Source organism: Chelonoidis abingdonii, chromosome 8 (assembly GCF_003597395.2).
Source record: "Chelonoidis abingdonii isolate Lonesome George chromosome 8, CheloAbing_2.0, whole genome shotgun sequence".
NCBI lineage: Eukaryota > Metazoa > Chordata > Testudines > Testudinidae > Chelonoidis > Chelonoidis abingdonii.
This window is the reverse complement of record NC_133776.1, coordinates 29,066,374-29,130,570: the sequence shown is the minus strand read 5'-3', so window position 1 is coordinate 29,130,570 and position 64,197 is coordinate 29,066,374. Positions and strand designations below refer to the sequence as shown.

The following is a 64,197-nucleotide window of genomic DNA, read 5'->3' as shown; positions in this document are numbered from 1 at the left end:
CATGAGAAATGCATGCCAGAAAATTACATAAACATGTGGATGTAATAGAAGTGCATAGTAAAAGAAAGCAGCTAAATGAATTTCGACGGATTATGGCCCTGAACTTCAGCTCGAGGGTTGCCAACTCGCTAACTTATAAAAACCGACGCTCCAGCCTCTGTCCCACCCTTTCTCCTGAGACCCACTCTCCGTTTTCTCTTTCCTCCTTCCCCCGTCGCTCCCGACTTGGTCAGGAGGATTTCACCTGCAGGAGTCAGGTCTGGGACTGCAGCTGCCTGACACCAGGTAGGAGCAGCCCGGTGAGAGGGTGGCGCGGGTGTGAGACTCGGTGCCTCTCTGCCTGTAGTAACCAAACTTTCGGGTGTGTCTGTCAGTAGATCTGACGCCAACGACTGTCGCAGTCCCCTTTTTTACCAGAGCTTTTCCTATCAACAACCAGACACCTCGACACCCTATCTTCAGCGCTTGCCAAAAAGCACTTGGCGAACTCACTGCAGAGAGGGTGGGTAGAACACAAAAGTGGCGTAAAAATGACCCCCGCTACATTTGCCACACTTTTGATCTATGCAGCTGGGCCATCCACTGGGACAGAGATGACCAATACATTGCCCCTTGTATTACCCAACTACACCTTGTGCCCACCCGGGGAGCAGATTTTGAGTGCGGGCAATTTGCCAATTGCCCTTTAGCGATGACGCCCCCTTATTGGTCCAGGTCGGATTCAGCCAATGACACAATGCAAAGCTGATGTGGACGCAGGTTTGGCCCTTGGTGTGCCAGAGATCTTGCAAATGCCAAGAGTAAGGGTATCCGCTTACTCAGTGCCTAACATGTGGAATTGGTTTCTCAGAGACTCTGAGTACCAGCAAGCCGCTTATTTTTTTAAATTTAAACTCAATGTTACTTTTTCTACAACAGATAGAGGGCAAGCTGTTTTGTTCCGCCCCTCTCACACACTCAACAAACAATTAGAGAGAACAGACATTTCTGTGATGCTGAAAGCCAGGGCACCAAACCAAAATCCACTGAGCTAATTTACACTCGGGCTTTGAAGTGCCACAGAATATAATAAAGAATAGTAACTGAAATCAGGAAGAAATGAGCTTATACAAATCAAGTAGGACGTAAGCATGGTCTTGTGGGTAAGGAACCAAACTAGGCCACAGGAGCATCTGGAGTTGATCCCTGGTTCGCCACCAGGCTCCCTGTTGTGGCCTTGTCGCAAGTACTCAGTCTCTCTGCGCCTCGTTTCTCCATCTCGTAATGGGGATAACAGTAAGAGTGCCTGTCTCAGCTTCGTCTAAACAAGGCAGGGGGGCATCTTAAAATGTTTGTGCAGAGCGCTGTAATAAAAGGGGCCCAGATCTCAGTCTGAGGGGAACTGCTTATATCAATACAAAACACATTATAAAAAGGAAAACTGGTGGACGGTTGCTTAAGTAAGACCAACATAGCACCTTACTAAACAATTAACCTTTCGCTGGCGAATTGCAACTTACTAGCTTGCCTCATCTAGGGGGTCAATCCATTTCATTGAGTGATGGACTTGTACTTCCATTTGGGCTCCAAGTGACACCATCCCATAATTGGCATCCTTAAATATCAGCAGCACTGCAAAAAAATAGCTGACAACATACATGGGTTGGTATCGTGGCTTGCAAATTTCTGTATCTTGATTTCTGACAATTAGCTCTGTATGCTCACAATGATATTGATAAGACCCAGCACTTCTGTATTAAAAATAAAATCAGGTCAAGTAAAATACTAGGAACAGGCCACCAGAGACAGCCACTGTTATCTGAATCAGAACAAGAATCAAAAAATAATAGATGGGCCTCAAGAAATTGTGAGAACAAAACTGACACCACTCAGGTCTAAGCAGGCAGCCGCCCATCTAAATCAGACAGAGTTATTGCAGCGATAGAACTGGCCCTTGCTAAAGAAGGAGTCAACACCCTTCCATATGTACTGAAGATATTAGAATGAGGAAAGCTGGAAACACCCTAATCTACAGTTCTCATAGTTGCAAAACAAAGGAGGTCTCAGCTATTCTGCAACATGAATTGCTCTCAACAGAGTAGATGACCAGAAAACACCAACGATGTTCACCAATCTCCAGCGAAATTCAGAATGGACATGCTTGAACAAGACTAAGAAATTTCGCTTTCATCCTCTGGCCATATATATGTGACAGAGAAGTATTGTGAACTCATTCTGAGGCGCATGAATACATCTAGTAATAATAGCACATTGCCATTATCATCTGGCACAACTCTGCTCTGATGTTAAACAAGATGGCCCAGCTGATCAATAACCACACTCAGTACACAAACTGCCCTTCTTATGGCCACTGATGATGAAAAATATAAATTTCTCATGTGCTCAGCCTGCTTTCTTCATCGCACTTCCAAGTCGTAGCAAAGCGTGGCTTGAATATAGGAACGTCAGCATTCAGCATGTTGCATGCTGATTATGTATAGCAGAGCAGCTTTCCAACAGTTCATACATAGCCAGATGTTCCAGTATATCATCCTATAACCACAGGCGCAATTCCAATTAAAAATACCATTGGGCAGTTTACATGCAGATTGCAGATCAAAAGATTTTCATAGACGTTCTAGGACTGGAAGGACTCGAGAGGTCATCGAGGCCAGTCCCCAGGCAAATACTGTCAGGACCATCCAATGCATACGACATATCTAACCTTACGCTTGTAAATATCTCCAGACGAATGGAGATTCCCACAACCTCTCTAGGCAATTTATGCCAGTGTTTAACTAGCCTTGACAGTAGGAAACTTTCCGTAACCTGTCCAGATCTAAACCTCCCTTGCTTGCAGTTCTAAGCCAGTTGCTTCTTTCTACATCCTAGAGGCTAAGTGAACAAGTTTTCTCCTCTCCTCCTGATGACACCTTTAGATACTTGAAAACTGCTATCATTCCCTCTCAGTCTTCCTTTCCAAACTAAATACCCAATTCTTCAGCCTTCCTTCATAGGTCATGTACTCAAGACCTTAATCATCTTGTTGCTCTTCTCTGGACTCTCGAATTTCTCCACATCTTTCTTGAAATCGGTGCCCAGAACAGGACACAATACTCAGTTGAGCCTAACCAGAGCAGAGTAGAGCGGAATAATGACTTCTCGTGTCTTGTTACCTGTTAATGATCCAGAATCACGTTGCTTTTTTTTGCAACAGTATCACACTGTTGACTCATATTTAGCTTGTGGGTCCACTATGACCCTAGATCTCTTTCTGCCATATCCTTCCTAGACCCCTAGTCTCTTCCATTCTGTATGTGTGAAACTGATTGTTCCTTCCTAAGTGGAGCACTTTGCTTTGTCTTTATTGAACTTCATCTGGTTTACCTCAGACTATTTCTCCAATTTGTCCAGATCATTTTGAATTTTGACCTGTCCTCCAAGCAGTTGAATCCCTCCCAGTTTGGTATCGTCTGCAAACTTAATAAGCGTACTTTCTATGCAAACATTAAGTCGTTGATGAAGATATTGACAGAGCGGTCCAAAACAGACCCTGTGGACCCCACTTGTTATACTTTCCAGCAGGATTGGGAGCATTAATAACTACTCTCTCAGTACGGTTATCAGCAGTTACGCACCCACCTTATAGTAGCCCCATCTAAATTGTATTTGCATAGTTTATTGATAAGGATATCATGCGAGACCGTTCAAATGCCTTACTGAAGTCTAGTATACCACATCCACCCGTTCTCCTTATCCACAAGGTCGTTATCCTATCAAAGAAAGCTATCAGATTGGTTTGACATGATTGTTCTTTACAAATCCATGCTGGCTATTCCCTATCACTTACGCCTTCCAAGTGTTTGCAGATGATTTCTTTAATTACTTGCTCCATTCTCAGCACACAGCAAGTAACCCCCAAACACACACACTGCAGACAGTCACTTACCCCACAGATGCTATATGTGCTCCTCCTTCACCTGGAGAACTCCCTGTTAGCAACTGCTGTTCATAACGTACTCTCAACTGGACCTGCCATCCTGAACAGTGCTCTAAGGCAGCTGGTTATGCACAGCAGACAGCAACGAGTACAAATTAAACTGTGTGACTGACAGTGTGCATAGCAGTGAATGTCAGCCTCTATCACTGATGAATGCAGCCCAACTGTCTCTGAAAAATAGCTAATTTAGTCCTCGTGTTTATATGACAACCACTTGTACCCTGCATTAAAAGTGATAAAAGGAAATACTTCTTTACATAATTTATAATTAACCTATGGAACTCATTGCTACAAGATACAATTGTAGTCAAGAGCTCAGTAGGATTGTGAAAAGCATTAGGCATTTGCATGAATAATGAGCTCATTCCAGTTAGCTCAGAAAGAATAAAAACTTATAAGGCATGCTGACTGTCTTGGTTCATCAACAAAGCCATTAGCTGACAAAGATAAGGAAGATACTTCTGCTTTGGGCATCTTTCCATAATAATCTCAATATGGTTTTTCTTGCACCTTCCTATGTAGCATTGGGTACTGGCCACCAGTTGGTTGGGTGTTATGTCTGAATGATACATATCTGGATGGTGTAGCTGGGGAAAATAATGCTGCTGCATAAAGGTGTTTTTGTGATAGGTTGTGGAAAACATGAGCAATGCATTATGTGCATATTGGCATGGATAGGCCACACAATACAGGAGTGTTTTTACAATCTAACCCTCACAGTTTTTATTAGGGTTTATTATGTCAGTGGTTCTCAACCTTTCCAGGCTACTGTATCCCTTTCAGGAGGAGGATTTATCTTGCATACCCAAAGTTTCACCTCACTTAAAAGCTACTTGCTTCCAAAATCAGACGTAAAGACGCAAAAGTGTCACAGCGCACTATTACTGAAAAATTGCTTGCATTCTGATTTTGATTGTATGAAAATTTCATTTATACTGGAGCTTTTTATGTAGCTTGTTGTAAATCTAGGCAAATATCTAGATGAGCTGATGTACCCCCTGGAAGATCTCTGCATACCCCAGAGGTATGTGTACCCCTGGTTGAGAACCACCGTACCACGACTGGTCACACGGGCACATTCTGGCTCAGACTGCCACCAAGAGTGTCTGATTAATATGCCATCACCTGTTATCTCCACAGCATGGAGCCTTTCAGCCAATTATTCAGAAAAGAGCCCATAATGACCTCTGGCAGCTGACTCCATCCACAGCTTCTCCTTATACAAACCGAAACAGACTCACACATGAGCAGCCAACCTCCCAATACACAGGTGCTACATTGTTCATGTTTTCCACAACCACCCATAAAATCTCTATGCTGTAGCTATTCTTTCCCCCAGCCACACCTCCCACAGATGTATATCAATCACCGTGCCCTGCAAAAGAACTCTCAATGGGGACCTCAGTTCTGCTAACATCACAGCTAGCCAGGTTCTCCTGCTCACAACTGACTGCAAAACTTCCATATTATCCATGGCCAATTAGTTGATTCAGCCAAGGAATTCTAATGTGGTGGAGGTACCAATCAGCCCCAGTACCAGATTTCTTTGGAATGTCAAACAAAACTGGATAGCCATTCCACAAGTAACATTTAATACACATGGATCCCTCTTGCAGGGACACAAAAGCTACTTTGAACGGCAGCACAAACCAGCCCCCACAAAGCTAGTATTTGTCAAATCACTGACAGCTGCATTACATAGGAACTACATGTTAGTGTGCAACATCGTTGCCAAGTATAGCCACACAGTACCATGGTGTGCGTGATATCCATATAATGTTTAGTATGTAAGTAGTAAAGCTGTTGGAAAATTGTCAGCAATATTAAAATTCAGCAAAGAACAGGAAAAATAATTTCAATGTTTGTCTTACCAGCATTATTAACCAGCCCATTTTGAGAAACTGCAAGGCTACTGCATTTTGCTAAAGGAGTATAATCACTCTCTGAGTCTGGGCTCAAATGATGTTAATATTGAGTCTGGGCTCAAATGATGTAATGCTGCTACTGGAATTGTTTTTGCTGGCGAATTCGGTGATTGGAGTTCTGTGAATCTGGATTAGTCTTTATAGTTTAGGGAACAACCCAATTCTCCTGCTTGGGCAGCTGAATTACACTTCTTAGTCATTAGCTGTTTTTTCTTTTTCTTTCTAATTTGCCTTTGTCCATTTTAATACTCTTACCGAGTGTTCTGTTGCATGTGATGGTGCTATAGAGCCAGTTTCACTGATGTAACAACCACATAAAGTGGTCATCACTGGACATTAACTAATGCCTTGGCACAAGCGCCCTGGGACTCAGAATGCTCTTAGAGCCCTCGTTCAGTGGTCTCTGGTCAAACCATCTGTTTCAACAAGAGCTACTTTTTGACTGTGTATATGTCTGACTGTGATGTTGCATACAACACTGTACCTGTGCCAGTGTTTAAAAGATAAAAGCAGAGAACTAGGGTAGCTTGAACTCTATTCCTATTTCTGCCACTGATTCACTGGGTGACTTTGGACAAGTCACTTAACCAATATAAGCCCGTTTCCCTATATGTAATACAGGGAGAGTGAGACTTGCCCACCTTTCTAAATGGCTTTGAGATTATCAGATGAAAGGGGTAATGCAAGTGCACAGCACTATTATTAATGTGCTGCAAGCAACTTGTACTGCATACCATGCATGATAGTGGCAGCATGTTAATCAGCACAGACTAGCATATTGCTGGCACCTCCTGACTGTGTAAACTGTGTTCCCCTAATGCAAGTGGAACACAAATACGCTGGTACAGTTTCTGCTTGCTCATGGTGGTAGCACACAGCGCTGTGCAGAATCACTCCCTTTAGACTGAATTGCTCCGAGACTAGCGCAATGGACTGGGAGCAAGAAGAGCTGGATTGTACTCTTGGCTCTGCCATTGATTTGGCAAGTCATTAAACCTCTGTGTGTCCATCTGTAAAATGGAGACAATATTAACAATGGGGCAAGGGGGACATTTACCCATCTCTGCAAAGTGTTTTGAGCTCTATAGTTTAAAAGGGATCGGTACTGTTAATCATATCAGATTTTAAATTATATTTGCAGAATCAGAAAAATTGTACCTGTGCTCTCTTTATTAGCATAGGCTACCTCAGGTAGTAGCAATTAATAAACAAGTTGCTGATGATGGTTAAATGTTTTTCTTATGATTTTTGCTGGATAATGCCATAACTACTTCTTTGCAGTGATGTTGTAGCCCTGTTGGTCCCAGGATATGAAAGAGACAAGGTAGGTGAGATAATATTTTATTGGACCATTTCTGGCGGTGGAAGGTACAAGCTTTCAACCTACACAGGCTGCTTCTTCAGGAAGCTGAGAGTCTCAGCCAACTGCAAATTAGGACAGATTGTTAAGCAGAAGGGGTAATGCATGCTGGAGGCAGTAACCTGAAATAAAGTGGGCAACTGTGGGTTAGATTGTTAGGCATAAAGGGTTTGAAGCAGGCAGTTAAGGGTAGCAGGCAGTTTGGTGCATTACAAACTGTAGTAATGAGCCATAAAACCAGTGGCCCTGTCCAGTCCATGGTTTTTGGTGCCTAGTAGAGTTATGAACATAAGTTCCCGAGCTTGCCTTCTGAAGGTGTTATGCAGATTTCCTTTGAGGACAAGTATTGAAAAATCAGTTATGAAGTGATTGCTTTGTGAAAAGTGTGTGCCCACACTTTTTGTCTCTTTCTGTATGAGTTCATTCAAGAGTGTGTTGATTATCTGGTTTCACCCACATAAGTTGTTGTTGGGGCATTTTGATGCCCCGGATGAGGTACATCACTATGTGCTTGCCACCCTTAACTGCCCGCTTGAGTGTTGTGTGCAGGGAAAGTACTGGGAATTTGAAACATGGTAGCCACCTCCTTCTCCCACTTTCTTAAAACTTATGTAATTTATTTATGGCCATTCCTACCTCCAATGCAGTTGTGGAAAGAATATTTTATTTATGTTAACAGACTTGGACAGATTGCAGGAAACTCCTTAATATTGATTGCATCAAGACTGAGTTTCAAATTAAAAGTTAATTTCAATTGTACAGGTAGCATTTAATGAACTGATTTAAAAAAAACAGAGATATTGAAATTTTAAAACTCATAAGTACCATTTCAAACATTAAATCGAAGCTTATGATAATTGCATTCTATACTGAAGGGCAGCAGAAACGTACACTTGAGAGAAAAGTACATGATATATTAATTGAAATGGTGTTTCCCTAAAATGTCTCTTAAAATAAAGCATTGTTTTTTACTTTTCATGTACTTTTCTCTTATTTCCATGCAACAAAGGTGATCACTCTAGACAGAAGACCAATTCTTAGGGCACTTTGGGCAATTCATTTTCTCTCTCCTTTAGTTTATATTTTCTTTCAATTTCTAATGCACCTGTCAAGGCACAAAACAAGATAATCAAAAATGAGTTACTGTGGTCCAGGAATGGACTTTATTTTATTTTTTTTAAACTCCCCTGTTTGGGTGAGTGTAACTTTTAGAGCTCTTTAATTAGTTTTCCACAAATATGCTGCAATAGTCATCTGACATTTGCTGTTAATATTTTTACCATTGTTAACTAGAATAATCATAGAAAGTGAACACAGGCAGAGGGAATTCATTTAAAACTTCAAACCAAAGTTCACATAAATTTTAACTGAAGCATTTACCCACCTCTGCTTGCTACTGATTCCCCAAGCAAGCTTCAAAGAGATTATTAAAGTAAGCCAGATTAGACTCTAGGAAAACATCCTCATATCAATTTTAATACATTTAAAATTTGCATGCAGTGCTTGTACACTGTCTTTGGAGAATGAGACCTTTGATATAAATTATACAGTGTTTAACATCTCAGAGTCCTTTGGTAGAAACAAAACATGAAGTTGATCTGAAACTGGCTGATGGCTGATCAGTTCGCACTAGGATAAAGCACATAGATCAGCAAGGCCACTGCTCTGTTGGGCTGCAGGTTTTCGTGGCCTGTCCAGAGTAACACTGAAATGAAAGGGTCTTAAATAAGCAGTGAATCCTTCTGATGTTCTGCCATACATTCCAAAGGACTTACATTACTTATATCCTGCACGTGTCCTTGAAGCTTCATGAACCCACCCATTATTCCAAAGGAGCACAAGAGGTCCCCAGTGTCTGCTGCAGTAGCAAGGGCAGGAATGATCATGTGGTACAGCCATTTGCTCGGGGCGAGGCAGTTCAGGTGACTTGGAGATAGTGAGAAACTGGATCCTCTATTCTAGAAAACAAATACAAACCCTTACTAATAGAATAAAATCCCCCTGGGATTGCCAAACACAATCCATCTGGCTGAACAAGAACCATGCACCCTAAAGTAAACATGCACGATCGTTACTAGCTTTTCAAATTGTTGGCCAGCTAGCCCACTGACTGACATCACACATGGCATCACCAACATGTGTCAAAAGCAGCTCACAAAAGTGATTCCTATGCAAGACGTGGAGCACCCAAGTAGACTCTTGGATATAGGCAGGAGATGAAACTATACACAGACAAGCCCACCCATGCACTCCTGGGGAAGATAGCCTGAGAAATGATCATACTAACTACAGTGAACAGCTCTCAAATGGCAGCATTTTAATAGTGACCACTGTAGCAACTGTTTGGGCCTAGCATCATCCCTCTGAAGTGTGGGGTCCGTGTCTGGGCCTCATCACTGAAGTCAATGAAGGTCTGTGGAGCTTCTGTTCCCCTCTAGGGGTAAGTTTGGCCTGGGGACATAGTCAGGAAAAGGTCATACATAGAACAGTTAGTGCCAACGTAGTCGGTTCAAGAAAAATATAAAAGTAGTATCATATATATAAGTAGAAACAAGTGTATTACAAATGCCCTGGAGATCACAGATTCAGTCTTGGGGTAAAATTTTTAGAAGTGTCTAAGTCACTTTAGGACTCAAGTCCCAATTTCAAAAGTGACTTAAGCACTTAGAAGCCTAAGACTTCTTGAAAGTTAACAGGTGTGAGGCTCCTATGTGCCTAAATCACTTCTTAAAATGAAACATAGACTCGTAAGTCACTTAGACACTTTGAAAATATAGCCCTTAGTCTCTATTTATGTTTTTATTTTTAGCATGATAAAATTGACCATTTTCTAATATACAAGCGAGAGTTCAATCCAACCATTAAAAGCCAAATGGTTCTTTAATTATTATTCTTTAATTCTAGTGTGATAGGTAAAAAAGGTGGGATGGAATAGGAAAGGGGCAGGGGAATGTGGGAGTGAAGGGAGGGGCGTGGGGCACCGGAGGAGGAGGATGAGATACAGAAGAAAAGGGGATAGGGGAATCGTGGGGGAAAGCAGGAGTCTGGGATGCGGCATCCCCTTGGCAGCAGCTGGGGCTCCCCTATTAAGCAGACCCATTGAAATGGAGCTGAAAAGCAGACACCTGGCAACACTACCTGGACACACATACACACACACACACACACCCTAGCTGAGCCCTAACCATCTTCACTTGGACCCCCTGCAGAGTTTCATTCCCCCTGCTGGAACCCCCCCAATGAGCCCCTGTGCATCGAGATCTTCCACTGAGCCGTCCGCACCCAGATTGCCCCACAGAAAAACCTCTCACTCCACACATGGATCCACCCACACTAATCCCCTCCACACTTGGATCCTGCTGGACTGAGCCTGCCAACCCACACCTGGTGCAGAGAAGGACCCCCGGGTGTTTCTGGGGCAGGATCAGCCCTTGCACTATGTCAAGGTCAGGTGCAGCCTCACTGCTGAGTCCCTGTACCTCTGGGGGCTTCATAGTGATCTCCCACCTCAATGCAACCAGTGGCCTGTGCATCCCCACTGCCATACTGGAGCCACATTTATTTATTGACAAATAAAATATGCAGAATTTTAAAATATTGTGTGCATAATTTTTATTTTTTTGGCACAGAATTCCCTCAGGAGCATATAGGGCATGAAAGATACTTTAGATACTCGACAACAAAATGTATGAAATAACCTCCATCTCTCAATAGTTTTGGCAATATTCACATATATTTAATATTTATAATCTCCATATTATTAATTTCTGAACTGCCACTTCGAATCTTTACTTCTGTTTAATGCATATTACTTAATGTGATGTGGCTTAGCCATTTTGCTAGAGGAAAGAACAAGCTATTTCTACATATTTTATCTAGGTATAAGACTTACAGTCTATTATGGTTCTGCTCATGTTCCAAAGACTTTTTATAATACAAATTCAAATGAAAATGTACACTCTAAAAATATAAAATTTGAATCTATCACAAATGTATAACATTTTTTCTTGGCTATGGGGATAAAATAAAATTTGAAAATAAGAAATGTTTCAATTCCATATCCATTGTTACTTACAGCTAGTATTAACTGGCCAAAAATAAATTAGCAAAGGCTCATTCATTTTCACTGCCCAAGAAATGATCCAAGGAAGAATATATGTAGTTGTTTATGTAAGAGAGTATTGAAAAATCTACATGGGTTCCACTGTTCTACATCTACTAAAAACTGACTGGACATGTCATTACGGTGACCTGCTGACCATGGCCGTTTATGCTATTAACAGTGTCAGGCAAGTCTGAGCTTGAAGCATCAAACTCTGTTTATAAACAATTTATCATGCTAACTTGGTGTAAAGCCAAAGAAATACCTATGAAGATTTTTTTTTTTTTAAACACTGGTCACCTCATTTCACGGTCTGATCTAACTTAATAAGAAAATATATATTAAAAAATGTAAAAGTTTAGGATACTGTATGGTAGAGCACTCTAACTGCCTTTTTAGACAGTTTTCATGCAGACTAAAACATGTTATGCTTGGAAAAAATTTCTCACTTGTAAAGTAAATCCACAGCCACCTGGTTCCAGTCCTATGCCAAAGCCTATATAGTTGCTGTTGATGAAAGAGGAGGCATTGCCTTGACCATTGACCACAGTGAAGCAAACTGTGTCACTTCCTCCCAGTAGCAAATTTCCTTTATTATATCTGTCACTGGCTCTAAAACAGGGAAAATAAACCATTAATGTGCAACAAAAATCACTATTTTATGGCCCAATTTAAATTGCATCATAAGGGTGGCATGTTGCTCACCTTACTCCCACAAGTAATCCTAGCTGATGTCAATGGGAATATTCCTATAAGTATGATGAGCAGCATTTGACCTTGAATTTTTTGGTGTGGGTTTTGTTTGTTAAAACAAAGGGCCAGATTCAGGTCTCTACTAGTATAATCTGGATTAACTCCAAAGACAATAGAGTATAACGAAGATCAGAATCTGTCCCAAAAGGGACATCATGTAAAATTCAACTGACAACATTGAAAGATAAGGCCCAGGAAGGATCCAAAGTCTGTAGTCCTTTTATGACCAGGTAATGCCTAGATCAATAAGTGGTTTCTACTGTATATCCCATGTTTGGTTAAGTACAAATACAGCACTGCCAACAAATTTAAGTAAACTCTCTTATCTAAAGTACACAAAAGCAGGCTAGCACGTGTTGGTACTTTTATTTAAAAAAAAATCACATTTAGAAATATCCTATTTTAGTCACTGTTCTCTTGAATTTTGAGACCTATCGTAAGTCTTTCATGCAGTTCATTACTTTAAGAATATATATTTAAAATACTCTTTAAAACCACCCTCAATCCCCTGGCTTCACTATCAACTGATGGAATTATTTCTCAGGCATTTCAGCTAGAAAGAGATACATGACAGGGTTGTCCTCTCATCCCTCTTTTTTAATGTCTCACTTGAACCACTGGCAATAGACATATGTCAGCACTCAGCTATTGAAGGTGTAACTATAAAGAAGAAAAAAATACAAAATCAGTTTATATGCTGATGACATTATTGTACTATTGAAGAATCCGTCCTCATCAATCCCATCATTACTGAATCTAGTTGATATTTTTAGAAAGATCTCTGGTTTTTGCATGAACTGGAATAAATGACAAGCAATGACAATATCCAAAAGACTAGCTCCTTCTCAGTTTCAGCATTTTCCATTTCAAATATACAAGGAAATATGCAAGGTGCTACTATCTGTTCTAATCGTCCCAAAATAGATTTGCGACACACAGTGAATGTTGGAGATGCAAACAGTCACATGTCAACCATTCACACATCCTCTATATCTGTGATAAAATGCATGGGGCCTGGAACACAATATTCAGAGCTCTCTCAAAAACTTAAAAGCGTTGTTATCTTTCCTTTCCCAAGCTTGTGTATTTTACAGGTGCTGGATGAGTTGGTATTACTTTGCAGTAACTATTTTAATGGACAAAAGAGTTATTCTGAGAAAATGAAAAACTGAAATTTCTCCCTCATGCACAGACTGGTTTAGTGAGCTCTCTACTACTGCGTTAACGGAAAAAATGACTGTCTAATAGAAACATTTGGAAAAAATAGGAGGATGTCTGTTCACACATTGCATACTTTTGCAGTTTATTATATATTAATTCCTGATAATCATAGGCTATGTTCTCACTTATTTATCTTTTTAGTTACTTTAATAATTGATGCCTGCATGACCTCTATGCGTTCTGGGGGGTGTCTGTGTGTGTGTGCTAGGGAGGGATTGTTTGTTTTTGTTCTCTTTTTTCCAGGCTTTACAAATAATGAACACTGAATTTTGTTTTTGCATGGTATTTCCATCCTGCACATGTATTTTTATATATTTTATTTTGTGTTTATATTTTATATAAAAACAATAGAAATAAAGTTTAAAAACGCCACCCTAAATGTGTATGCTTAAAAGGGTACTGTAGAATTTGACCAAAATGTAAACACCTCCGGCCTGCAATGTGTTATTCCTCCCCTCCTGATACTAATAAAACTATCAGCCATACACATAAGTACAAGAACAGTGTTAAAACTCCAGCTGGTAAGCTGGATAAGCCACCAGCAATGTGCTCAGGGAGCCAGATTTGTTGCAGGTTTCAGAAAGGTAGCTGTGTTAGTCTGTAGCCAAAAAAATGAGGAGTCCTTGTGACACCTTAGAGACTAACAAATTTATTTGGGCATAAGCTTTCATGGGCTAGAACCCGCTTCATCAGATGCATGGAGTGAAAAATACAGTAGCAGGTATAAATATACAGCACATGAAAAGATGGGAGTTGCCGTACTAAGTAGGGGGCCAGTGCTAACAAGGCCAATTCAGTCAGGGGGGATGTGGCCCATTCCCAGCAGTTGAAAAACAGCAGTCAGTATCAACAGAGGGAAAGTTACTTTTTGTAGTGACCCAGCCACTCCCAGTCTTTATTCAGGCCTATTTTGTTGCAGCGGCTCATGCGCTGCATGTCACACTGTCTCTTGTTTAGTCCCCTGCCACGTTTATTCTAGGCTAGCTGGTATGGGACTAAACAAGAATAAATTTTCTGCCAGTCTGTCAGAGCAACAAAGTCAGAGCCCGGGAGTCTGTTTTGCAGAGGATTAGGTGTTTGAGTGTTTCAGTCCTTCTTTTGGAGAGCTGGCAGATTTTTCTGTATCGGAGGCAGTGGTGTATTTACATATGCAACAGATGGGCCAATGCCCTGGACACCAGCACTTGAGAGACAGAGAGAAGGGTTGCACACATGATTTTTCATACATTGTGTGTTTCACTATGGCCTCCTGGATGGCTCTTTGATCACGGACGGGATGGAGATAAAGGGCCTTGTCTTAAATAGAGCAGGCCAGGGAAAATAGCCTTAGTCTGGGCCCTGAGCAAGAGAGAAGATCAATCATCATTGGGTGACTTTTACATTGAATTGTTTCAGGGATTCATTCTGAGGGCTGTCAAACTTATTTTAAGATATCTGGGCTGCTCTCCACTTTTTATATGCTATATATAGTGCATATTTTAAATAAAATCCACTCCTTGATTGTAATAAGCCATTATTGCCCTAATTACAAAAGAAAACTGCCACGTTTATCAATTCATACGTTGAATCATGTTTGATAGTTTCCTATCACATTTCATTTTATCTTTTAGATACAACCTGGGCTAACGACATAACACAAACAGTAAACTCTTTGAACTTTACACTGAGCAGTTTAACACAGGGACAGGTTAATGTTAAAATAGAAGGATATTCAGACCACAGCATATGCAGAAATAAACTAAAAACTCCAACAACTTTTATAAATAGAGCTTACTTAATACTATAGAATGGACTTTTCTTTCTCACCAAGATCAGAAATGTACTTACACTAATAATCCACAAAAGCAAGCGAAGGAAGAAGCCTTACTTTTGTAAATTAACGACCTCCGAGCATCCTTTGGCATATATTTTAGAAAGAAGTTCTTTTGTAGGTACTAGAACTTTGTCACGGTCAGCACAGAACCAGAAAGTAACAGAGAGGCTGAGTTTTAAGGCTTCAATCAGCACATGTAAATAGTCAGCAGTGCTATGGCCAATGTCTAAAAATGCCAACAAAAATGACAAAAGTTTTAGTTTATTTTTAACCTTTCAGTGTTTTTTCAGGCTATAAGGACATTGTTTACCCTGCTGTTATTGGATGACATTAACTATTGAATTGATTTCAACGGAGTATTACAAGGGATGGATCTGATCAATTCTTTCCAGGGATACTAGGGAAATAATCACTCATTTTGGACTTAAGAATTCTTCAAAATTTGGCTTATAGTCTTCAGTGGTATTAGGTGTTTTATTCCACTTGACCCTATCTGAACAACTCAGAATTTTGAATTGGAATCAAGCTATTTATAAAATATCACACTATTTTTGAAGTTATATCAGGGCCACTCTTCGAAGTTGTAGTGTAATTTGCTAAATTTTCAAATTTATATTAAATTTTCAAAAACATAAATCTCAGAGAGTCTGTTTCATACTAGAAAATGTCCCAGTCCAAGTCTCACTGTACTCTGTTTACTATATTGTGATATTTAGAATTGTCCACTGTAGAGTGGAGTTATGTCTAGTAACAATTTTATTTCCCTTTCTGCTTGGCTTTGAGGAAAATTTTCTTCAACATTGAAAAAGAACATTAACATGCCTGGAAATCTTCCTTTTGTGTCTGCTTAAATCATCCTCAAAGGAAAATTTCACAGATACAGAAAAATTCTTTCCATTGGACATAACCCAGACCTTTAATATTAAAATTGTCTAAAATGTGCAGGGCTATCAAACCTGTGCTTCCTTGTCCATTTGGAGTGATTTCCCAAACATTCACATCCTGGAATAGCAAGAGGTATTATTATTCCCCTCTTTTAAATAAAAAATACTTTCTAAAGGTTTCCCGACTATTACGACATACTTATATATCAACAATGATGTAATAAAACTGGGCATTTCTTCAAGGCAAAGAGAAACCAGGTAACATTGAGGTGGTATAACTTTTCTTTCAGTCAGCCTTGTATAACAACAGTATGGGGCCCCTATAAAACAGTACAGTATTCTACATCAATGACCCAAACCATTGTCTTTACATTAGTGTAAGCAATGTTGTTTTCCCCTTTTATTGTTGCCATACAGGATGAAATGCTGGTCCTCTGCCTGGGGGCGGCTTTTGCCCATAAAGTAAATACAGACATTGGCGTTGTAAAACACTTTGAGAATTCCCATGTATAGTCTTTCCTAAATATATGTTGGCTCAATGGAGTATGTGGGAAAACGGAAGCCTATGTTTCAAATATCATAAATAAAACTTATTTTTTTGAGTGCTTATGTAAATTTGTCCTTGTAACATTATACTTATCCAATTCAGTTTGTTAAATCTACTGTTAAAATCATTAAGTTCTATATCTGCTTCGAAAGGTTAAATACCTATTTATCTGAAAAGTTTATCAGCATTAATTGAGTAATATATAGAGTTGCCTGTCTTTGGATATTAAATTATACACTATAAACCTGTGAGTTCATTTTTAAATTGATAACAAATTAGCCTGCCCTGTGTTCTTTGACAACACCCTCACTTACATCAATTGACATTTTCCCTGAGTAAGGATTATACGCAGGGATCAGCTACCTTTGGCATGCGGCCTGTCAGGGAAATCCACTGGTGGGACGGGACAGATTGTTTACTTGCAGCGTTTGCAGATTCAGCCAATCGCAGCTCCCATTGGCTGCAGTTTGCCGTTCCAGACCAATGGGGGCTGAGAAGCAGCGTGGGCTGAGGGATGTGCTGGTTGCCGCTTCCCGCAGCCCCCACTGGAATGACAAACTGTGGTCAGTGGGATCTGTGATCAGCCAAACCTGCGGACACTCCAGGTAAACAAAGCATCCCAGCCCGCCAGCAGATTTCCCTGATGGGCAACAGCCAAGGGTTGGCAACCCCTAGACTATAGGTTTAGATCTAGATTTGTCCAGTTATTTCAAAATAGCATACGTAAGTTGCTCTGGGTATGTTCCCTTGTATCTATATTTAGTAATATTACTCAGTATATAGTGGATGTGTATCTATGACTAATGATTTCATTAGCATGTCAGGAAGCACTGACTGTCTTTTGACATACCTTAGTTAATAGTTGGGTGTGCAAGCACAGTGTTTGATTACGTACGTACTCCATGAAAAATGCAAGAATCCACTGTTCATATGGTGAGAATAAAAACAATGCACTCAAAAAATGCTGCTCAGCAACCCTATGATATTGGATTAGTGGAAATATTAAACTATCCAAAATATAATTTCCAAATTCATGTGACATCACACACAGCCATTGAATACTGCATTTGAAAACACTTAGGGCCCAATCCTTTATTTTTTTTATGCACCAACAGCTCCTGTGGCACTTAATGGGAGTCTGGGATATGCAAAGAATGCAAGATCAAGCCTAGGAAACCACCAATCCCTACCATTAAAAAAATCTTAGTCTTTTGCATTTTCAGTGGACATCATGCTTTGAGAAGGCTCTGCACTGACAGCTCTGGAGACCTGTACTCACAGAGCTGGTAAAAGAACATGCAGTCCTAGCATCCCCACACTGCATTACAACTCTGAAAGGACCATCTTTAGAGGTGAGAAAGTAGGTTGGTTTCCATGCCCATTCAGTAGTTGACATCTCTGCTGAGATTGCCAACACAAGGGCCAGTGCTGTATGAGTTGTGATAGTGGTTTTCAAGGAGAGGAATCCCATCCATTAGGAACTGTGCTCAGGCCACCCAGGTGGCTGGAATTTAAATCAGCAAAGTGCAAAAAGGAAATAAGATGCCCATTTTTAACAGGGAAGATAATTAGCCATTGGAACAGATCCCAAGGGCTGTGGTAAGACTCCAAATGATGGAGAATTTAAACCAAGACTGGATGTCTTTCTAGAAAATATGCTCCAGTTCAATCACAATTTGATGGGTGAGATGCAGGAGTCCCACCATGAAATTCTGTGAGCTATGCAGGATGTCAGACTAGGCGATCACTCTGGCCATAAAAATCTATGAGTTTCACGGTATATGAGTTTCATGTAAGTCACTGAACAAAGTTCAGGTGACAGTTTTCTACATTACCTTATTAGTGTCCTCCCTGGATTTGGCTGAACTCCCTGAAGCTGCAAAGAACAGAATGTTTTTGTCTCCCTTTAGGCTGGAGAGGAAGAGGAATCTGCTTGCGTGACTAGAGAGGAGAGGGAGTCAGATGGAAGGATGGTGTGAGAAAGAGCATCAAGAAAACTGTTGCGGTAGTAAGGAGGAGAGAGCAGGGCCGGCTCCAGGCCACAGCGCGCCAAGCGCGTGCTTGGGGCAGCACACCACGAGGGGCACTCTGCTGGTTGCTGGGAGGACAGCAGGTGGCTCCGGTGGAGCTGCCACAGACACGCCTGCGGCAGCTTCACCAGAGCAACCGGACCAGCTGACCGTCCGCAGAAACACCTGCTGGAGGTCCACCGGAGCCGCAGGACCGGCAAGCGGCAGAGCACCCCCCACGGCGTGCCGCCGTGATAGGGGCGGCAAAATTGCTAGAGCCGGCCCTGGGAGAGAGGGTACCTGGATATGGGCTTCAAATGTTTCTGAAACTCTACTCTGGTCAATACTCAGTCTTAGTCCATCTCTTTATGCAGATGCTCAGAATAGTTCCTTTCCAACCACTCCACAGTTACACATTCCCAAATCCAACCCCTGCTGGAAAAGCAAAGAAGGGGAGGGTCTGATTAGTGATCCCATTATGTAAAGCTATGGAGAATCTTCAGGCCAGCAGTGGACATAGGGGAAAGGAAGCATTTTTATTTTGCCAATCTGGCCACCATACAGAGGAGAAGTTGTGGGACAAAGGAAAGAATTCCAAAGATGATTGGCAAGGAAACCTCAGTTCCATTCCAGTCTAGGCTGCATGACAGAAAAGTCCTACTCTGAAGTATGAGGGAAAGGGAGGTAGGAGAATATAAAAACAATGAGCACTATATGGTAGCTTCTTGTGGAAAAAGCTATGAGTGGGGGGAGGGATAGAAGGCCTAGGAAATCACAAGGCTGAATTTTCTCCTAATGCTCCCTCAGGGTCCAATTCAGCAAGGTACTTAACAACTTGCCTAATTGTAAGAATGTGAGTAGTTCTGTTGATTACAATAGGACTGGTACTTAAGTTTAGGCACAGGAGTTGAGACCCCTGTATAATGCCAAAAAGATGCTGAATTTTGAGTTATTAGTTCAGCAAGGGACTTACAAGACTAAGTTCCTACTCAGTGAGGAGCTTTCCCAAAGTAAAGACTTCAGGAGGTGTACAAATAGTACCTAGAATTCACAACCTGAATGAGAGAGATTCACTGGCAGGCAGAATACTAGTTGCTTTCTTTTTAGTATGAATGTTTTCAGATGGATCCCTGCTAAGTGGCAAAGCGCGGCTGCTGGCTACCTCAGCTTTGAATATTAAAACAAACTGCTTAGCTCCTGTAAGTCCGGTAGAAGGTTGCACTGGACAGCAGATCTACACAGCTACCCCTGACTTCCCCCTTCCCTGATAAATACTGCAGCTCAGTGATTTCTTGCTGAATTCCTCAGATGGATGTAGAAGCTTGAAGGGCATGGAGCTTTTTCCCCATGTTGAACAGACTGTCCAATCTACATTCTATTAAAAATAATTACAATGAAAAGAAATAGTTTCCACTCAACTAAAAAAAAAACAATTTGCTTTTTAGCCGTTCATTAGCTCATCATATTCATATTTACAGGAAGGCAAGCTTGAATCAAACTCATGGATCAAAATACTTCAAACCTCAGCATTCAAAATCCAGATCTGAATCAAAATTTTACAGCTTGAGCCCATCTTTAATTTGTAATGAATTCATTAGGTAATTGCTAAGAAACAAAACAGGGCTATGTTTTCTATGTTAGACCTACACAATTTCAAACACACATTACACATAAATAGCTGATTTGAACATATAGCTAGGCTATTTGTATGCCTATATAGCTGGTTAGGCACCTAGATGGCCTTATGCACACAAATGGCATATACATTCACAAGGACAAATACTTGACATCTTCGTGCCCAGTGGGTATTCGCAGATATAAATTAGGCATGCAAATACATAAGTACACTTCTTCATGCCTAACTTGGTAAACCAAACTCATGATCTCTACCACGTTCAGAACACTGAACCTTCCAGAATACCTTGTAAATCGGTTTGACTTCATCGGTGACATGGCTTTTGAGATCTTCTAAATCCATTATTCCTCCATTTTTCTGAACAGTTTCTATAATAGCTTCTGCAACACAACCTTCGTAGAATCTTCTCTTGCCAGATTTTGTCAGCTCCTGAAAGAGTTGTAGCATGTAGCCTGAAATCTACAAAACAAAGGACATTCTAGCGCAGCAAGTTTGTCTTGGTCAAAGTTAAATCGGCATCTTCATGTGGATTAAACTATTTAACTCTACTAGTTATATCATTTGGATGATTTTGGTGATTTACATGGGAAAAATGTGTAAAATCCACTCTGAGAATGATTGTGGATCTGGGAGAACTTTGATCCAGTTCTGCCCTGTCTTATATCCTATGCAACACATTCAAAGCATTGCATCTCTATTGAAATGGCAGTCTGTCAACAGGGAAGCACTTAGCTTGTTGTCCCTTTTGGTTACTTTAAGCCATCTCTGGTTGAGTTCAGAGCTTTTTGAGCAATGTCTGTTGTATCTAGTACTCCCTAAGGGTTAAATTTGTCCTGGTTTACATACTTGCAGAATTCACTCACTCACATTTGGTAATCCACAATGCTTTCTCTCTATCCACCGCATCATTAGTTTTGATTAGTGAAGACATGATATATTTGCATTGGCAGCACATAGTATTTCATCAGCAATGTACTTTGCATTATTAATATATAGGCAAGGCATGAGCCCAATCCTACTCTCCCTGAAGTCAGTATTGAGAAGAAACTCTCACTGACTTCAGCTCAACCATTACTGAGCCCCAAGCCAGAAAGTTACATTTCCGTTGAATGGTGAGAATGGAGAGACTAAGCCAAGTTAAGAGAAACTAAGTTTATTAAGCTGAAGAAGCGAAGGTATCACAGATACTGGTGCTTCAGCAGGTAGGGCAAGTAGCTTTGTCTTATAATTATATGTGCATGTATGTGTAATGCATTTATTCAAAGAAGCAAGGGTGTGACAGATACTAAAGAACTAGCATATAGGTCACACAGCAATAGCTTAATATTAAGAATTGAAGGGCATTCCATAGTTATATAAGTAAGCAAAAGACAGGGCAGGGTGCATGCTCGACTTCCTCTGTTTGAAGCTGTTCCACTGTGGATAAATAATCAAAGAGTCATTGGGCCAGAGAGAGAGCACAAACATGAGAATGACTGTTTCCTGGTGGTTCAAGCATTCACCCAGGATGTGAGGGAGACAGTATCTGGTCCACCTGCTTAAATGATTCTTTAATCATTCATCCAAAGTAGAACTGTGGCGTGCCAGAGCAAGGCAGAAACACGGTGTCTAAGGAACTTTTACTGGAAAAATTTATGCACCGAGAGTTTAGGTCCCTACAAGGTTCGGCAGGGGGTGTTTTGTATGTACCAGAGGAGCCTGATTCTGGGGTTTAGATGCCTAATATGGCAGTCAGGTACCTAAATCCTGTTGTGAATATAGCCCTTAGTGAACAAGCCAAGTAGAGAAAAGTCTGCAAACAGAAAGGGTTATAGCTGCGGGAGAACTGCAGTCTATTGACCTCAGATGTCTGCATTATGTGCGCCTTTACTAGAGGGTTACAAACATTGGGTGGGATAGGGAATTTGAGGGCCTAATTCATTTCATTTCTGGTTAGCGGTTGCTGTAGTTGGTGCTGACAGCACAGTTTACATTTAAGGATTTTTTAAATTTAAATTAATCTGCTGTGTTTTTTACTATAGCTTTATTTGATCTATGTCTGGAATTTAAGATTCAGGCATACTTGTTATACCTTTATGAAGTTTAGTTTGTTCAGCTTTCAAGAAATATTATTTATTTGTATTGCAGTAGCACAGAGGAACCGATTGTGCTAGGCACTGTACAATCACAGAACAAAAAGGTGGTTTCTGCCTCAAAGATATTATAATCTCACTATAAAACAAGACAACAGCTGGCTAGAAAGAGACAGGTAAAGGACCACAAGTGAACAATGAGACAACGTTGGTCAGCATGCTAAGCAGTGGTCTCAGGATTAGAATTGAAAATAGAGTGCATCTACAGAAAGAACAGATGGAGTATACAGAAAAATGACCTCTCCAAATGAGAAATATGTTCAATGAGTTTTTTAACAGGTGGCATGGGATTATTCAGGAGAAGAATCTTCATACAAGACCAAATGGTACAGCTGTATTCTTGGCCCCATATAAGTCAATGGCAACAGTCCCACTGACTTTAATAGGAGTAGGGTTTCACAAGGCTGTTTTCCACTCACACCAGTGTAACTCAAATGACTTAAAGAGTTATTTCTGGTTTATACCACCATTAGCAAGATCAAAATCAGGCCCTATGAATCTTAGCTGCTGCACTGCAGAGTTCCACCCCAACCTCTGTGTAGAGATAGAAGGCAGCAACCTGCTTTGATGTGACAGGGTTTTAGCATTTCAAAGGCAATGGTGAATCAGAGGGTGCATTTTGCTCCAGGAGGTACCTGGTACTGAAGGGATGAAAGGACAAACAGTGGGATGAGGTGTATCGTCTCTTCTATATAACAAGGGAGTATTCCCTTAAGTAACAGGTTACAACCTGGTACCAAGTTGTTAAATATTAACAGGAGACAACTAATCAACTGAAACTCAGTGAACTCCTCTTCTTAATCATCCAAACACATTAAGAAACAAAAGGAAAAAAATGTTAACCATTTACAAAAAAAAAATCTATTAGAAGTGTCCCATTATAATACACACATTTCTGCAGGATATGCGGCATGGTAATCTGGGGGGCATAGTTGTGCAAATCATGTACTATTTTTAAAGAACACAATAAACATTTAAAGTGTTACTTATTCATATTTTTTATATCTAGTTTGTCTCCTACTTCTGATCTCCTGGTTACCTGATCCTACCGGACTCCCGCTCTGACCAGTAGGTCAGACCACCCACATCCCAGTTGTGACATTAATAAGGAGATGCATGCTAAAATAATTTTAATTTTACAAACAGAGCAAAACACCTATTGGTTACTCAGTTGGTTCCAAATGTCCCAGGGACTGTAATCTAAACACAGATTTCCTTATGTCAAAGGTGTTGGCCAAAAATGGATTGCAGAACCCTTGTCCATGATGAGGAATGTAGCCATGATTCAGTAGCTCTTTCCCAGGTTTGTTTCCAGGTGCTTGTAAAACATGAGCACCACATTTCCAATGCTAGACAGTAATCTCTGACACAGGAAAACATTTCTCAGCCTATTTGATAGCAGGTTGCAGAATCTGTCCCATGGAGAGTGGAATAAACAATTAGGAAAAGACGACAAAACCATTTCCAGATTATTGAATTTGCAACTCGGGCCCAAAATAGCAAAATCTTGCACATGGGTTTAACTTTACACATAAGTCGTTCCACAGAAGGCAGCGAGACTACTCATAAACATCAAGTTAGGTATTTGTAACTGTCTGTAAGAGCAGGACCTTAGTTCTTACAAAGAAACCAACACATAGCGTATCAGACTGCATCAATATGGCACTTTATCTACAACTGTGCTTAAAGTGCTGCATTTGTTTTGGAACTTCTGATTCTTATTATTTTACACATGCAATGCCCACTTGTAGCAGTTATAGGTAAGTAATGCCTGTAAGTGACACTTCAGTGGCGTAGCACGGTAATTATTTTTTCCCTCCTCTTTCCCTGTAATGTCCTATGTAGTAAGGTTTTCCTCAGCTCAGTTTTTATGGCAGGAGAGTATCCAGATTTCAATGCTGACTCTTTATTACTGTTTTTCCTCCCTATTAACAATGAAAGAAGGACAGGTCTAGGAGGATAGAGGATTTTTGCCATCCCTGTCATTCTGGGACACGATTTTCCCACTTTTCCTTCTTGCTGACACAACAATCATTGCATGAAGCACAAGCGGTGCCCAGTCATGACTACCCCACTCCTCCCCAAGAACTGAAAACATCCCATCTCTGCTACACTCTCAGCTGCTACCAGTCCAGGGAGCACAAATCCTAAGTATTGCTCCTAGCTCAGTGCTCAGTGACCTTTTGTTTTTCTAACACCTCTCAAATATTCTTGGTAGGGAAGAGTATTAGGATGAGATGGTGTCATGATCACTCCCCTAATGCAGTAAGTGGTTGGTAATATGAAAGGGAACTTTAAATGTAAATGGCTAATCTGCTTGTCTTTGGGATTTTCTTTATAACATTTCCCTCCATTTAAAAAAATGCACTATTGTAATTTTACAAATTAGTGTTTCCTATATAAAGGAACAAAAGGAGAGCCATCTATTTAAACCAACACCAAAAGGTAGCTCCTGAATTTTGCCTTCCCATTCCTTTTAAAATGAAAAAAACCTAGGAAAGGACGTAAACCAGAACTCAAAACCTAACCCAGCCCCTTAGGAAAGTTTAGATCCATATCCAAGCTTTGCAGCTTTGTCCCATTAGAGAGATGGGGCAGGATCAGGGCCAGAGCCAGAACCACAGCCCCAAATCTGAGCATATGTCTGCACTTGAACTCCTCGCCCATGAAAATTGTCCTTCAGTTGTGAAATTACTGGGAAAAGAGAAGATACAGACATCAAAAGGAAACAAAGCTGGATTAAACAGCAGATTTAACAAAGGTAAGATAACGGGTAAAAAATTCACAACACTGCTAGCAGAATTTGTATGAATATTGTACCTAGAATGCGTATTAAACAACATTTTTAAAACAAACATTTTCACTGTGCTTCACCTTTTTGCTTCCATATAGGGAAACAGCTTCGCACCAGCTAGGTATTGTGCTTGGCACAGTGATATTATGAGCATGAAGGAAGAGGCTTTGTCTCATTAAAACTTGCACTTTTAACAGCTCAATGGTCAATGCCTCTGGAGACCTGCCACTGCAAGGCAAACAGAAGTGCAAACGTAACATGACAAAATATCAGGCCATCAGGTTCAGTTGACAAAAGAGCAATAGTAACACTGTAAGCACAGCACAGCAGTAACAGCATGCCCAGCAACAGCATGAAAATGCATCAGAACAATTATAACAAAGTCACATTTTTCACAAACCAGTTCGCTGTGTCCCATATCCTGCAGGCCTTACTCTGCAAAAACTCCCATGAAATAAAACACATTATTTGCCAACCATATTTAAAAACAAGTTATTTGAATTGCCACCCTGACTTTTCCCATATTTCATTTCTGTCAGAAAGTCAGCAATCATCCGGTCAGGGACACTTTCTGTGAGGTGCCTTAGCGCAACTTTCAACTCAGTGGGAATGTCCATTTGAGCTGAGAGTGTGTGTATCAGAACCTCACAGAATATAGCTCTTGGAAAGTAGGATTTCCCACCTGCATAACATACTAGGTTCTAGCTGTTTCTGAGATAGTCACTGCTAAAAATAGATCAGAACTGAAATGGGACGAAAGAAGGTAAGATGGTAATCAGAAAAATGTAGCTTTAAAGCCTGACATCTTATGAACCACTGGGAGTAGAAGTAAATGCGTATCATGCTGGTCAGCAGGTTTTCAATAAGATACAGCATTTAGGACCAATCCTACAGACCTTGTAGAGCAAAAAAATTCTAGCCTTGGTGACTTGTGAAAAAATTGAACCTTCAGATTGTCACTGGTCCCTTCAATCAGTAATGTTTCTGGGCCCTGTTCCAGTATTCAGTATGGCAAGTCCAGGAGCCCAGACCAATGTAATTTTTTCCCTCTACCCTTGTGTTTTAAGTTTCAATCAGACTTTATCTCATATTTAATTCCAAGAAATTATCTTTATTTTGCTAGCACTTTTATATCATTGATACAGTTTGCGCAAATTATTCCAATAAATAATGGAAAATGTTTTCCAAGGGAAAGGATTCTCTAATGGTATTTCCAGCAGAGAGCCCAAGGGCCCTTAGTTCAATTGGCTATAGCTCAGAGTTATATCATTAAAATACTTTCCTGATACTTCGCAGACAGGTGAAGAAAATCAGTGTTATCTGCATTAGAGTATTCATTGCTCTCCCTCATGACTATAACAAACAAGAATGTAAGGGCACCTGGAAGTGATATTCTTTCCACAGTAAAACTCTCTGGTAGGCTGTAAAGCCATCTGCCTGCCTCCTTTATAGCTTCTTGATTACACGTACAATAAAAATCCACTGTGGAATAACAGTTATTTCTTTGCCGTTATGAATAATGCATTTGAATAGAATTCAAATATAGGAAAATTAAAAAAACAACTGTAAAGGAAATGAGGTGCAAATCTGGACTCTGACCTCTCCCTAATAAATGTCAGTGAAACTGGCGCTGGAGACTGGCTAGCCATCTGGAAGTTCGACTGTAATTCAGAAAAGGCATTAAACAACTCAGCCTGAAGGCACTCATGTAAAAATGAACAAAGAGGACATGACAATGATGTTATGGATGTTGTCAAGCCTCGTGTAGACAGAGCCTAACTCTGTACACCTTTTCTCGTGAAATTCCTATTGAAATCAGTCTAAATTCTGCTCTCAGTTATACTTATGCAATCCCAGGAAAGCCTAGTGGTTTGAACTGGAGTTTTGCCTGTATAAGAGGCTGAAAGATCAGATTCATGGCAACCCTCTCATCTGAACTTGCTCACCCAAAACAATACCAGTCTAGGGTCTGATCCTGTGAGGCAGCTGAGCGCTAGCTGCTCTAACTTCCATGGAACATTCTAAGGCTCAATCCTGCTGCCATTCAAGTCAATGGGAGTTTTCCTACTAATTTCAAAGGCAGCAAGATTGGGCCTTTATTTAGGCCATGTCTACACTATAGCTGTTACAGTGGAACAACTGTGGCGCTGCAGCTATGCCACTGTAGCACCGTAGCATAGACACTTCTTACATTAACGAAATAGGTTTTTCTATTGATGTAATTAATTCATCATTCCAAGAGGCAGCAGCTCAATCGTCAAAAGAATTTCTTCCTTTGACCTGGCTAGGTCTTCACTGGGGATTAGGCTGACCACACTATGGCACACATGGAGTGAAATTTTTCACGGCCAGGAGTGACGTAGCTTGATTGATCTAATTTTTAAACGTCAACTGGGCCTTACTCTGAACTCAACGGGAGCGCTCTCTGGAGTCATCCAGTCCCCAATAGATGAATAATTTTAGTTGTTATACAAGGAGGGTTTTCCCAACCTCAGACAAAGCACTTCTGAAAGCCACAACCACTCCAACCTGGCTAACAAATAACACTTCCCTTTTTTGTATCAGTCTCCTGTGACTTTTAGTAATGAATAAAAGTCTTTAGTTATTACAAGGAAATCCAAAAGACCTTCCCTTCCTCTCTGGATTGTGCTTTTATAAAATGAACCCTAGAGATGTGATTCTGCAAGTCTTCTGCACATGGAATCCCTTTTTAAGCCCATATGAGCTTTCCCCACACAGAGGGCTTACAGGAGCAAAGCCTAAATCAGATGGTAATTAATGTTATTAATTTCATTTTTAATTTGCAATAAAGTCAGGCCAGTGCCAAGTGAAAATTTGCAGAGACTCAGTCAGGAAAACATTTTTTTCTAATCCGGTGTGATGTTCTGTATCCAGAGATCTAATCTTCCCTCAAAAATCAGCATTTGGATCAGCAAAACTCACAGCTTATGAGCCCAGATTCAAGAGTAATAAAACTGGCCTCAATTCAGCTGGATTGGTCTGGAAAGAATTCTGTGTCCTGACAGTAACATATTCACCCAGATGCTTCTTCCTAGAACAATTAAAGATCTCTTGCTAATACTTCCCTTCTTGCCCTCATCTTCAACCACAGACACTCACTTTTCTTTTACACATTTGAACTAATTCCATGGAAGGAAGGAAGAAGGAAGGAAGGAAGGGCAAGAAGAAATATAAACGAAAGAGAGATTCTGGGCCAGATTTGCTCTCTCATTTCTATAACAGTGAAAACCAAAATAACTTCCTTTAGTCAGGAGTTTATTCCATATTTAATATATCAGACGGGAGACGTGTAGTCTGATCTGTAAAAGCAGCAAAGAGTCCTGTGGCACCTTATAGACTGACAGACTTATTGGAGCATGAGCTTTCGTGAGTGAATACCCACTTCGTTGGATGCATGTCCATATTTATACTTGGCTCAAAATCTGCATCCAGACATGGATTAAATAGACAATGAACTCATGAACTCATGAGAGCATTTTTCCTCTCACCTGCATTGGACTCCAACACAAGATCGTAACTCTCTGTCCTTATCTTTGGAATTTACCTTCCACTGAGACCTTGCACCTTCTTTGTGTTTGCGTCATAGCAGAGACAGAAACAGGTCAAACCTATGCCAGTACTGCATGGTTCAGTGAAATTTAAGGCAGCAGCTATAGCCACAGCAGCATCTACGGTATTTCCACCATTCTTTAAAATGTCTGCATGAGAGAAGCCTGTTAAAAATCTGATAGAAGTCTCAGAATTTCCTTCATATTGCAGGGGAAAATCACAGCCACACTTAAAATGAAGAGTCTAGTAAACACCAAGTTAGCAATCACAGAACCAGAGGATGAGATGGGAGTATTTTTATCTGCAAAGTAGAATCCCCTAACTCAGGGCTTTTCAAACTTTCTTGCACCGCAACCCCCTTCTGACAACAAAAATTACTACATGACCGCAAGAGAGGGGACTGAAGCCTGAGCCCGCCTGAGCCCTGACGCCCTGGGTGCGGGAGCCAAAGCCAAATCCCAAGGGCCTCAGTCCCAGGCAAGGGGCCTGTAACTTGAGCCTGTCACCAGGGCTGAAACCCTTGGGCTTCAGCTTGGGCCCTGGGCCTCAGCAGGTCTAAGCCAGCCCTGGCAACCCCATTAAAATGAGGTCGCAATCTACTTTGAGGTCCCGACCCACAGCTGAGAACCGCTGCCTTAACTGTTCAACAATAAAAGTTCTGAAAACTGTTTTCTTATTTTAAAAAAAGGTTTTGTTCCTTAGAAAGATAGAAATGCTAGGAACTAATTTCTAAAACAAAAATATGAGAATACTGACGTGTGGGGAGGGGAGAGGAGACTGAGAGAACAGAAGAAACAACATAACCATCCATCAGAAACTCAGAACAATACAAGGGGTGAAATTCTGCCTCCACTGAACTCAATAGAGTTTTGTCATTGACTTCAATAGGGCTGGATTTCATCTACAGAGCTTAAGGAACAGATAACAGAGCCTTTTGTTTTTTACTCATCCAGGGCTTTATATTAGTGGTTCTCAAATGTTTTAATTTATACCAGTTCATTAGAGGAAATCCTCTTGTGGACCATCTCCACATCCTCCATCTTCCCAGCATCAATATGAAAAGAACTCCGCAGACCTTCAGAAAAGATCCTACAAATAGATACCAATGGCCCTGGGGGACACTTTATGGAGCTACATTCCATATTGCTACATGCCACTGAAATTTGCTATGTCACAATGAACATTGTACCGCTCTGAGGATACATGATGTTGTTAACCTCCTGCAACATGAATAACTCCAGAAAGAACAGGAAATTTACATGAGACTGAAAATGTTGACAATAACCAATTACATTTCCTCTGAGGGAGATGAAAGACTTAATTTTGTTCCTCTAGTGAATGATCGAGTAGAAATGTTAAGCAGTTTCATGTAAATGTTTCTCCTGCTTAAAGCAAAGAAAAGCATTTTTATATCCTGCTCTGGCAATATGTCTGACTCCATCATGTTGAATGGAAAGAGAAAAACTAAATTACACCAGGCAAGAGGACTGAGACATAAAACAGAAAACTGCTGGGCTCTGACACTGATGAGAACCCTGTCTGTGAGTGAATTTGTAACTAGCCAGACACAAAATCAGGGAAATGATTCTGATTTTTATAGGAATGGGTTATGACAAAATTGTAGTCATAAAACAAGCATTTAAGAAAGCATGTGATCACACACACACACAGAAATGTTTTACATCTAACCCTAAATGTAATAGATTTTCCATCTCTATTGTTTCTGATTTAGCCACTAGATGAAATATCACCTATTATTGCTAATCCATTCTATTGTTATTCTAGTAATATACAGAGTTCAGAATCAGGATTGAGGCTTCTTTATGTTAAAAATGTACAAGCCTGGAGTAGAAAACACAGTCCATACCTCAAAGAATTTACAAGCTAAATAATAAAGGTGCAACAAGTGAGTGTAACAACAACAAAAAGGTGTTTACATAGGCACAGCTAGATGGTTTTGAATCAATTTGTATATTAACAAGTTAGAGAAACATCTGAAAGTCCTACTGCCCAGCTACCTGGCTGTTATTAGTTGGCAATTTCCTACAGAACAGGGGTTCCCAAACTTGGTTGGCAGCTTGTTAAGGACAAGCCCCTGGCTGGCCAGGAGACGCTTTGTTTACCTGATCCTCTGCAGATAGGGCTGTTCTTAGGTCCCTGTGGCCGCGGTTTGCCGTTCCGGGCCAATGGGAGCTCTGGGAAGTGGCGCAGGCTGGGCCACCGCTTACCACAGCTCTCATTGGCCAGGAACAGTGAACCACGGCCACAGGGAACTGAAAGCGGCTGTACCTGCAGACGCTCAGGTAAACAAAGTGTCTCATGGCCTGCCAGGGGCTTACCCTGAACAAGCCATGAATCAAGTTTGGGAACCCCTACTATAGAGCTAAGCAGGTTTTAAGGGTAGCCACTTTATAAGTCAGTTCATCAAAGATGTTTGGCATGGTGGCTGGCCCCTTTAAAAAGAGTCAGAGTCCAGTCTATCCATGACAGGCTTTTATAAGGAGAACAAGACTTTCTTGGCCCACATGTAGAAATTAACTGCCTAGGTGGATGGTTGGCAGCTAAGTGACTAAGGAGCACCTGTACTTGATAAAAGGCTACCAGAGGTTAGTTAAGAGGGAGTGTTTCTAGCAGAAGAGGAGAATTATGAAGAGCTGCTAGAGAGACAGGCTCAGAAGGATTGCTGATGCTGTGCTTTCCCAATGCTAGACTGGACAGCTGATTTACTAGCACAGAGCCCAAGAGTAGGGCTGTAAAACTTTTCAGAACAAGAAAGGTAAGCCTGCCTGGCTTGTAGTATGCAGGCCCAGGACTGCCAGACTCCTGAACTTGAGAGAGAAGGCCTGTGGGAATTAGCACCCAGGCTCCCAGAAGGATGAACTTCAGGGACTAAAACAATTGTATCCTAAGGAAGAATGAACAACTTAAGTCCTGTGTAGAGGAAAGCTTGTCTGGGAGAGAATCATTGTGAGATTGCACAGGAAAGGGTTCCAGGAAGACTTTCTATAATGTTTTCTTATAAAATATCTTCACTAGTAATGGAACAGGAAGTCCTCTGTGTTGTGCAGTTTTGTTTTTAAAACTATGGGCCAACATACAGTCAGATAGCTAATGCTCAGGTTCCCAGAAGCTAAAATGGTAAGTGTGGAATAAGACATTAAAGATCATCTTCCCCATCTGCTCTGCTTCCTTGCCTCAGTGCTAATATGGAGGGGCCATCCACTCCAGGGCTAACAACTATTTACTAGTAGTTTGGTCCCTAAACCAGCTCAGTCTTCAATGATAATAAGAACTAGACCCAATTTCTGTGATGTTTTTTATGAATGGAAATCATCTCCACTAGGGGCTGAGTCAAACCCACCAAACGTGTCCCTTAGAGCACTGTCTGCTCTAGGTAGGCCCTATCTACAGCATTTGTCTTTTCTATCTATAAAGGTTCCCCCAGCCTATTTGTTCTTTTAAAAATTCTGAACACAGCTGTTTTCCTATGTTCAAGCATAATGCTATTAATGTGTAACTCTTAAAAATATCTGTCTGAAACGACATCTGTCACAGGCCCTTATCTGACCAGAAATGTCAAGAACAAAGGTTAAACAAGATATAGGGGAGATGGTGCATGTTGCCAGCCTCTGCTGTAGGAAGTTGCTGGGCATAATCTAATGGTTAGTGGAGACCACTGCAAGGGGAAAGCTAGTGATATCTGGCTTTCCCCTACAGACAATTTTATCCCATTGACTATCCTCCATATGCTCACTATGATAGCATCCCATCTTGCCGTATGAGAACATCAGTCCCATACATGATCATCTTCCCCATACCCATGTTGTCTAGTAACCTGTATGACCCCTGTCCTGAATATAACTGGCCTCCACTATGGCTTCCCCTTCTGCGACAAACACCTCCACTTCTAATATGTGGCCCCTTCCCTCAAACATCCCTGTATATGCTCCCCTCGTTTGTGAGCTGTGCAGAAATGGGCCCTTGGCCTGGTTCACCAATGAGGAGAAATGGAGTCTATCTCTGTGTTTACACATGCTCATTGTCTTGTTATGTGGGTGCCTGAAAGCCTGTGTTCCCTATTGACCTGATCCTTCCCCCTACTGAAGAACAGGGTAGCAAGAAGGGAGGAATGGTCCTTTGCCCCTCCAAGAGGCAAACCAATTACTTCTAGCTTCCCACCTGTGAAAGTAGAATGAATTATATTGTAAAAATAAGAATGGATTAAAGAAATGTTGTATGTACCTTTAAGCAGAAATGAGAAATGTTGAAATACAGGTGCCAGGAAAAGAAACATTAGGCATAAACAAGGGTGCGAATGGCGAAACATTAACAGAAGATCGGTAATAGTTAGTAAGGAAATAAGATATGCATGCCTAGCCCAGGTAAACTTATCAGATTCTGCTTCCTTTGTTATCTTGCTAAGTGCTCCCCCCCTTTTATCTGTATAAATAAGATAGTTTGTGTCTTGTATGGTGCTCACATTATCTGGGTGTATTAGCAGAGCGCTGTGCTAATAAAACAGAGTGGTCTGACAAACTGTGAGTCCTGAGTCTAACTTTGACACACCCAACCAAATCCCCTTATTGCCTAAACTGAAATGATGCCACAAATAGGGAAAGCTGTTGCCATGTGTACCTATTTTTAAAAAATTCTTTCAAAATATGACACTACCCCCAGTTATTTTATGCAGATTTCCTTGGGTATTTCCTTTTTTTTTTTTTCCTATATATAACTTTTCAACAGCACAGGCCTAAATGGATTGGGTTTTGGTGCTGGTACGCACATTTGGTCCCAGACCTACTCCCACTGAAGCCAATGCCAAAACTCATAGGCTGTAGAGCTGGGGACTGGAGGGGAGAATAACCACCCTGGACATGGCCCAACCATTTTTTGGCTAGGCCAAACCTGAGTGGTGCTGTGACTCGGTGCGTGGTATTGCGGTACCACTCACTCAGATTGGGATTGGCCACCCTTCCATCATGATGGAGTAGCACGTGGGCCAAATTTGAAGAGTGAGTGTTGTGACCTGGCGCATGGGATCAGTGGTGCTGTGACCCTGTGTGACAGGTTGCAATACCACTCACCCCACCCAATTTGGAGGGGATGCGTGTTGGAGGTCAGGCTGTTGGGGGTGGGGAAGGGAGGTTAACAGGGAAAGAGGAGGGTCAGGTGTGGTAGGGGGGCAAACCTAGGGCGCTCTGCAGTCTCTGACAAAACTCCCATTAACTTCAGTGGGATCAGAAGCAGGCGCTGAGGCAATCTGTGAACTCATGACACATAGTGAAATTCAAGCAACACACAGTGAATGGCTGCAGAAACTATGGGGCTGATTTTTCACAAGTGCTGAGTACCCATAACTTCAGCTGAAGTCAAAGCAGTAGCAAGTGCTCAGTTCCCCTGAAACTCAGGTCATAATTGCACAAATAGTACAATCATCTTGAGTTCCAAGTTTAAAAAATGTGGGTTATGATCCGAGAACTGACATTTTTTTTAAAAGTGTGAAGTACGATTTTCTTTCTCCATCTATTCAATCATAGAACCAAAAGACTATTCCTAAAATCAGTATTTGTTGCAGGGAGCTGATTCCAAGCAACAAAACCACTGATACAAAACCACTGTGGATCTTCGCAAACAGAACTTAAGCTATGATATCGCCTCCAGGCCAATAAATGTATGTTTAGTCCAACAGAAAATCTAAAAACAAAACAAAAACATGCACCCACCCATTAGAGAGCTGATGACTGAACACAAATCTCTCTGTGGTCATCTCTATTAATAAACAGGCAAAATCTTAGTACCTGTTCTCTCATATTTTAATTTACACACTGTAATAGTATTTTTGCCTGTCACATTTCCAGCTATGCTCAAAACTGCACAGCTGTATCCAATTGACTGCACTTAGAATTTTTTGAATAAGTCTAGTTAGATTATTTAGTCAACAACTACATTTTTCTCTCTGAACAGATTGTGGTTTCTCAGACTTGCTCTTCATTTTAAATTATTTGCAAAAATTACCTAGTGAATAATGCTAGGTCTGTAACTTGTCTGTATATAGTTCATTTTTTAGACCGGGGGTCGGCAACCTTTCAGAAGTGGTATGCTGAGTCTTCATTTAGTCACTCTAATTTAAGGTTTCGCATGCCAGTTATACATTTTAACATTTTTAGAAAGTCTCTTTCTATAAGTCTATAATATATAACTAAACTATTGTTGTATGTAAAGTAAATAAGGTTTTTAAAATGTTTAAGAAACTTCATTTAAAATTAAATTAAAATGCAGAGCCCCCCAGACCGGTGGCCAGGATCCAGGCAGTGTGAATGCCACTGAAAATCAGCTTGTGTGCTGCTTTTGGCACATGTGCCATAAGTTGCCTACCCCTGCTTTAGACCGACATGCCAAACCTTAGCTGTTTTAGGTGGATGCACAAGTTATGTAGTATGTTTCCACCTCCTCAGTAGAGAGCATAAATCTTTTCAGAATCAGGTTCCCAGTGCTGAAAAGCTGCAAATTTAAGTAATAATTGTGTGACAATTAGCCTGTAGACTTTACTCCAACAAGCTACTAATATAACTGAGGCCATAAGTGTCCTAGAGTTTGGCTAACAAGACCAGACACCGAGTTAAAGCAGTATGGATTTTAAAAAAAATCTTGCAAGGGCTCATTCCCTTCAACCATAGCACAGAGGCCAACCTCTAACTAATGCTTGCATAAAACTTTCCCCATGGCGAGGTTATTCCCTAACTACCTCCTGTGTGGCTTCTTGTCCTTTACCTTGGAGAAGCTGTACTGCTGGAGCAGATTCCAGTCTAGCTGGACCACATGGCTCCACTCTGGTATGGCAGGCCCCAGGATCACAAGTCTGAAGGGTGCTGTCCATTGCTGGGGTGAGGGCTGCCGTATGCTGTGCTGCCTTCTCCAGCAGAGGTCTGGTGCATGGGCAGAGACAGGGCAAACCCCTCAGCGCATCCACACTCAGTCTAGACAGAAGCTTCGGCCACCGCTCCCAGCTTGCTGCTGCAGTGGTGAAGGGAAGGGAGCCCCTGGGTATGAGGGACTTCAGGGCTGATAGTAAGTGGCTGCAGGGAGGAGGGCGCAGGCGAGATGCCGGGCCACCCTGCCCCATGCTGCATGTGGGACGGGCCTGGGGAGCATCCAGCCAGGCCCTCGCACACTGGCAGCCTGCATGGGTAGCAGCACTGCTACGACTAGTAGCTGGGCCAGAGGGCAGAGTGAGCCCCAGCAGTTGGAGGACTCACTCTAGTGCCACGAGCCGCAGCCGGCGGCCCTTCCCTCCCTTCATGGGCTGCTGCAGTCACAGCTCCCCTGGGGGCAGGGAGCAAAGGGTTGGTGCTCTTCACATGACAGAGCAGGTGCAGAGTGTACAAGGAAGCTTGAGTATCCCTGGTGCAAAGTAGAGCTGTTACTTCCTGAGGCCCCCCCGTCCCACTGACTGCCCCTGGAACAAGCTGTGTTCCGAGGGCTAGGGCCGGACTAGAGACCTGCCAATAGGACCCCCAAATCAGGAGCCCAGAAAGGACAAGTGCAGTCAGAGAAAAATAACTGATTTGACTTGGTCTGTTTGGAAAAACCTTCATTAGAACATGGGTTTTGGTAGGGTTCTTTGTAGACGGTTGGAGAGAGATCAGGTAAATTAGCTCAGTCAGGTTCTTTTTTTGTTTAAAGACAAAACAGCCCAACCAAGGAAGGAAATATGCTCCAGTAGCACAACTGGTTAGTACACAGTAATTATAGAGCAGTATAGTGTGGAGTGATGCTGGTGTTGTGAGTTCAAGTCTCACTTAGCACATCAGTTTGGAGGAGGGGTAGCTCAGTGGTTTGAGCATTGGCCTGCTAAACTCAGGCTTATGAATTCAATTATTAAGGGGGCCATTCGGGGCAAAAATCTGTCTGGGAATTGGTCCTGCTTTGAGCAAGGGGTTGGACTAGATGACCTTCTGACCCTGATATTCTATGAAAGGATTAATGCTTTGTTTCCCAGATTGGTAACGTCTGGCAGCATTCAAATCTGTTCTGAAATTATGAGTTACACACACACACAGGGTTAAACACAAACTTAACTCATGTACAACAATGGAAAGTTACACAGACTTTTTGATCAATTTCTTACCTTGTTTTGAATATAGCTTTCCAGAAGTCGGCAAACAAAGAGACATCATGCTCCAGCACTAAGCTGGTACAGATTGCATATCAGTACAGTCTCCACAAAAATCATCTGTCATCATCTGTGTGAGCTGTACCTAGCACATTGTCATATTTGGCAAGCTTTAACAGAACATGCAGCCCTCTGAGAGGTTCTACATGTACAGGGAACTAGGGGAGCAAACAGTTCACGGTAAGCTTAGCATAAGTGAAAAGCATGCTGGGAATGTGATTCAGAGTTACACACTGTTATCATAAGTAAAAAGAATACAAAGCCTTCTAGAAATATATATTGGCTAACAGTTTTAACTGACTGAAGTTTTCTAGTGCAGTCATGTACTGAGGATCGCTTAATGCTTAGAATTTATCTCGATAACACACTTCCCCACTAAGGGCTTGTCTATACCACAGCAAAAAGTTATTTTTAGAATTTGGTGCTAACATTTTTTTAAACACAACATGCTCTGTCTATGCTAGATATGCAGTTGTCTTTTAAAATCAATGTTTGCCGAAGAAAAAAAGGGAAGTTGGCAGGGAAACAATTGCCAAGATCCAAATAAAGTATCGCAAACATTTGAGATTATAAAAATAAAGTTCTGAACAATTACATCCCAGTGCCCTTCCAACTCATGTTACTGTTCAGATCCAGTTATGGTGAGTTTGGCTCATAGCAACAGAGTGAGATGGCAAAAGGGAATATTTTGTCATATGTTGCTTGTGCATTGAGAACAAGAATATATCATCAGGATACTTGTTTGCAAAAAAGCAGGACAGGATTGTAGCAAAATTGGGTTTTCATTTTGTGGTATCAGCATTCGGGATATTTTCACTCACCCTCAAGGAATCTCCTGCTTGTGAATATGATATTTCTTTCTGAATGTACAGTTCAGTCAGGAGGACAATTTTAGATGTGTGGGTATGTTGCTACATGTACAATATATAGGATCTTTTGAGGCAGCTTCATTGATGAACCTTGAACCATTATTTTGAAATGTTTTCATTACTTATCCTTAACCTTTTCCTGTTGCTCACAAGGCCCTGATGAGTCCAACATAAATATATTTGTTAATCTGCCTTTAAAAGAATTCAGGAAACTTCTACTCTGGCTCTGAACTGAGGGCATGAACCTTAAAAGAATACTCTGCTCTAAGGTGGCCCATATGCTCTTTCCTTTTACATAGCGATGTGCAGTGTAGCAACTAGTTACCAAAAGTCTGGGAATTTCCTATGTGAGTAAGCAGTCTCTTAGTGCCAAGCTCCAGCAAGAAATACAATGTACGCTAATCAGGCAAAGGCACGGGAAACCCACGAATCTGCTGCCCCCATGTGAAGTTGAAGGTCATGTATGATTGAATCATGGATTGCGTAATCCTGGCCTCATGTTCCAAAAAGACACCCAGATTTGGAAAGAATGTTGGTTAGAGCAGAAAGCAAGACCCTCTTCTAGGGCATATGAGTCCACCCCTTGCTGTGGAAAAACAAGAGTGAGTTTGGAGTTCTGCTTTTTAGCTCAGTCTGGATATCACTTAGCCTTAATCTATTCCTGCTCACAGGCAGTCATAACTGAACATTTAGGAGCTGGCAACAGTGAAACCAACCAAGACCTTGCATAAATTCACATTTAGATGAAGAGTGAAGCCAGTTCAAGTCACTCAGTAAGCGGGTGAAACAGAAGTTTAAGGGGTCTGATCGTGCCAGCTGGCTGCATGGTTATTGACAGAGAGGGGAAGCAGGAGAAATGGTGTCCCTTTATTTATTTATTTTTTTTTTGTAGGGTCAGCATCCTCAATCTGGACCTGGCGTAGAAGATTTGGGATTGTTTTTAGAGGTGAGGGTTTGTCAGGAATCCCAACAAAAGTTTTATCATGTCATCTGCCTTTGAATCACATGTCAACTGGGGGGAGGGTTGTTGAAAGCAATTCAATTTATACCCTTGTTCCTCTCTGCCATGCCAGCATTCACAGCTGTGTGGAAAAGAGTCGCACTCTTGTATTGTTGTTACTGTAGCACCGAGAAGTCCCAGTCAGGGGCAGGTGAGCTAACTGCTATACAAACTGAACAAAAAGATAGTCCAAGCTCTAAAGTGCTCACAATCTAGGGGGATAGTTCAGTTGTTTAAGCATTAGCCTGCTAAACCCAGTGTTGTGAGTTCAAGCCTTGAGGGGGCCATTTAGGAATCTGGGGTAAAAATCTGTTTGAGGAGGGGTCCTGCTTTGAGCAAGGCATTGTACTAGATGACCCTCTGAGGTCCCTTCTAACCCTGATATTCTATTATTCTAAAAGATAACAGAAGGTTACAGACAGGCCAATGGGGGAGTACAGAGAGACAGTGATGGTCAACATGTTAGGCAGTGGGCTCTGCCACTAGCAGCCAAAACTGACAAGTTTTGCCTCAGTTTCACGCCCAAGGGGAGGTTTGAGTAGGGATTTGAGGTGGATAATACAGTAGCTGTGTGAATATTTATGGGAAGCTTCTCCCAAAAGTGAGGGGCAGCATGGGTGAAAACACAAAGGTGCTTGTTTAAAAATTTAACAAGTGGGCCATGGAGGCTGACGCGAGCTGAGCGCAAGCAGGGGCTAACCTCTGGATACTGAATGAGAGCCGATAGGTAAGATGGGGATAGGCTGTGAAGGGCCTTGAAAGCGAGGACAAAGGGCGCGGCTGCACAAACAATTAGTTTGTGGCAAGCTGGGGTGTGAATCTACTCACAGGATCCTGCTGCAGACTAATTGTCTATGTGCACCTTGCTGATGTGTATTAACAGCTTGTTAATGTGCTTAGATCTAGTCCTCTTTGAAACAGGACAAGAGCACAGCAGGCTAGTGCAGGCTAGATTCACACTCCAGCTGGCTGCAAAAGGGTATGTCTACACTGCACAGTTGTCACCAAAACTTTTGTCTTTCACTCACGGGAACTTAAAAAAGCCTCCCACCCCCAGACCCTCATGAAAGACAAAAGTTTTGCCAACACAAGAGACAGTGTGAATGCAGCTTTACCAGCAGGAGTGTATGGAGAGCCGGTTAAGGGAGGGGGTTCATGGCCTGGCGTAGCCCCCACCTCCTGTCTCCCCCCCCGGGACCCCTGCCTCATCCACACATCCCCATTCCCTGTCCTCTGACTGCCCCAGGATCCCTGCTGCCCCATTCAACCCCTTCTCTCATTCCTGATGGCCCCCAGGAACCCCTGCCCCTGACTGCCCCCTGCCACCCCATCCAACCCCCACCTCCTTCCTTCCTGACTGCCCCCTCGGAACCTCCCATTCGATCCCCTGTTCCCCCCCGACTGCCCCAACCCCTATCCACAGCCCTGCCCCTGACCACCACCCTGCCCTGTATTCAACACCTCCTGCTCCCTGCCTGCTTACCACACCGCCTGGAGCACCGGTGACTGGCAGCGCTACAACCGCACTGCCCGGCTGGAGCCGGGCTACGCTGCCGCCGCCACCACACAGCTAAGAGCACCGGGTCATTCCGGGCTTTGCAGCTGTGCTGCCCCAGGCGCTCACAGCCTTGCCGCCCAGAGCATTGCACTGATGGCAGGGCAAGCTGAGGCTGTGGGGGAGGGGAGTAGCAGGGGAGGGGCCAGGGGTGAGTGACCCGGGCCAGGAGCTCGGGGGCCAGTTAGGACGGTCCCATGGGCCAGATATGTCCCAGGGGCCGTAGTTTGCCCATCCCTGGTCTAAACCCACCTAATGCTGGCCTGTGGCTGAATAGCATATGCTGAGTGTGCTGCCTAACATACAGAACTTCCTCCAGTGGTTTTTGTGCCTGTTTGCTGTGTTGTAATAAGCCTCTTATCCAAAATGTTTGATTTGACTAATGGATGATTAAAGAGCACATTTCTTTCTCAAATGCTCCCCATTAGGTATGAACAGCTCCATGTAAGCACACCGGACAAGATTTCTCCTCTCTCTCACTTAGGGTCCTATCCTGCTCCCTTAAAGTCAGTGGGAAAACTCCCATTGACTTTTGTTGTGGAGCCTGGAATCAGATACATCACCGATCCAGGTCTGGGTCATGACAGGAAAATGTGTATCTAGGCATGACACTGAATGAAGGAGCTTATGGCGGCCCCAAGGGAACTCTCTGGGCACTTAGAGCCAGAAGAAACCTTACAGAAAAAAAGGCACAAAATAGTGAGGCTCTGCAACAGGCTGGTACCTCAAACAATGCATGAGATTCACTACACACCCTGCCCCCAGCAACATAAATAACTGAGCGGTTTTATTGACAAAACCATCAACTAGACAAGTGACCAAATAGCAAGTGTGAAAAATCGGGACACTTTGCGGGGAGGAGGTGAGGCATGGGAGTATAGTTGCCTACATAAGACGAAGTCCCTAAGATTGGGACATCTGGTTACTCTATTCCAGAACCAGTACCCTGAATCATCACCTACAGATGGATCACAAGTCCCACCTATCCCAAGAGCACCTAATGCACTGATATAGCTCCACCAATTCACTGGGAACCACAGGTGTTAAACGCTTTGGGTTTTGTACGGAGGAGCCAGCATCCCATCCTCAGCCCAAAAACTCGTGGAACTATGTCAGTTCCAGTATTTTAGGTGCCTTCCCCAGCTAGACTTTCAGTGGTGTGAGACCAGGTCCTTACGCTGGAGTGAGACAAGAATCAGACCCATTGTATCTTTAATTGCGGGTTTACTTACTTTTTAAACCAAAGCACTGAAAATTCCCATGGCATCAAATCCTGAGGCCATTTCGTGACACTCTGAGCCAAAATTCTCAATGCAGCCAATGAGTGTTTGACTGACCAAAGGCTGTGTAAAAACTGAGTTTGCAGATGAAGGACCTCTGCAGCACTCCTCTTGGGAAATGCTAAGCACCCTGAAACTCTACTGAAGTCAGTGGAGATGCAGGCGTTCAGCAGTTTGCAAGAGTTCATTCCAATATAGGAACAGGCCCTGACATACTTTTTTCCTGAGCACACAAAGTAAGGTATGTGGCTATTTTGGGAATTCTGCTGAACCTCTTTACTGAATTTAAGATGGATTTTATATCATATAAAACATATTTTCCTTCCAAAGCAAAAACAATCAGAAAATTGAATGAATACCACAATTTTAAAATGTATTATCTATTTAAATAGCAGTGACGATGTAAGATAGAGTTGGAGCTTTCATATCTTAATCATATGATCTGGCAATTGATAAAAATGTGCTGGGGTTATTAAAAATATGTGATTTTCTAATTCAGTCTTTCCTGGAATGGCCTCATAGTGTGCAGCACAGCTTCCAGAGGTCACAAAATAAACATAAAAGTCAGCCTTTCAAATACAAGTATGGAAAAACACAGGCTCTGTGGCCCAATCTGCAGAAAATGTCTGCAGTCTTCTGAGCAATATAAGCTCTGGAAGGCCATGGACACCAGCACCACCACACCCTACTCTGTCAGGGGAAAAGGTCAACCCACTGTGGTAGGCACCATGAAAAACAATCTGTGGCTCCATGGCAGGGAGTGAGACTTGCAGAGCTATACAGGGGAGAGAGAATGTCATGTAAATAACCTCCTCCTGGTAGCTCTGCATCTTCCAAGTCTTAGGGCTGAACAGTTTGTGGAAGTGAGAGCATCCCTGGTCATGCAACTCCTATCTGTCTATCTATTTACATGGCCCTCATTACCATGACATGTGAGCACCACAAGTATTTAAGAGAAATAATAACAATTGCAAAATATAAACTTTTCCTTCATAACCTGTCAGAGAAAACTTGACCAGACAGTTGATTTTTTCTGCCTGTGAAGGAGAGTAGGATGTTGAGGTTGATTGTGTATGTGTGTGAAGAGCTATTGAGGGAAAGCTAAATCCATTAAATAAGTTTTGAAGCTGGTTGTGAACATTGTGAAGTTTGAGTTCATCCTTTTCTTTCATGGGAATGAATTTCTGGCCCCCAGGAATGAATTTCATGGGAATGAATTTCTCTGGCACTCACAAGCCGCACCCCTCCTGACTTCAATGGGAGTCCCACGTGCACAGCTGACAGAATGGCCATGCCACTTGGATTTCAAAAAGAGCCAGGAAAGGAACATGGCAAACTAATACCAATATTACTACCAGGACTGCTGCTAAGAGTAAAGTAATATGAATTCATAATAAGGACAATTCTTCGTTGTTCTTGTGCTTGTTGCAGTCTTTGACCAAAAATGACTACAATTTTGTGTACAGTCAATTCTGTGTACTTTGCTCGGAAAAAGCCACGTAAAATACAAAATTGTTCTGATGGGCCTTCTCTGTGCTCCTGAATAAGTGTGCTAATGGCAAAGGTGGCATTTATCCTGGTATAGCAGTGGGCCAAATTCAGAGGTGATGTTTAAGGTGGCATAAATTAGATTTCTTTTATGCTCAGAATCTCTTGCACTCCCTGAGACATACTTACATTCTACTCATGTGTAAGAAGGTATATGTTAAAACAACCCTCACACTACTTTCATTGCTTACAACATTTTACAGGTCCTGAGCATGTTAAATGCACTGGCTTGGGTCATCCAATTTTGGTTTAAAAATTGGCCATGATGGAGAATCCACCACGACTCCTGGTAAATTGTTCCAATGGTTAATTACTCTCACCATTAAAAATATATGTCTGTGTGATACATGGCTAGAATGGGTTAAACATCCTGCAAAATAAATAACCCTCAGAAGACATGTGGGGAGATAATGTTTGTGTTTTTGTGTATTTACATATGAATGAGAAGTGTCCACAATGTAATCTACAGTCCCTGTCTATGCTGTATTCTGATAATCAGAGGTCAAAAGAAGATCCTATCATTTAAATGATTTGTAAACACAGGATATCTATGCATTCATCTCTCTTTGAAATGTACTGTGAATGGTGAAGGAACAAGCAAATGGTCTTATGTTAATTCGCATAGCTAAGTACTGGTGATGGACCTCCTTCAAAGTCATTCTAATTACCTTTTGTTCCCCGAGGAAACCCCAACTTGTCAAAGAGGACATGAAATTGTATAAAAGATCATTGGGTCCTGATTCTGTCATCTCAGTTCTGCTTAGGCTTCATCAGGGGAAGTGGGAATCACAAGACTGAGGTCCCAGTTTTGCTGGCACACCTTGAATATGATATTTGGACATTGGGCTATAAACTATGAACTATTTCTGAAAGAACTCTTTGCAACTACAAAGCTCACCATCTCTGCTGTGAATCTGCACCTAAATGAATTGAACTCTTGTCTGTATGTACGTTGATCTTTTGACCATACTCTCTCTCTTCTGTTTTTTATAATAAATTTTAGTTTACTTAGTAAGAATTGGCTGTAGTGTGTACTTGGGTAAGAGGTGAAACATTCATTAACCTGGGAGATAATGTTTCCAATCCTTTGGGATTGGCAGAACCTTTTCTTTTATATGATGAAATAAGATTTTTAAAAATTTTCATCATATTTGACTTGGGTACCTGGATGGAGACCTCAGGCTGGATCACTTTAAGGGAACTGTGTTGTTTGAACTTCTGAGTAACCAGGGAGGTAATAAAGAAGCTGTTTTATGCTGCTTTGGTAAATCTAAGTATTGAAATATCCACTAGCTTTTTGGGGTTTGGCTGCCCCATTCTTTACAGTTCACCCTAACTGAGTGACCATAGGTGGCCCCCCACTAGGACCCCAGTCATATCTTATTTGCAGTGTGAGAGGGTCTAATTTACACCACCTTCTGTATCTCCTGTAAATTTCAGTGAGTACCACATAGGAAATCTATGGCCTTATTAAACACTGTGTTCCTCTAGTTACACAGGACAAGATGAAAGGTTTTCATTTGCAAATCCTACACAAAGCCTAAAATTGATTGGGAATCCTTTCTCCCCCAAGAATTCCTTCCTATAGTAGCACATTTTCACCTGTGTTGTTGTTTCTGTTTGTTTTCCTAGTTTATTTCAGTTATATAGAATGTATAAATTATTGTGCAACATGGGTTAGATTCCATCCATAGCTTAACTGGTGTAAATCCAGAGAAATTCTATGGACTTCTGTAGAGCTACTTAAAATTTAACTTGCAAAACTTGAGAACAGAATTTGAACCAGAGAAACATTATGGAAATTCTTACTGTTGATAGAAATGCTGATTGAAAACTAATTCTAGTAGATCTTAAAGCAGAGGTGGTCCACTGAAAAACCAAATAAATCAATATTTTCTTAAAAGGTACCTGAATAGTCCTTCAGATCTGTGTGTGTGTCTCTCTCTCTAAGGGACATACTCAGTTCTTTTGCTCTTATGTATGCATATCTTTATCAGGGTATATTCTCATCATTAGTTCAATTTCTCCTGTACTTTATCCATCTAACGTTTAAATTATGTCACCTTATAATGGCATCTAGAGCCAAACTCTGTTATGTATGTCTTATCACACATTCTATGTAGTAAGGAGCAATTAACTTGTTGGCGTTTCTGTAGCAGGTTGATTTTTTACAGGGTGGAGTTGCTAGCCCCACGCCCAACCCTGCTCCTTTACCCTGACTTGGGACAGGCAGATGGCCCCAAAGGACCTCTCTGGTGGAGTTGCAATTAACTTATCAACTAGTAAATGCAAGAAATAAATACTTGTGAATAATTTAAGCAAGTCCTTTTTTTGCAGTATGTAAGCATCTGATTTAAAGAGACCTTCTGAAACATCTGATTCTGCCCCCCTGATGGAGACATTATGCTGGATTAGATGAACCACTGATGTGATGTAGTGTGGCAAATCTTATGTTCCTACTAAGAGTTCTAGCACAGAGAAGAACTTTCCTAGAATCCATTTCCAAAATTCCATATGCTGCTAACACTGAGAGCTTTTGAGCTTTGCCTTCTATTGTTTCCAGTGTTTCTTAGTAGACTTTGTACTGGCCCTGTCTCACAACCTAGGGAAGAGCTGACTTGCTGCTCCCGCTGTTTCTAAAACAAAGAAGAAACTTATTTTACTGTATCATGCCTTTCATCTGAAAATGACCTCAAAATAGTGTTATGGAAGTGCATCTGCCTCTGCAATCAGTGGCATGCTAGACAATGGAAAGAGTGGTCGAGGGACAAGGGAACAAATTCCTACTTGGAAAAAAAATGCCACTGGATCTTTAATATCCGTACAGACAAGATCAGACCTTGTCTGTATGGATATTAAAGGAACAAATTCTGATCTCATTTATACTGGTGAAAATCTGGAGAAATTCTACTGAAATCAATGAAATACCTCTAGAGTACTCTGGGGTAAATGAGAGCAGAATTTGGCTCCTAAAATCTTCTCAACACTGAAAGGATGAAAAGCTGATTTTCATCCTTCTCAGTTTGTATTCATGATTCTATGTAGTGCTCATATGAACTCCAACCTGGTGATAACCACACTAAGCCATCCATACTAACAGTGCTCACCCCTCAGCCTTTTTTAACCAATCTGATTTGTGCTGGAGCGCTGAAGTATAAAGAGTTTGGAGACTAAAACACCTCGGAAAACAGAAGGATGGACCTCTCTGTGATCAGGTCTTGAGTCAATCAAAGGCTTCTGTATCAGCAGTGTTCAGATTGGGAAGCTCTTTGGGGAGTCTAACACAAAAAAAGCAACCATCCAGTATGTGGATAGCATCCTTCACAGCACCACAGAGGCATAGTGGGCTGTCCTAGGCATGGTTGCTCTTAGTGCAGCAAACCATGCCACATTGGAATTGGTTAAGCTGACTCCAGAGGGGGCATGGGAGTCCACAGCCAAGTAGCATTTTCATCCAGCCTGACTTAGGAGCTTCTGGTAGATTGTTCCATTTCTTGTAACATGATCTCGTTTCATGGCCATGTTATGCCGTGAGACAGCTACTCCATGGAGAATGTTTGAAACAGGAAGCTGAATGGAGCCTTCTATATTGAGCAGGCGTCTGAATCACTGTTTTTTGATTCATGAGGTCTCTTCTATAAATGAACTTGTTCTTTTGTGCCTCAAGCTATTATACTTATTTTATTCACCAGTTCTTGGATTTCCATATGCTGCCAATAAAAAAAAGTTTTCAGTGGGTGTCTGCAGTTTCCAGCTATATATGTAAGCATGTTCATTTCTCTTAATTAAGGCAACAGTAGGCATATTAGAAACATATGATTATCAGTTACCAGCCAGAATTCCAGACTGTGTGCTCAGTACTTGCCTGGCTGCCAATATCTCATGGGCAGCACTGTGTGGAAAAATCAGGAGATTGTTCCTAGTATTCACTCAAGCAGGGGAATAGTTGGCTCAGTGGGTTAGCTCACTAACCTTTACCTGCAGAGGTTCAAATCTTGATGGTTGGACAGATTTTGATAGCCTTACACGTGCTGAAGTACATTACTCCTCAAGCAGGCTCACTAAAGTCAACTTGAATAAAGGGATCAGAATCTGACCTGAAGTCAGATGTGAAAATGGGTTTTGTAGTTTCCTCCATTAACCACCTGCATCACTGGGAGAAGGACTGTACTCAGTTCTACCACCAATATTGTTAATGATTAAAAATTAAGAATTATGATGTGTAATGTTTATTTATTCCTTGTATTGCAGTAGAATCCAGAAACCCCATTCTTTGCTTAGTAGCAGCAAAGGCTGGAATAGCAGAGTTATATCTCAGTAATGAGTCACACTGGAGAAGCCTACACAGAGCCTGACACACCTTCTCACACCTGTGCTGCTTGTCCCTCGCTTATATAAACCTTACATTTAGCCACAAAGAAGATTTCTAACATCACAACATTTGCCTTAAATAGACACTGTCAGGCTTGGCATATGTGAAACGTGATCTATTTTTTGTTTTTGTAAACAAGTGCTGTTCTTTATACACACTAGGCCAGATCCCCCAGTACAGTAAAGCTACCTTACTACTTTGACGGTGAAAACAGCCCTAAAATTGACAGATTCTGCCATTGAACATCCTCTGCCTAAGGAAATATTTGGGTTGTGCTTGTGCAATGACATGGTTAGTTGCGTTTATGCTACCTGCCCTTCTGGCTTCTGATGCAGGGGACTCAGCAGTTGAAAAGGCAGGCTGGCTGGGGCCTTTTGCAGTCAGCAGCAGCCTGTGTAAATTAGAGCCGCCCTGAGGCACAAAACTACTATGAGAAGAAAACTTGTTCCAAGTTTGAATGAAAAATACTTCAGTGGTATCCTTTTGGGAAAAGTCACCTGTTTATGAACACAACTCAGAATCTAAGATGTCACCTTGGAGACTTGACTAGAATGGAATCCTTGTCTTCCTACCAGTGCTGAGCATTAGTGTGAAACTCAGGAGAAGAGGGTCGTATGTAGGGGCTAAGTGTGAAGGAAAAGGCCTGAAGTTTAGCACATGTATTAAAAGTCCCTGAGGTCTGTTTTTAATTGAGGCACTTGTCTGAGGGTCATTCACTTTGGTTTGTTCCACCACATTCTGCACATGGCCTAAACCCTATTTGTAAGCTGTTCAGCCTGTTGTGTGCTAGGTTTCCTGGAGTGGGAATTAAAAAACGCTAAGGACCAAATTCTGCACTGTTACACCCAGGAAACCCTGTTGGCTTTATTGACATTTTCATGGATATAGTTCAGAGGATAGAGCCAGATTCAAAGACCATTGAAGTCAAAGGGAGTCTTTCCGTTTCCTTCAATGGACTATCGATCTGGCCCACAGGTTGGCTCCACCACTCAGTATTTAACTGAAGAGACTAGCAGCTTTACTGAGGTCTGTATAGAAAGTCCCAGATATCCGGTGTGGGCATGAACTGGGTGTTCTGTAAAAACAGGTTGGATTATTTGGGGGCTCCTTACTATGATTGCCCCAAAGTCTTGCTAAGGGGCATGGAGGGGACATATTACATATCGCTTTTTGTAATGGACAAGGTTCTCATAATACACCTATAGTCATATCAGTTTCAGAATTATAACTATGCACAAATGATATTTCAGCACTAAGGCTGTGATACTCCAGCTTGTGCAGATACACACCTGTGTCTGCATGGAGCCCACACAAAGTCAACGAGGCTCTTCATGAGCTCAGGGATCTGCCTGCCACAATTCTGCTTGTAGGACTAGGATCTAATGCCTCTTTCTGTTTAAAGGGCTCAACCTTACTGTCTTCCCTCAGACAAAGCTATAACTGATTTTAAATGTAAGTTTTGCCTAAGTAAACAGTGTGGTGTCGGACTCTAAGAAATCCTCCTTTAAGACAACAAAGAAAATCAAAAACACAAAAAAGGAGAACATTCAATGACTCTTTTTTAAATGCCCCCCATTACGCCAGGATGCTAATGGCAAAAGATGCCTATGTAAATTCTGATTTTGATTGTGCACTAATTCTTAGGAGAGTTCAAAATAAGAAATGCTTATTAGCTTGACCATCCTAAGCCATTTTCGGGGGGGATTCCTGACTGCAGCTGCCTACAACCATCACAAACTGATTAATGACATGTTTTCTATTCAATGGCAGCTAAGAATTATTTTCCAGTGTGGGCATGGACAGCGTGTTACAAAAATGACCATCCAGAACTGAACAAGATATTTTCCAATAATTGGACTCCACATAACTGACGGTCTAGTCTGCGCTGGTAGAACATTAACAGAGGCTATTGGTTGTCATGGTAAAAACAGAGGTAGGTCTGACTATAATCTCATTTATGGGGGGTTCAGAAAATTGACATCATGACAGTGAGAGCTTATAAGTAACTGGAGCACTGGCTTACTAACAGACTGCAACCTCTCCGAAGGAAACATTTTATAGGCTGAATTCCCCAGGGGCAAAACAGAATTGGATTTTGTAAATTATGCTGAGACCCTCCTGTTTAAAACACTGACAAGAATAAGGAGGTTTCATTTTTCTTTAGTTCCGTTTGTAATTTTGTTTAGAAAGTATGTGCTCCGGTGGTTGTGCCAAGTGCCTGGGAACCACCCTCATTCCTCTGGCTGTGCTATGTACTTTAGCTAATATTTTGCTGTTTTTCCCCGGAGGAGAAGTCATCAACAATAATAGCCACATCACAAATGAAGTTTGGTACTTTGGAGGGATGTTGGGATCCGGTGTATTGGTGAGTAGACAAATTGTGAAATTTTCACTTTTATTTTCTAAAGTAAAAGGTTGGGTTTTACTGTAATTCCCCAGCACTTCAAACACAGTACAACCAACATTGCAAATAACTCTTGATTGTGCACTTTGTTTAGTAAGTAAATAGACAATTTAAAACTTGTTTTGATTTAGTCATTAAAAATTCAATTTAGTGATAAGAAAAGTAAGACACCGGACTAATAGATTAAAACATAAGGTTAACTCAGAATGGTCCAACCTAATCGAACTGTATTTTTTATTGTTGGTAGATGATCTTTCCTGCCTTGGTTTTTTTGGGCCTTAAGAATAACGATTGTTGTGGATGCTGTGGTAATGAAAGCTGTGGAAAGAGGTTTGCGGTAAGTGGAAAAGAAGGATGTGGCCAAAAAAAATCAAAACAGCCAAATGGTTACAAACAATGACATTTATATCATGTCTGTCCAGATATATTTATGATGTTCTAAAATGTGAATATGTAGTGCATGTGTTTGTTGTCCATAGCACAAAGTGAAAAATCTTGGTATCCTTTTGTGCCCTAAGCCAAGGATTACTGATGTGCCAAGATGTTGTTGTACCAGGACCTCTTGATAGTACCAAGACCACATTTACTAGGCTGCCTTGTTGGGATGCCAATGCAATACAGCTGTCGCCCTGACATGGCTTATTAAAAATAAAACAAATTTTCTAAAGACCCACATTTTGCTTTTCTCAGATGAGGAGACAGTTATTTTTTTTCTTTTATGACAGGTGTCTTTTGCTCCATTACTGTCACTGTATAGCTTTACTGTGGACTCTACACAATATGTAATGTGGATCTTCTGTAAAATATTATAGCCATTTCCATCGTACAGTTTTTCCTCCTTTTAGCAAATCCACAGCACACCATAAGAAAGCCCCTCACCACCCAACAATATTAAGAAAGGGTTGAAAAGGGTGGTGGTATGGAATGTATGATAGCAAAATAATAGGTTAAAGTAACAGTGCGTTGAAAGCAGTGTTACTGTAGACGTGTTGGTCCCACAATATTAGAAAGACAAGATGGGTGAAGTTATATCTGTTATTGGACCAAATTCCATTGGTGTGAGAAATAAGCTTTTAAGCTACACAGAGCTCTTCTTCAGGTCTCAGAGAAGAAGAATAGTACAAGAAGAAGAGCTCAGTGTAAGCTCAAAAGCTTGCCTCTCTCACCAACAGAATTAGATCCAATAACAGATATAATCTCACCCACCTTTTCTCTCAGCATGTTGAAAGGCAGCTGACAGGAAGTATGTGGGGCATATAGAGTGGTTGCTTCAAAATAAGATTCAGCATAAATTATGCACCTCAAATTGAAGTTTAAAACTTGACTCGGTATCAGTGCCAATTATAGGGCACAATACAGAAGCACTCTGCAGGACGGCATTTTGTTTGGTAATAGTTCTCCAAACTTTTAAGTGTTATGACTTTTAAGGTGGGGGAAAAGTGTGTTTCAAATGGAGACAGGTCCAAACACCCTCTCTTCACCTCCCCCATTCTGAAAATCCCTGCACTGCACCACCACCACATTTTGAGGAGCTGAGATGCAGAGTCCAGTTCAAACTTTTTCTATAACGGGCTAAATTAAAAATATGGATCCAAACACCCTGAAGACATTGAGGAATTTTGTCTCTGGAGCCAAATGTGGAGCTGAACTTTTTGGCTTAGGCTCATTTCTAATTTCAAATGCCACTTCCTCCATCTTACATAGTGAAGGGGTGGAGCAGTTAGCATAGGAGATGGTGTAGCTGCCTCCATTTACTCTATCCCTGTGGAGACTACCTCTACTTAGGGATAGCAGACTTAGAGGGCTGGAGAATTTGATCCAGAATCCTTGTGGAAGAATGCACTTCTCATACTCAGTAGACTAGAATGGGCCAGATTTTTATCTCAGTAGCATGGTGTAAATCCAGAATAACTCCACCAAAGTAACAATTACTCCAGATCTGAACACCTTCCACTAGTGCATTAAATGATGTGACTACACATCTCTCACGTTGTTTGTTCTTTCATCTTCTCCCCGGGGCCCTGATTCTGCATCAAGAATCACTAGTACAATCCCCTCACAGCTGTGCAAAGTCCTGTTGATTTAACTAGGGCTCTGCATAGGTGCAGCAGGCCGCAGTAGTGGATCCCAGTGTAGGTTTAGGGTCCAAGTTAAACCTTCCTTCTTTATTGCTAAATTAACGCTGGAGGGGTTAATTGAGCTTAGAAGCCACACATTCCATCTCATGGCATCTCGCTGCCAATTTTCTGTTGCCATAATTAATTATCCCAAATCAGTTCAGCTGTTGGAGAGCTTTTATACCTACCAAATAGTTTGAACTGTTAAATACATTTAATGCTTTGCGGATAGATTCTACCATCATTTCACCTGAGCAACTCAGTTGAATTTAGCTGGATTGTATACCTGCGAACAGAATTTGTTCTTTCATGTTAATTTGAACACAAGGCTTATGTTATGGAATTTATATTGTCTTGGAATGATTTAAAGATTTGATTATGTGAAGGTAACAAAACGTTTTTGAAGTGCAAGCAAAGGCTTTGGTTCCTCAGTGATTTTTTTTTTAAATAGTCATGAAGAATGCCAGAATAACATTCTTGGAAAACAAAGTTTTCATTTATCCACAGAATAGATGCAGCATGAGTAGTAGAAGTATTCCCACCTACGTCCTTCAACTCGAGTCTAAAAGGTCCTTAAACTTTTGGTGTAATATTGTAGTCCGTACCTCATGTCCACTCGGTCCTTTGCCTCTCCACTGAAAGTGCCATCTCTGCATTAGTGCCAGCTATGACATTGGTTATGAAGAGCACAAATACACGATAGGAAGTAAAGAATGTGGAAAGGGAGGGGAAATTTACAGAGGCAGACTATAATTAACCAGACCAAAATTTGATCAGGACACCAAAATTAACAATTCTGCTCTTACAAAATGTGCTATGGCATCTTTACAAAGAGTTGGGACTTCAGTTTTGGCCATGATCTCATCTGACAGAACGTTCAGTGTGGCACAGTGCCCCCGAACACCAGACAGGGTTAGTACTGATTGAGGGAAGAATGCCATATACTGAATCACCATTACCATTTCCTGTAGTATCAAAGTGTTCCTTTGAGGTCTCCTATGCAAATACTACTCCAGTCTGACTTGGTTTAAGCTTCTAAGGACCAATGGGAATTGGAGCACAAAGTGAAATGCCTGCAGACATGCAATGTACATTAAAGTCTACTTGCATAATGCATTATCTTAAGTCAGGGTTGAGACTGTACTACACATTCACTTAAGCAGGATACATTTAATTGTTGTAAGAGGTCAAAAATAACTTCATCTTTTTCTCTCTCTATCAGATGTTTACTTCTATAATATTTGCCGCAGTTGGACTTCTGGGAGCTGGATACTGCTTTATTGTGTCAGCAGTTGCTTTAAATAGAGGCCCTATCTGTAACGATGGCAGTAAATGGCGCTATCCATTTGAGAATGGGTAAGATACTGCACTGCATCATGCATGGGTTAGCTAGAAAAGATGTGATATATTCATTCACTGAAGCTGTACTGCGGTAAGGAAGTTTGTGATGTCATTTCTAGCTTTAATTCTGTTGTGTAAATAGTCACATTACTGAGACTGCAATGTGCCTGCCTGTTGGATGAAGTGTTGCTGTGTACTGTGACAGTACGTGGCTATACAATCTTCTAGAATAAGAATACCATCCCCAGCTGAAACTAGAGATTTCAAAAAGTCCCAATTAAGATAAATTTACCACTTGTCAGTTTATTCCTTAGATTTTTAAAGCAGTATAGGGGGCTAGATTATAATCATATTATTAAGAGTGTTTTTAGTTTGAATCTCAGATCTGAAACTGAGGCTGTTAACATTTAAGAGTTAGTCTTCATGTAATTTTATTTTGGTTATGGAAATTGGAGGGAGTTGTCCACACTATGCAGCTGAAACTTCTTTGGTATCATGCATATCTGTCACTTGTTCATATCCCTGAATTCCCTGGCAGGAGTTTAAGTCATCAAAGTTCAAACTGAAAATAAGATGCACATTTTTAACAGTGAGGGCTGTTAACCATTGGAACAGATCGCCAAGGGATGTGGTAAATTCTCTGTTACTTGGAATCTTTGAACCAAGGCTGGAGCTCTCTCTGAATGATGTGTTGTGGTTCAGCTGAAGGGTGTTGGTCAAGGTGAAGGAACCACTGGATGAAATCTAGGGCCTGTGTTATGCAGGAGGTCAGATTAGATCATCATAAACATCTCTTCTGATCTTAATTCTGTTACTCTCTGAATTAACAGAACATTAGGAGTATCCAGAGGCAATATTAAAAAAAAACAATCACCCAAACTGGGTTTTGAAATAACCTTCACATTTTGATTGAAACTGGCAAAGCCCAGAAAATGGCAATGAGGTCTGCCATTCCATCCTTATCGCATTGTACTGTGCCTCAGGACTGGCTTTTAGAACAGCCAGGGACATGTTTGTGCTGCTGTGTTATCTAGGCACGAGATGAAATACAGGTGACTTGTCAGCATTTGCTGGTTTGTTAGAAATGTTATTTCCCTTTTCTCATTGTAGTAGAATTTCCTTTGTTTTGTTTTAATAACAATGTAAAACCATAACAATTAAGAAAAATATTTGGGTCTGAAAATTTACCATTGTTTCCATGTTTGCAACTCCCATTGAAGGTAATTTAACATTTTTAGCACTGAAGTCAATGAGAGTTGCATCCTCTAATCCAAGGTCAGACTTTGGTGCTTAAAGCATTGAAATCTATCTAATCTATCTCTGAGATGAAATGAGAGCAAACGATATACACTAAGGATGAATGTGCTCCCCGTGTTTTAAATGTAACCCTATGATTAATGATATGATTCTGTCATGGAGGTCACAGATTCTGTGATTTTCTGGGACCTCTGTGACTTCTTCTAAGGCAGGACTGTGGAGCAGCTGTCAGCCCTGGGGCTGCCAGAGCAGGAACCAGCCCTGGAGCAGTGGCCACCAGAACAGCTGGCCAGTAGCCAGCCTCAGGCCACAGAGCAATGGCCACCAGAACAGCAGGCTTGGTCAGCCCTGGTGCTACTAAAGCAGTGGCCATCGTGGACTGCCCCAGGCCCACCGGAACAGCAGCTGCCAGAATAGCTGGCCAGCCCCAGAGCCACTAAACAGCTGACTGGTGGCCCACTGCCATGGTTCCTGGTCTGCTGGAGCAGTGGTTGGGGCTGGATTAGCCCCTCCTAGGCTGGAGCAGCAGCAGTCAGCCCCTGACACAGGAGCAGTAGTGGGGCTGGAGAAGCTGTAAGCCCTGGCAATGCTCTGTTTGTCTCCCCATCCCAGGATATTTCTAGTAAAAGGTATGGACAGTTTGTGAGCTTCCATGAATTTTTATTTATTGCTCACTGTGACAGGTTCCCCTCAGGGTGCTACCTGGAACTGGGGTACCACAGGGCCCTCTGACCCACCAGCCTGGGCTCCTTAGCACACTGTGACAAGCTGCAAAGCCCTCCAAGCTTGTACTTTCACCAGCATTCACCCAGGTAGGGACACACCAGCTGCAGTTACACGCAGGCTCTCTAACCGCCAGCCTCCCAGTCTAGGGCCCCAGAGCTGTACCTTCCTGCCCTGGTCAAATCTGGCCAGTATATGGGTTTAATATCCAGTCTGCCTCTCCCTCAATGTGAAGAGGACCATGCACACTTGTAACCAAGCTGAGATTTTCCCCAGACACCTTAGTCAAATGCACAGTGGTTTAGATTAAAACATAAAGCAAATTTAACTACAAAAAGATAGATTTTAAGTGATTATAAATGATAGCAAACAGATCAAAGCAGATTACCTAGTAAATAAACAAAAACATAAACTGAGCTTAACATATTAGATAGATAGGATATGAATTAGCAAATTCTCACCCTGAGTGATAAACAGGCTGGCAGATTCTTAAGGCACAAGCTACATTAGCTTTGCAGCTTGGGTTTCCCAGCTTTACATACACAGCTACACATTCCATCCCAGTTGAGTCTATGTTCCTCAGGTGTTTCCAGGTGTGTTGTGTAGGGAGAGTGAGGTACCATCATGATGTCGTTTCCCCCATTTATATCTTCTTCCCACTTGTTGAAAAGCTCTTTTGCTGTGACCTGGGTCAAACAGTTCCCATTGTGCAGTGCTATCTCTGAGATGTTTCTATGGTACACAATCTCTGGGGTAACCCTTGTGTTTATGTGCATTTCCTCAATAAACCATTGGCCTTTTTACTGTTGTACCTGAAAAGCTGCTTGTGGGTGTTTTCAACCTCACAACATGTTTCAGTAACACACACATCATCAAACTTCATAACTTCACATATGATGACAGCACATACAATCCAATGAGATATTAATGTCTAGCAGATCAAGACTTTTAGAATGATACCTCACGAGGCATACTTTGTACAAAACATATCCTAATTATGTAACAGTGGTGAATAAGGAGGTGCCAGGGTATCACACCTGTGACTTGTCCCTGACTTTTACTAAAAATACCCATGACAGAATCTTAACCTTATCTATGATACACATATGCATATATAGATGTACTGAATTTACCACTAGATGTCAGGGTTGCCCTATACAACTGCATAACTAGAACTGTGTAGTAAGAAAAAACACTTGACTTTTGAAGAAAGAAGGATACAAGTTTGGGTGATCACTGAACAGGCAGATCTTTGGCATGGATCTTATTTGATAGCCCTTCTCATCTCTTCCTTGCTTTAATCCTATTAGCTGGAGGCCACCCTACTAATCCTCTCCCTCCAAAGTGCTCTGTTTGATGCTATATCCTTAATCACACCACATGCTAATATGTCTTCTTTTATGACATCCCACCACTTCTTGGGTCAGTGTCTCTGTCTTTTTCATTCACTCTTGATCTGTTGGGCCCTCTTACCCACATTGTTGTCAGGACCGTGCTCTACGTGACCCAAGCCATCTGAGCCTGCACCCCCTCATTTTTTCATCTATGGGTGTTACTTTGACTTTGTCTCTAACTTACATATTCCTCATGTGTTTTTTTCTGGCTTACACCACTCAGCCATCTCAACATTTGCAGTTCTGTAGAACAGATCATTTGCTCAAGTTTCTTCTTTGTCCAGCACTCACCACCATACATTTAAACTGGATGGACCACCATTTACTAGACTTTCCCTTTTACTCTTCCTGGTATCTTCCTGTCAAATACTACACCACTTATCTCTCTCCATCTGAGCCAGGCATTTATTATCCTATCTCTAATTTCAGCCTCCATTTCCCCATTTTTCTGGATTCTGGAACCCAGATGCTTGAAACTTTGCATTTTTTGTATTGTTTGCCCAGCCAGTCAAGGATAACTCTTCAGTGCTCACGTTACTGAAATTACAAGCTATATACTCTGTTTTCTCTCTCTGCTTATTTTGATCTCTTATCTCTCCAACACATCTCCCTGTTTATTATCTAGACCATGTTTCTACTTACTGCATAGAACAATATCTACAGTGAACAGCATGCACCAAGGTGTCTTCATTTGTGAGTTTGTTCTGAGGGTATCCAGGATGAGGATAAGCAAGAAAGGGCTCGGTGCTGATCCCCGATGTACTCCCACCATTATCGATAGTTCATCCATTTCACCACTAGAAGTTTTAACTATAAATGTTGCATCTACATACTTGGCATGAACAAGCTTCATATGAAGTTCTGGTACATCTCATTTGACAGTTCTTTCCTGACAAAATAAAATGAAGTATATAATTGCCATCAGAACATGTTTATTCTTTCTTTACCTGCTCTTTGTTCATGCTGTAGTCAGCGAGCTGATGTCCATGTTTATAAATGCAATGGAGTTATTTGAAATCAAAACTCTTTCATTATTCCACAAGCAGAAATATAAAGTACCATTAATAGTGATGTGGAAATTATTTTAGAGTCAAGTGGAATATAGTGACTCACTTTTCAGATTACAGTAACAACAAACTGGTAGGAACACTAGTACTGCATTACTGATTTATAATAACTTCTATTGTCTTTCTCATATGCTTTTTTTCTTTTTTACACAGGAATTATCTAAGCAACACCACCATGTGGGCCTTGTGCAAATCACCTGAAAACATACTTCCCTGGCATTTGACCCTCTTCTCCTTGTTGCTGATAATGAGTGGAATTCAAGTAGTGCTTTGTGCTATTCAGGTTGTCAATGGACTCATTGGAACAATCTGTGGGGACTGCACCTGTTGTGGATGCTGTGGGGTAAGCAAATTTGTGTCTTCATCATGTGATTACATTAATCAAAAATGCATGTAAATATTCTTGCCCCACGTAAGAGATTAATGTAATTGCAAAACTCCCAAGTGTGTATGGAAAAAGGATTTCAATGTTGTTTTAAGTGACATACTGTGGAAAATGTAAAAGATACTGGGCCAGATTCTCAGTGCTGCTAAGTTCCATTCACAGTGCTCTTGGGGCGTAAAGGGGACTTAAAACTGCCCTAAATGGGCACCTAGGGATTTCCTGGGCATAGGGGAATCCCTAAATGGCATAAAGCTGCATCACCCCCTACCAGCCCTCATGAGGTACAGGGCATGTCAGAAGCATGCTGGCGATTGGTAATGAGTGACGCCCAAGCCCACTGCGCTCTAGTGAGCTCTACCAGCACAAAAGTTCTAAGTGGATTTTGCAGTTGGTGCAATTTAGACCAGCCCTGAATCTGTTCTAAATTGCAAGAGGGGCTGAACCAGCCCCACACAGCCTTGGGATAATTTGATCTGGAATAATTCCAGTTCAAAACCCCAAAGCATTTGCACTTGCTGAAAACATAATCTGAGTCTCTGACAAATTATAACGTGTGAAACAACACATGTTTACAGAGCTTATCTAACAGATTCCCACAGGGCTTGCAAAATAATAATAAAATCCATTAAAACTCACATGAATATTAACCCATGTAAGTGATCTGTGTATTTTTATCCTTCTAGGGCAATGGAGCTATTTAAAGAGAACGAAGCCTGCAGAAATCTCTTCATATGAGGAGAATCCCTTTAGAGGCACTTCTTTTGTATGTTACTTGGTGAGCCATGTTCCTCTGCACACACTCTGAGGACGAAGGTCTAGAATGAGAGGCATTTCACACTATTGCTATGAAAACCCGACTGCCCTTCGCATGCCATTTAAATCCCACGTCCCAGAATGAATTAAATGGCTGTTTAGCTATTCCACTTACATTTATTTTTGCAAAACAGCTTCCATCTGAAAAAAGCCTCTTCAGAGTGGATGTTCATCATCTCTTTTGAGTTAGCTCGCTGACTGGGGACTGATGAATGCTTCTAATACAAGTTCAGTTGTATTTTAATTGTATCTGTTTCTTTTTGACATTTAAGAAATGAAAATGCGACAAAGCTGTAACTTTCTTTTGGACTCTAGAATAAAGTTTTATTTGTGTCTACATAGAAAAGTAAAGATTTCTGTGCTCCAGACCTGAGATCATTAAAATGCTCTTTGTAAAAAGGCTGTGTGTTATTAATGATTTTCACTTGAAGTCTAATGGGATTTTCCTTTTCGTTGACTGTGATTGAGGCATGGCATCAATCCTGCACAACTTGATTATTGTGCATATAAATACAAGGGTAAAAGCGATGAGCACACTGGGCAGTGTGGAATGCAATCCTGCAGGAATGAGTGTGTTGTTACTAAGCCCTCAAGTTATTCCTGACTCATATCAGGAATTAAGCAAAAAAGGGAAATACACAGCAATTAATTATGATCTTGCTTATGCCAACATTGTCTTAGAGTCGCCCACTATCTGTCTCACTTAGAATCATAGAATATGAAGGTTGGAAGGGACTTCAAGAGATCATCTAGTCCAATCCCCTGCTCAAAGCAGGACCAATCCCCAAAAAGATTTTTGCTCCAGATCCATAAGTGGCCCCCTCAAGGATTGCACTCACAACCCTGGGTTTAGCAGGCCAATGCTCAAACCACTGAGCTATCCCTTCCCAGTCACTTCAATCAGCAATGTAACTGCAGACACACATGAACTAGTTTTGATCTCGCTAGCTGAATAACAATAGCAGTGACTCTGTGGCAGGACCCGCTAGTGCAGGCTTGTACAGCCACTACTGTCTGGCTTCATTTCTATTCATTTCTCTTATTCAAGCTAGCTAGATGAATGCTAGCTTGGGTACGTCTACACCCATGCTGGTGTCACATCTCTAATTGCATGGTAGACAGACTATCAACTAATTAAGTCAGTACATGGGACTGGATACTTACTGTGAGGACTTGTTCTGTTTTCTACTTGCAAAAGGCAAAATTGATAGCTACAAATATAGTGACAACTCTGCACGCTGGTCATAGGAGACCAGTACTGCTCTCAGATGCAACTCCCATAGAAGTCAGTTGGCCAAATTCTGTAGTACTTGTTCAGTCAGAACTTCCACTGAAATCAAGAAACCAAGCCATACAGCTCTTTCGCAGTCAAAACTCCCACAAAAGTCAATGGGAAGTTGATCTGAACAAGGACTATAGGATGTGGCCAGTAGGAGTTATGTCTATGTATGTGGGCTTAAAATGTTTACAGAAGGAACTATAATACTCTGCATAACCAATAACTTCATTTCATTAAAAGAAAAGGGTTTTGGTTTTTTCCTCCTCAAAGGTATGGGAGAAGAAAAGATTCCACCTTGTCAGCTACTTTTAATGAGGAGTATTCTTCTTCAGAGATAGGTCTACACTATAAACTTATATTGGTATAGCACAACTGGTTGTTGAGCTCTGTGACTTTATCCTCATGCACAATTATTTCAAATTTGATGACAATATATATCTCCAGATCAGCGGCACCGCTATGGGCACCTGCATGGCCCCACAATATGCCAATGTTTTTATGGCCGACCTGGAACAACGCTTCCTTAGCTCCTATCCACTCACGCCCCTTCTCTACCTACGCTACATTGACAACATCTTCAGCATCTGGAGCCATGGGAAGGAGACTCTGGAAAAATTCCACCACGATTTCAACAGCTTCCACCCCACCATCAACCTCAGCCTGGACCAATCTACACGGAAGGTCTACTTCCTAGACCCACAGAACAAATAAGTGACGGTCATGTTAACAGTACCCTATACCAAAAACCCACCAACCTCTATGGCTACCTCCATGCTTCCAGCTTCCATCCTGGACACACCACACAATCCATCATCTACAGCCAAGCACTGAAGTACAACTGCATTTGCTCCAACCCCTCAGACAGAGACTAGCACCTACAAGATCTTCACTAAGCATTCTCAAAACTACGATACCCACACGAGGAAATAAGGAAACAAATCAACAGAGCCAGACATGTACCCTGAAGCCTCCTGCTGCAAGACAACCCCAAGAAAGAAACCAACAGAACTCCTCTGGCCATCACATACAGTCCCCAGCTTAAACCTCTCCAATGCATCATCAGGGATCTACAACCCATCCTGGACAATGATCCCTCACTTTCACAGACCTTGGGAGGCAAGCCAGTCCTCGCCCACAGACAACCCACCAACTTTAAGCATATTCTCACCAGCAATGACACACTGCACCATAGCAACTCTAACTCAGGAACCAATTCATGCAACAAACCTCAATGCCAACTCTATCCACATATCTACACCACCAACACCATCACAGGACCTAATCAGCTACAACATCACTGGTTCATTCACCTGCACATCCACCAATGTTATAAATGCCATCGTGTGCCAGCAATGCCCCACTGCTATGTACGTTGGCCAAACTGGACACAGTGGCATAGCCAGGTTCTAAGTGTAGGGGGAGCAAACATAAAAAAGGCACCCTCCCAGGCTCCTCCTGTGGTCATGCCCCCCCTTGGCTCTTCCTCTGGCCATGCCCCCCCTTGACTTCTCCTGTTTTCCCCCCAGATTAAACCCAGGGCCCGTATCAGGACTCCTGCGGACTTCTCGGGGGTGCAGATACCCCCATTCCCCCACGGTCCCAGGAGAGTCTCTCCTGCTCAGCACGCTCTGCAGATGTCCCTCGCTGGGCTGCGCCACCCGGCCCCACCCGCAGCGTCCTGTCCCTCCCGCCCTGGGCTCCAGGATCCTGTGGCGCACCAGGGCCCCCCATCCAGACAGCACAGCCTGCGACCCTGCCTTGCGGGCCCGGCCCCGAGAGCCCCTCGCCTGGAACCCCCAGTGCAAGGCACCAGACCCCCGCTGCTCACCTTCCGTCCTGCACCGCCGCCTGTCCTCGGCAGATCTTGGCCTCATGCTGCGGGTGGATTCTGGCTCCAGCTCATGAGTCATTGGCCAAGCCTTGCTCCATGGCGCTGCTGGGCTGGGTCGGGCCGGGCTGGGCCCTGCCCCTCCCGTTGCTGTCCAGGGTAAACACCAGCCCGGATCCACAAGCTTGCCCCGCTCCCAGCACTCAGTGTGCTCCATGCAGGGCTCACCAGCCAGGTGGTCTTAAAGGCACAGGGGCCCTTTCACCTCCCCCTGCCCGCCGCAATGGGATACAGGGGCCGCGGAATATTTCACTGCGCCGCAAGCTGCTGCCGGAAGATGCTGCTGCTGACGCTGAGCTCTGAGCCGCCGCAGGGGGTGGCTGCAGTGATGTTGGGGCAGCACTGAGCGTGGGGCGCAATGGCCAAGGAGCCGACCCCCTCGTTTCTCCGGCTGCGCCTGCCGTGCCCCTGCCCCATGGCTTCTCTGGCCATGCTGTCCCCAGCGCCGGCCCAGAAGGTGCCACTTTTGGAAAATGTGCTGAGGGGAAGTGGCTGCTTTCCCTGCACCCCGCTAGCTACACTACTAACTGGACAGTACCTACATAAAAGGATAAATGGACACAAGTCAGATATTAGGAATGGCAATATACAAAAACCTATAGGAGAACATTTCAACCGTCCTCACCATACAATAGCAGATTTTAAGGTAGTCATCCTACAACAAAAAAACTTCAGGACCAGACTTCAAAGAGAAACTGCTAAGCTTCAGGTCATCTGCAAATTTGACACCATCAGCTCAGGATTAAACAAAGACTGTGATTGGCTTGCCAACTACATAATCAGTTTCTCTTCCCTTGGTTTTTATACCTCAACTGCTAGAAGAGGGCCTCATCCTCCCTGATTGAACTAACCTCGTTATCTCCAGGCTGATTCTGGCCTGCATATTTATACCAATTGGTCATGAACTCTGTGAGAGAGCTCATCTACTGGAGTTCTTTCCTGGGCCAAAATGATAGTGGACAAAATGAAGGTCTAAAGAATTGTGACAGAGGAGACATTGGGGGCAATAACTTACCATAGAAAGCTAAGTGGTACTGCACAATAATGGTTTTAACAACTACTGTAACAGAGATCCAATTACCAGAGGTAAAACTCATAAATAAGATAATGTAACCCTGCTATAAACAAAGTTCTTTAGGAGATAAGATCTTTATTTTAAAGGAAAATTGCAATGTTGGACTAGCGGTGGAAAGGCACAGTGTTCCAGTGCCGCCTCTCTCTTCCTCAGGGACCTGGTGCCTTTCCTATCAACCCCCCCTCCCCGAAATCTCTGATAGGAGAAGTTGCTCATTGACCTTAAAAACACCAGGGAAGGAGAGAGAACCAACAGCCACCAGGCTTCCATCGAAGGCATGTGATGGAAAGGAGGGGGTTCTGTGGCCTTGGGGCCTTAGAATGCCTATCAATCAGCAGGGGTGAAAGTGAGCTGGTAAGGGCTGGTACATCACAAGGTGAGCTGATTTGGTTTTTTGGGGTGGGGAGGAGAAGGGGAGAAAAGATGGAGTTGGCAATTTGCGTGAGAGAACATGGGGAAAAGTTATTCTGCTCTCCAAATTGAAGATAGTGACTATTTTTTTCACCTCTCATTTTTTTCCTTATCAGTATAATAGCAATATTAATGTAGCTGGAAGCCTGGGATCCAACTTTGCCCCAGCACTGCAATAATGAAATGTGTATGTAAATCCACATAGGAACCAATTTTGTCTTCGCTTCTATGGGAGCAGCTCAACAGGACTTTGATGGGAGTTTCATGTAACGAAGAACAGAACCAGGCTCCTGTGTATAGAATCAGCAAAGAATCCTGTGGCACCTTATAGACTAACAGACGTTTTGGAGCATGAGCTTTCATAGGTGAATACCTACTTCATCAGATGCATGTAGTGGAAATTTCCAGGAGCAGGTATATATATGCTAGCAAGCTAGAGATAATGAGATTAGTTCAATCAGGGAGGATGAGGCCCTGTTCTAGAAGTTGAGGTGTGAAAACCAAGGGAGGAGAAACTGGTT

General features: G+C 41.9%; 2 protein-coding genes across 2 annotated transcripts; one reads left to right on the top strand and one right to left on the bottom strand.

The window, feature by feature from the left end:
• Nucleotides 1–8,301: 8,301 nt before the first annotated feature.
• LOC116839921 (glutathione hydrolase-like YwrD proenzyme) lies at nt 8,302–29,765 on the bottom strand. Its single transcript, XM_075068977.1, is given in 10 exon segments — nt 8,302–8,369; nt 9,045–9,222; nt 11,816–11,978; nt 15,208–15,379; nt 16,068–16,155; nt 20,515–20,655; nt 23,570–23,784; nt 25,232–25,383; nt 28,721–28,953; nt 29,718–29,765. Coding segments are annotated over 10 exon segments (1,458 nt in total).
• Nucleotides 29,766–49,604: 19,839 nt separating this feature from the next.
• On the top strand, nt 49,605–59,310 carry TM4SF4 (transmembrane 4 L six family member 4). Its single transcript, XM_032806231.2, has 5 exons — nt 49,605–49,887; nt 50,174–50,263; nt 53,266–53,399; nt 57,979–58,168; nt 58,894–59,310. The coding sequence occupies exons 1-5, from the start codon at nt 49,714–49,716 to the stop codon at nt 58,909–58,911; spliced, it is 606 nt and encodes a 201-aa protein (XP_032662122.1). The 5' UTR covers nt 49,605–49,713; the 3' UTR covers nt 58,912–59,310.
• The last annotated feature ends 4,887 nt before the right edge of the window (nt 59,311–64,197 follow it).

What these genes read in the sequence shown, in the direction of transcription:
- TM4SF4 (XM_032806231.2), top strand. Translation starts at nt 49,714, where the DNA reads ATGTGCTCCGGTGGTTGTGCCAAGTGCCTGGGAACCACCCTCATTCCT. An exon ending in TGTTGGGATCCGGTGTATTG is followed by an intron (nt 49,888 to 50,173) that starts GTGAGTAGACAA and finishes TATTGTTGGTAG; the next exon opens with ATGATCTTTCCTGCCTTGGT. An exon ending in GCTGTGGAAAGAGGTTTGCG is followed by an intron (nt 50,264 to 53,265) that starts GTAAGTGGAAAA and finishes TCTCTCTATCAG; the next exon opens with ATGTTTACTTCTATAATATT.